This window comes from Asterias rubens, chromosome 7 (assembly GCF_902459465.1).
Source record: "Asterias rubens chromosome 7, eAstRub1.3, whole genome shotgun sequence".
NCBI lineage: Eukaryota > Metazoa > Echinodermata > Asteroidea > Forcipulatida > Asteriidae > Asterias > Asterias rubens.
The window spans coordinates 4,397,679-4,448,947 of NC_047068.1; the positions used below are offsets into that span (position 1 = coordinate 4,397,679).

Sequence of the window (51,269 nt, forward strand, 5' to 3'; positions counted from 1 at the left end):
TTATGGGTCAATATAAGGCCTTACACATAGTCAAGATGGGTCCATAGGTCTTAAAAGACGGGTCATTAGGTCTTAATACATAGTAAAGATGGGTCACTAGGTAGGCCTTAAAAGATGGGTCCATACAGGGCCTAACACATGGTTAAGATGGGTCCATTTGCCTTAAAAGATGGGTCAATAGGTCTCAATACATAGTAAAGATGGGTCAATATAGGCCTTAAAAGATGAGTCAATAAGTCTAAATACATGGTAAAGATTGGTCCCTAGGCCTTTAATATGGGTCAGTATAAGGCCTTAAACATAGTTAAGATGGGTCACTAGGCCTTAAAAGAATGGTCATTAGGTCTTAATAACACATAGTAAAGATGGGCCCATTATTATGCCTTAACAGATGGGTCAATATGTCTTAAAACATATTAGGCCTTACAACAAGTAAATATGGGTCCATAGGTCAAAAACGGGTCCTTATAGGCCTTAATACAAGTAAAGATGGGTCCATCTGCACTAAAAGATGGGTCGATAGATGTTAATATAGGTCAATATATATCTATAGGCCTTGAAACAAGTAAAGATGGGCCAATAGGTGTTAATACATAGATAGGTCCATATAAGCCTTAACACAAGTCGGGTCCATAGGTCTTAAAAGTTCAAAGATGGGTCCTTATAGGCCTTAATACAAGTAAAGATGGGTACAGAGGCCTTAAAAATGGGTCGGTATAGTAAAGGGTCCATTTGCCTTTAAATGGGTCCATATGCCCTAAAAACAAGTAAAATGGGTCCATATAGGCATTAATACATTAGTAACGATGGGTCCATAGGGGCTTATACCTTAAGAAGGGTACATATGCCTTGAAAGATGGGTCCATAATTATTATAGACCTTAATACATAATGCCCATATGCCTTAAAAATGGGGTCAAAGGCCTTCAATACAAGTAAAGGCGGGTATACATGTATAGGCCTTTAATACGGTAGTTAAGAGGGGTCCATAGGCCTTTAATACAAGTAAAGATGGGTCCTTATTGGCCTTTAATAAATATTAAAAAGATATCTTTTCAAATGTTTATTAAAGGGCTATATATGGATGCCATAATAAAGTTGGGTCCATAGACCATAAAAGATGGATCAATATACACATTAGATCTTTCTACAAGTAACGATGGGTCCATAGGCCTTTATACCTACATATGGGCCCATATGCCTTAAAAAAAGTGGGCCCCTGGGCCTTAATACAAATAAAGGCAAGTATATAGGGCTTTAATACAGTAGTAAAGATGGGTCCATATAGGCCTTAATACAAAGTAAAGATGTGTCCATAGGCCTCTAAGTAAAGATGGGTCCATATAGGCCTTTAATAAATATTGAAATGAGACCTTTTCAATTTTTATTCAAGGCCCATATGGATGGGTCCATATAGGCCTGCATTGATTCATTAACGTTGTCCTCCCGAGGTAGGTCCCAGAGATTGGTTCCCAACCACTACGCGTCTCTGTAGGTCTCTGTTGTTAGTTTACGCCATACTGCTGCCCCGTCAGCCTCATCGCAGAAGTGCTTGGTATCTTCAAACCACCTTTTTCAGGTCCACCTTTGGGTCTGCTTCCTGCAATGTGTCCTTCTAGGATAATGTTGGGCCTAACACATAGTAAAGATGGGTTTTTTTTGCCAATTCCACACATGCACCAATTCAAAGTGGATCAAGATAGTGAGATAACCACCAGTTGAAATAGGAAAACATGGGATTAGATAGATGACCCCGCAAAACGAAAGAAAGTGTGTGTGTGTGTGTGGAGGGGGGGGGGGTTAGGAGGCAGGATGGTGACCCACTAATGAGGACAAAGTAAAAGGGATGGCCCATTACTTCCATCAATGCTCAAACACTCGGTATTGGAAGCTACCAATACACCCACACTATTTCAATCATACCAATACACCCACACTATTTCAATCACTCATTCATCATCCTTCCTTTAAAATGTGTTAAAATAGTTGATTTTAAAAGTTAACATTAATAAAAAACAATTAATTAACATGTACTTGTTCTATTTTAATGATGTTGAGATGTTTTGTGTTTGTGTTTGTTTGACTGAGTGTCCATTGTTTGTGAATGTTGCATTGTGTTGTTTTGTAACAGTCACTGTTCTCTCCTTAAAGTTTAGTTTAGTTTAGTTCATTAATTGCCAATCCATTGAAACATTTTTTCACTGTCGTATTTGTATGCTGGCACAACAACACTCTTTATTCCATAGACATTTCCAAAGACATGAGTTCCATAGACATTTCCACAGACACATTTTTTCCATAGACACATTTCATTCGCTGGCATATCTTGATAAACTTGATGATGGTTTTCCTCCTTGGTAACTTGTCGAAACTGTCTTGAAAGTGCTCAGTTCACATTGATTTTCCATTAAATTGATCCTGACTGTTCACTGTAACATTGTTGCTGGCACACATCTTGACAACTTGAGGCTTTTCATCTTCAAAATGTTATTGTATATAAAAGTTGTTTGAAAGCATAATGCCTTGAATATGGTTTTAAAGATTGCCTCTTTTACTTCCATATAAATTAGTAACAGATTTCCATACAACCATACATTCATATTTTAATACAATGAGAAAGTACTGATAATTGTTAATCAGTAAAGTGCAAAAATTTAATCAGATCACTACAAGCACAGTATCACATTGTTTTTTAGAGTCCAAAATCAGCAGACATTGTTTTGTGTTGGGGCATGGAGAATTAAAGTCATGGTGTTTCAAACAATCCTGGTTGACTCACATGTTCCAAAGAATTTCGCACAATCTGGGTCACTCTTGTTCTCGTGCAGTACATTCCAAAAATGTCAGAGGTGGCTTTTTAGATATCCAGTTCCTGAGAAAATATCTTTTCCTTGGCATGGCTAATGTTGAAGCCACTGTTCAAATGAAGAAGTAGTCCTTGAAAATGTTCAAATCGAAGTAGTCTCAGTCCCTAAGAAATGGTGCTTTGAATGGTCTGTTTGTTTGTACATAATATGTTTGACTGCAGTGTTTTTGTTCAAGTTGTTTATGTTTGATGATTGTTACAAATTATTCTTATTTTTAACCTACATTTATTTGCAAATAATTTGTTTTTAAAGTCCTCTATCATCACTTTCATGCATCAACACATCTATCATTTTAAACATTCACTCACGTCCTTTCAAAATTACTTGTACTTGTACTTGATTTTTATACCAAGTTAGGATACTGGACTTTGGCTATTACCAAATTAGTACCCTGCCTTCAAATAGATGGCTCAATGGATGGTATAAAAAGTTGCCTCCTTTTGAGTAATAAGAGGTTTATGATATTGGCTGAAACACCAAGGACTAAGAATTCCTCAATAAGCCAATGGAAAGAAAGACAACGATGGAAACTAACACCAAGTTTAGTTTCCATGCATAAAACTATCACCACGGTTACAAATACATGAATGATATTCAAGTCAATAACAAAATACCATAATTACCTGTAATCAAAGAAAACTAACATTGTTTAGTCATTGAACATGAATTGGGGTTCTAGGCCCCCCCCCCCCCCCCCCGACTGAGATTTAGGAAGTTCCAAGGTGAGCCTTGTGAACTTCTAAAAACAGAGCACGATATGTAGGTTGACATTTGGCAACAATGAGGACTAAGAATTCCCCAAAAGAAGTATGTTGACTCTCCACCAATGACCAAGGTAATCTACCAACAACACAGAGGATAATAAATCCCCAGGTAGCCAAAGAAAGTGACAGAGAAGACGGAAGATGAACAGCGACTTAATACTATTACACCATAACAATGATGATGGCCTTAACCTTAAATTCAAGGAGAATATGCCTTACAATAGAAAATTTGGGGTGCCTTCTAAAATGCCTTCTAAAGTCCATTAGGTCATATACATATGCCTAGTAGGCTACAAATGGGTCGATATGCCTTAAAGTACATAAAGATGGGTCATGATTTAAGATGCGCATCTTAAGATGAATAGTTTGACACATCATCCCTTATGCAGATGTGAGAAATAATAATTCATCAGATGAGCCAATATATGCAGAAAGATATCAGTCAACATATACACGTGATACAAGGATTAAACCTACAACTCAGGATTTTTTAGAGCCCTAAACATGAACACAAGTGAGATTTTATTTCTATGACCCTACTTAAATTTACCTCAAAGTGTGTTAACAAGACCACAGCTCCATCTATTAGGAGGAGATTGTTTGGACTGACCAACTCTGGGGATTAAGAATTCCTCAGATGAGCCAATATAGGCAGGAAGAGATCAGATACACTTGATACACAGATCTACCCCAACAAAATAATTTCTCAGAACATAACACAAGTGAGATTTTATTTATATGACCCTACTTTAGGAGGGGATTATTTGTATTGACAAGTATTGGAGATTAAGGATTCCTCAGATGAGCCAATATAGGCAGGACGAGATCAGATAGGCTACACTTGATACAAAGACCCCAAAACAATAGTTTCTCAGAAACCTAACACAAAGGAGATTATATTTATATGACCAGTTTACCTGATGGCGACCACAAAGTTTTGAAATTTTAACAGCTCTAATTAAGAGGATATTATTTGCATTGACCAATTATGAGGATTAGGATTCATGGGCTGATATGGGCAGGAAGAGATACAGCTCATCAATTATGATTTCTCAGAGCCCTAACACAAGTGAGATTATATTTATATGACCCTACTACAATTTACCCCAAACAGCTCAATCGAGAAGATTAATTGACACATTCTGAGGCAGAGGATTAAGGACTCTCAGATGAGCCAATAGAAGGAGATCAGATACCCTAGATACATAGAAAAACCTATAACTTATCAACCATGAATTATGTGAACCCTAACTTTAAAACCTACATGGACCAATGATGTCTCAAAACCCCAACACAAGAGAGATGATATCTCCATGACCTCACTATCTTGTAAACACGTCTTCTAGGGAGATTACAAAGATTTCAAAAAACTACAACAGCTCTAATTAATTATTTGTATTGACCAATTTTGAGGATTAAGAATTCCTCACATGAGCATACAGATCAGCATACACATGATACAAAGATTAAAAACCTACACTGCCATGTTTAAAAACATTCGAGTCATCAACCATTAATTATCAAGACCCTAACACAATTGAGATTATATCTCTCTGAAATTGCTTCAATTTAATTGAATATAGTAGGCCCATAAAGCTAAAAGCAAGACAAGTTTTCAAAAGAACATAACTTCCTTCCCAGTAGATATGCACGTTTTAGGTGTTACGGAAAACCAAATAATATTCAATTTAGTTGTTTTTGTGTTACTCAATACAGTAGCCTTTACCTGCTGTTAGTAAACACATCTTCTAAGGAGACCACAAAGTTTGACATGACAACAGCTCCATTATAAGTGGAGGTGATTTGTATTGACCGATATAATGATGATCAGGATTAAGAATTCCTCAATAAGGCCATCAGAAAATAAGAGACAAGACAAAGTACACATCTTGCAGTGTTGTCACAACACATCCACTTGTCCTCATTGAGGGACTGGCATGGGCTACAGCCAAATAGAGGATAACTAGTCCTCATGCCAAAAGAAAACAACACACAGAAAGCACTAATCTTTCCATGTAAGTGTACATCTCTAAGATTTTAAAACTCATGCATACTTCCATTCACTAAAACATTTTCACTTCATCCATCTAGGTCTATCATTCATAAAAACTTGAAAATATACACTAAAGTTTATAATAATTGTTAACAAACTTATGATACTAAACGTTTTTAATTTCAAACCTATTTATTTTGTTATTAGTTGTTGAGCAGTTTATATGTCTGTTGTTTGTTTTTGTTCTGTAATGTTTCATGTAATGTTGTTGTTGATGTTTGTTTTGGACATTTGCACCATTTCATTGTCCGTTGCTTGTGAAGAGAAATTTATTACTCTTTTCAAAATATTTGAACAGCTGTGAATTGGTTCTTTTTCCGAAGAGTTGGCTTCCTCCGCGAATAAGCTTAACAGTTTTTAAAACTGCCAAGTTTGTTTTTAATGTCAGCTTAATTCAGTTCAGTTCAGTTTATTTCCACGCAATCAGTGGAATATTGAGGAGAATGTGGATTAACTCAACCTTGTTGTCGAAGAGATGCATTGACGCACTGTTGGGTCATGACCTCTATTTCATTGTCAACTCCGGAATGAGACAGGTGTTTCACACAATAGTTCATGTTATACAGTTTCCTTTTGTGTAGTGAGCCTCTACCGCTACATTCAAGTTCTGTTTTATAATTGGATTAACTTCAGCCATTTACATGTCTAGACCACAAATATCTTCATAACACTGACACAGATGAAATTAAGAATGCACAATTTGTGATATGTTTTAGTAGGCTAGACAGACCCAAAGGGTCAGGGATGTTTTGTGCTGAGTTACCGCAGCACAGACACACTCATTTTTATAAGATAGTTTAAAAAAATTCTCAGGAGTAATGTTCCCTTGGCATTTACTAATACTAGCATACATACCCCAAATTCCTCCGGTTTCTCTCGGGCATTTTTGTAATTCACTTGCAGTTTACAACGCTTTACAAACTCACCAAAATTCTCCGCTGTGTTCCAATGATATGAGCCTTCACGCCTATAAACTTTCCATGGTTTCATGGTGAGCTTGGTCCCGTGAGAAATTACTGCCTTCAGTGCAAATTTTCCCGGATATATTGTCCTCCGCCGAGATGAAAAAGACGCCAGTTCCATCAGCAAACGTTTCCGGTCAATGTATGAGAATAAAGAAGACAAATAGCGTGAGAAAAGGAAAATTCATGTGAAGAAATTCTCACAGAATTTTAATAAAGTCAGTTCTGCATTAAAATCTCACTGCTACTGAAAAAAAGCGCGAGTCACTTTTGCGTTTTTTTCTGGGCGCCGGCGGTTCACTCTAATTTATATCCTTGCGCGTCACTAAAAATTCTTAAAATTTCAACTTTGTCCAACAAAACTTCTATTATTCTTGCAAAATATTCGATTAATGGCTCAAAGAGGATAATTTTGTGTTTAATTGTTTTATTTTCTCTTGAAATCTGAAACAAAATTAACCTATTTTTCCTTTATGCGAAGGGATACCGACCCCTTCACAACCCACGAGGAGCGGAGAATGCCGTCTGCTAAAAATTTAGGAGAACCATTTCAAGGCTCGCCATTGGTCAACAGTGTGACAAACCGGCTATCTGATTGGTTGATTAAGAATGCGTTATGCAAATATCCTCACGATGGTCACATGCTAAGCTATTAATAACCGTATCAAAAACAATTGTAAGCGTTGCTCTTGACTGGTTTCCTGCTAATTTTAAAGTTAGTAGCAAGTAAGTTGTTTGGTGACCAGTGTTATGTACTAATTGAGCACGTGACTATGATATCAAAGTAGAGTGTTCTTTCCATCAGCCGCAGTTTGCTTGTTTGCTTGAAGTTTGTTAATTTGGTAGTGGCATATAAGCCATACTTTTTAGAGGCAAACTGACACTAGTCCGCGAAACAAAGTGGGAAATCAGGTGGAAATTATAACACATGAAATCCGTGCAACATTTAATGCAATGCGCTCAGCCAGCGAACTTTGACCTTAGTTTATGTAAACAACAGCGACCCGCCGACCTGACAGAAACTGGGGGCGCCCTGCTGGCACTGTTGTTGCAAAGCTGCTTACAACTTGGCTCGGGAGAAGAAATTTTGACTGGATTTTGCTACCATGTCACAAGAATCGAAGTCAAAAAGAGCCCGTTTGTCTGGGAACTCTCTCAATGGATGTCCTGGTGATTTTTCCCGGGTAAGTGACCTAGTTGACACATGTTAACAGTTACTTTTTATAAAATTGTACACGTTGTGCGATTGATAGAGTGTTCAGTTCAGGGATGTCAGGTGTAGCGGACAGGTGACAGGTGTATTCAGATGTTGATGTCAATAATGGATTGATGTACCACCCTCGTGGTCTGTTCGGGCTAGTTTAATTGCTCCATGGTTCAGGGAATCAATAATGTCAATAACAACACGAAGAAGGACATTAAACCATAGAGCAAGAAATAAACCTTGCAAAAATACTCTTGTTCTTAAAATAATTTTTGATTGTTTACAGTTGATGTTTGGCAATGCTTTACACCAATTTTATTCATATATTCGTTATTATAAGAAAGGTGGCACATCTCAAAACTTAAAAAATGTGAAAGTTTTCACACAAAATTAAAATAATCCCCAATAATAAAGATGACCAGTGCAGTACGTACCTTTCCTGCCAGAAAGACCCTGGAATCTACGTTTACAAGGTCACTCTTTGTGTAAACAAAGGTCTGTTCAATCAGCATATTTTTATATTTGAATAATTTTACCTTCTTGCTACAGGGATCGGGAAGATAGAAATACAAGCCTGGTGCTGGGCCGACTGAAGTGTTGTGCTTTAAACATTACAATGCAAAGTAAGGAGGTAAGAATGTGTCAGAGAAATTTGTATCTTTGCTGTTGTCTTTAAAACCTGATAAAGGTGATGAAGAGCTTGTGATTTTTGACAACTGACAGAACCCCACTTCAAATTCTGTTTCGGGAGAGAAAAGCCTCCTGAGTTAAAATTGTATTTGTTAGTAACGCTTCAATGTTTTTGACAAAAAATTCCTCCATATTTTTTAAAAACAATAATATATCATAATTTAAACACGTTTCTACTTTGTCAATAAAAACAGTTTGGAATTTGCAGTACCTCAAACCCTGCCAGATTTTGTAAACAATAGGGGCCTACTGCTACATGTTGTAGACTGTCGTATTACCCGTTATCAAGAGACGGCAAAGGAAACAGAAATTACAGTGTTGAACTGGCTGATCATTGAAAATGCTTTCTTGATGTGTAGTCCATTTTTGTAACTCTGTTTTGCAGATTGAATTAGTTTAAGGCCTGATCGAAAAAGTCATAATAAATTGTACAAATTACTGAGGTAGTTTTTATGTTGTACCTTTGTTGCTTAATTAATCTTTAATCAAATGGGTTAACTTAAACATATTATGCAGATAGAAGTCCTATATTATTATTTTCTTGTTTTTAGGTGATTCATTGGCATTGAATGGAGGCATGGCTGTGTTTCTCAGCCTGCTACTGGTATACCTTCAGGGGAGTTGGCTTGGATCCCTTTGGAATGCCAACCATAAAGAGACCATCGGATGATGATGGTAAGTTTGTTTTTAGTCATGGACAAAGATGAAATCAAGCATGCAACTTTTCAGCTGATCATTGCCCAATCTCATAAGCTGTTTAGCAGAAAATTATGCTTAGTAACTTCCTATGCTAAGCAAGAAATAAGTGGAGTACCAGCCACAGCAATGGTAAATGTACAGTAATTCTGCTAATGAAAAAAATTCTGTGCTTTATTAAAATTGGGGCCCCCAGATTATTTGTTTAAAAGTAAAATAGTGTTGTATAAGTTTAACGAGATGCCTGAGAAATAACTTGTAAAGAACATGGTCAGTTGCTTACACTTTTCTGTGTCATTTCTTGATCTTGGTGCCAGTAATCTGTGTGAGATATTCTTTTCACAAGTTTATAGACTGATTTGTACTTGACTCCCAAGGCTTTGAATTTATGGTATTAGAAATGTTGTGGGCTTTTTGCTCTGGATGTTAGATCGTTGTAAAAAATGGTCAGCCGCATTACACAAGAAGGACATGGTTAAAAATGCACTAGTCACAATTCTAACTATTTTTTTATTGTCGTAGAAGGATTGTGATGGGTAAAGGTTGATAAACTTTGAAGCCCTTTAGTTGCAAATACTTATCAACCTTTACCAATCTCAATCCTTCTACAAAAATAATTTATAGCTGAACTCCCCCTTAAATGAGTAGCCTGAAGACATATAATCATCAACAACCCATTGTTTTGATTTCTTTGACAGGGATGTAAGCTCCTGAAGGGTGCAACACTGGAAGAGACAAACCGTAATCTTGACGAGATAACAGACCTAGCTATGGAACTAATAGCAAAAACAGGTGTAAAACTTCTGTGGAATATCTGCAATCTCTTTGCCAATCCAAGGTTATTAGGGATTAAGATTGTTGGCACAAGAAGGATATGTAAAAAAAAAAAAAATATGAACGCAATTTTGTTTGCAAGCTGTTTTATTTGCTCATCGTTTTCGTTGGAAAATAAAGTTAGGGTAATGCATTGTATTATTCTAAGGATTGTACAATTGTTATGGAAGGAAACATTCACACAGATTCAAGGGAGCGATCATGCAAGCATTATGACATCACAAGTTGAAACGAGTCCTCACTGTTGTCTGAAGACTGAGTAGTGCATGTTTCCATCGTTTGACCGCAGCTATAGTGGCCGTTGCAAGGGGTCTATTCCATGCGAATGTAACAACTCATACAAATTCAATTTAACTTGTAGCCTTGCTCAAAGCAGTCGAATTATTCACTCCAAAAAAAAGACGACACGATGCCCCCGTACACTATCCGCATGCGGAGGCCGTCAGGCCGACAGCCTTGAAGGGTCTGTGTTGAAGCCACTGACCTCATTACTATAATAAGCGAAGAGTTCACACGGTCAGCTCATTACCATAATGCCCGCGAAAGACGAGACATGTTTACATCACACACTACCACCACGGCCGGACGCATGAGAGGGTCCAAAGGTCGTGATAAGGGAAGTGCGTGATTGGACGTCAAAATGAATAATTCATTTGCCTCACATCCTGTGTTGTCTGATAGGTCTGACGAAAAATATACATATTCATGATCTGCATACTAGCATATCCGAGAGCCCCCCCCCATTTTTTTCCACTTGTGGACATTTTTCAATACAACACATTAAACCCGGAAGTTACAGACCCGACAAGGCAGTCGACCCGACAAGGCAGTCGGCCTGACGGCCTCTGCATGCGGTTAGTGGTACGAGTGCGGATGACTTGTGTGCACAGTAGTCGTACGATGTGACAGTGTGTATACGGGTGGGTCATGCGGTGTGATCGCACGCACCACGCACAGGGTATACGGGTGGGTTTACAGCGGCGTATTTTCGGAGTCAATAATGCGACTGCCTTGAGCAAGGCTATTTAACTTGTAGTACCCTGATCATAAGGAAATTCAAGGAAATAAACTGCTCCTTTTCGTTAACTTCATATTCCCAAAATACTTTGACGAAGTCAGCAAAATCTGCTGTCTGTGCCTGGCCTGAAAATTATACAGAAAAGAATGATTGCAAAGAGGATTTCAGCAAAATAATTTGTCAGCCTCAGTGCTTCTAAACGAGATAATGTGGTAAAGGGGGTAATTTTATAAGTAAGTGGTTAATATTATGTCAAAATGTTGTTTACAAGTATTTACAAGAGTATTGGTACATCTATAAATTTTTCATATCAATTTATATTCCTGATTGTTATTTATACCGCTGATCTTTCAATAAACAACTTGAACACTAAAAAAATACAAGTGCATTGTTATTATTCAGAATGTCTTTGTGGTTCTAACAAAGCAATCCGGCAGCAAAAGTAATGTTAACATTTGGCTTTAAAACTATTTCAAAATTCTCAGAGTAATACTATAGAGAACTTATCAAATATAGCTGTGACAAAATGAAATAGCTGCGAAATATGCATTATTCCCGATGCTAACACAGACATGCTATATATTTGTTGGTATTCCATGAGCGCATGTGTGATAACAAATTTATCTGCGTGCAAACTTGACCCAAAGCTTAAAGTGCAATACAGAAATAGAACAGCAGGATATAACAGTGTGACATTGGCTGGTGTTTATATATCTTCAAGTACGCGCTAATCCTCCAATCAGATTTGCAGAATGGAGTAGTGATAAAAACCTATAATGCACGGCTAATATCACTACCTGCGTCTTGTGTGTTCTATGTTTTGCGCCAAGTTTGCTTGAAGAAAAATATGTGATCACACTCGCGCTCTTGGAAATAGCGAAAATAAAGCGCATCTGAGTCACAAATCCAACTTGACCTTCGGCCTCGTTGGATATGGGACGCAGAAGCGCTATATTTTTCCGTATTCCACCACTCGCACTTGTGTGATAACTTATAACATCACACCCTTGTTGCTATGGTTTGACCAATCAGAAGCAAGGATTAAAGTTTGCTCGAAGATAAAGTAATATTTAACCTTGATGAATACCACAAAGAAATTCCACAACATTTTAAAGTTTCTGTTTAAAGTTAAACCTCTAAATCTGCACTACATAATTGTGGACTTAAAGTGTACTTTTCACTTATGCTTTGATGAAAAACATAATTATTATTACATATTCCATATTACATATTATATATTACATATATTAAAAAATAAAGTACCTCTTTTTTCAAGACAAGTTTTTGTCGTTTACAGAATTTTCATAAAAATTTGACCTTTTCGGGTAAAAAAACAAAACCTAGGAACTTATCTCAAAAGAAAACACAATGTCTTCCCCCTTGACTTGGTTAAGATAAAGGTTTAAAAAAACCAGAAAAAAACATTAACCTTATTTCACAAGTTCTCAAACTCAATTTCATGACCAACAGTTTAAACAAGTCAAGTGCGTATTTTAATGCCTCTTTCCTTGAAGTCTCAATCTAATGAACCCATAACACACATCATTATTTTTCTTATGATTCAGATTCGCTTCAGTGAGTCATTCTATTTCATTTATAGGCATTTGAAGAGATTGTATGTGAACCTACAGGAGCTGTGATTAGTACAATACATTTTGAGAAACATTTCACTTGGAAGTGATACGATTTTTATCGGAAAAGATATCACTTTCATCCACAAAATTTAAATATAAAAAGCATCACCGTGGTAATGCCTCTCAGATTGCGTATTGTGTTCCTTTAAGGAGTATTCTTCTGCGTGAATATTCGCTTGGACTGTTCAATGTTGATTCAACGGAAAACAAATTTGAAACCAATTTTCATGAGCCGGATGTTAAAAGTTAATGTACTTTTGTTGAAATTGGGCGGGAAAAACTATTTTAAGAAATGTATAATACAATGTCCTCTCTGTTTGCTGTTAACCCCAAATATTGTAACAACAAAACTTAATTAATTTTAAGTTGGCACAGACAACATGAAGTAAATAACAAATCCTTGTGTTTATTATCATATGATATATTTATTATTATCATGAAGCAACACATTTGAATCAGAATTATAAACATAATCATAATATCTCAAATTCGCATTGGATGGGCGGTATTTAAGTTCAGTACAGTTTTTGCAGTAAAATATACACACAAATGTCACAGGGAGCATTTATATACAAAAATATTTACAAGTATGGTATTCTACATGACTAAGACAAAAACTTTAAACTCAGTTATCCTTAAACATGGACGGAAATGGGGTATCAAAATGGACGGAAGTTGTTTGAAAAAGCACTCCTAGCAAACCAAAACCAAACCCCAATAGGAGACTCCTAAATTTGGTGGAAGCAAATTTAAAAACGATGCAAGTTGGCCTGTAGTTTTTTCTTGTTCGTGTATAAAAAGTTTGACCGTTTATTTGTATTTTTGTCAGAGACCAATCTTTTCACCAGACAGGCAAGAAGCAGAACAAACAAAAGCAAACGTCTGAACAAAAAAAACCTGGTTTCTATCCTTTATAAATGAAGATTTTTATACAATAACAGTAGCAAGTGAAACTTTCATTTCAAAGGGCAGTAGCATTTTTGAGTTTAAAAAAATCGGAGCGGATTACATGTAATTCCAGGCAGAAATTATAATCTCTAGGAAGACACAATTAAGAGAAACATTACTGCAGTAACGCTTTTCTCATTTTGGGGGATAAAAACAAAACCACATAACTTTGAAGTGATAAGTTTCTCAAAATGCTTTATACTATGGAAAGCTGCTGTACTTTTAACCAACTAAGTTTGTTATTGCCATTAACTTACAGAGCGATTACCAAACACAAACCTTCTCTAATGAAAGTGCCAGTGAGTTCCTCTTTAATTCAGTGAAAGTTGGCACTAGATTAGTCATACATTTTCCTTGAAAATTAGAATGTTGGAATGACTCGAATTCTGCACCATTAAGCCAACTTTTTTTAAAGTTACATGGAAGAGTAAACACATTAAATAGCAAGTTCAATGTCAATGTGATACCAGGGCCTGAATTAACCTACAAATATTTGAAGTTGTAATCAAAATCTTTGACAGAAACTAAAAAACTCTTTCTGTCGTACCCAAACAGATATTTTACCCCATAAACCTTCCCTCCTCTGACACTAAATACACTACCCTAATAACCAAGTTTGAAGGTTCAAATTATTCAAACGAAACCATAAACAAATAGTAGACCTGGGTAAAAAACCATGTGTAAATCTCGTTTGTGGGAGTGTTGGCTCTGAAAAGACGTTTCAAACAGTAAACTCTTCAGGAGAATGCTCGACTACTGGTGGAACTAAAGAAATCTTTCTGATGGTATCCAGTGGTTGCTGTTTAATTACTCCTCAATACCTCCCCCTCCTCCTCTGACACCAAAAACACCACCCCTCATATCCCAGTCTGAAGGTCCAAGTTATCCAAATGAAGTTGTATTAACAAATCAACAATTGACATGGACTTAAGAACTCTTCCTAAAGGTATCCAAGTGGACCTTTACTCCCCTATACCTCCCCTCCTCTGACACCCCCAAACCACCCCTCATATCCTAGTCTGAGGGCCCAAATTATCCAAATGAAAATGAAACAAAATGGTTGACAGGGACTAAATAACTCTTTCTGATGGTAACCAAGTGGTTATATTTACTCCCCTTTATCTCCCTATCCTCTGCTGACAGCAACAAAAACACCCCTTTATATCCCGGTCTGAAGGTCCAAATTATCCAAGTCATCCCTCAGGTGATCAATGAAGTTGTTGATCTCCTTGACTCGATCCCTGTTCCTTGTGACCTCTTCCTCCTGGTGGATGCGCTCCATGAGTGCAGCCAACCAACCGTTGGCCCTCTGGATTATGTCGTCTTCTCGATTGTCGATCTTTAACATGTGGGTGTCGTGCGAGGCGCTGACGGCATTGGTGATGGTATCCTTGTCAACCAACAACTGCAAATTTTATAAAAGTAATAACAATTTATTTCACTTCTGGCCAAGCTGCTTGGGCAACCCATTGGCAACCTTACAATAAATGTACCCTGTTCACTTCCCCTGTGACAATAAACATTCTCTCCCCCCCCCCCCCCTCAATGTTGATGGGAACGCATACCTCGCAAGGGAAGCCAACATTGAAAGGGTGCAGGGGGCCCATTGAGATATGGCCAGGACTGTAGGTTCTTATGTAGTACTTTATCAGCCCCCTAAGGGCGTATTAAAGTCCTCAAGTGCTTCATTATTTTCTTGCAGTTGTCTGGATACACCAAGCAAGGATACTGGTCTTTGACAATAAGCCATTTACAAGTTAAATTTGAATAATGTCTGGTACAATGACTTGCTTAGTTACAATACACCCTTACATTTGAATTCCTCAGACTATCGAGACAATTGCTATGCCACACGATTTTAGGGGCAAGCTTTTGCATAGCAACTTCCAGGATGAGCAAACCCTGATATGCCATACCCACATCCATTCAGAATTGTGGGTGTTCACCGTCTCTTACACAACTACGCAAAAGCTTGCCCCTAATCACGTGCCAACTGTCTCGTTAGTCTGAGGAATTCAAATGTAAGCGGTGCATCATAACTAAGCGAGTCATTGTACCAGACATTATTCAAAACTAACTCGCAAATGGCTTATTCCCAAACATGTGTACAGTGCCTTTAATACAAATATGAGGAGTTAGGATCAAAGACTTACCAGTCTGAGCTCTTCAGGTATCTCGTCATCCAGTTCATTCTTGACATATTTCTCCAGGGTGATAATGGCAATCTCTAAGATGCGCTCATGATGGATATTCTCCAAGTCACGTATCTGGGATATTGTGCTTTGAAGTCAAGGAGGTCAAAAATATTGCTTTTTACTTAAATTGTTTGGAAGCCTAGTCAACCATCGCCACCACGGTATTCAACACAACATTGCCTTCTGCGTTTTCGCTATAGTGTCACCGGTTCCCCTCTGCGCTTTATACATGGTCATGAGGCTCGTTCCAAATGGTCGACCACAGTAGTAAACCAATGGTCGACCAGCCTGGGTTTGAGCCACAATAGTAAACCTTTAGTTAACCATGGTGCACATCCGAACTTCCTCTAACTTTGAACTTTGGTGAGTGAATATGAATAAGTTGTTTTTATTTTACTGAAAAACAATGTTTGCTTGTTTTGACACCACCTCGCCTCTAAAAAGGAAGAAATTTTTTGAAAGGATATAGTCCTTGAACCTGCTCTACAAAGATGGCCACCATGTCCGCCATTGCTCTCTCAAAATCTCTGATGGTGTCCTGATGTAAAGAAGAAAATAATGCAGAAACTAAAATCAATCAATCATTCAAAATCAAATTATAAAGCGCCTAAATCAAAGCTTTGCTCAAAGGCACTGAGCCACAGAAGAAAGTAATTGATGGATAGGCCTCCTGAACCAATGGGCCTTCAGAAGTGTCCCGAATGTGTTGAAGGAGGATGTGTCCCTGCTGTGATTTGGAAGTTTTATTCCAGAGTTTGGGTCCATATACTGAAAAGGCTCTTTCAGCAAAAGTGATGTGGCTAGACATTAGTCTAAACCAGTTGTTATAAATTGGCAAATGTTTAGGTTCTAAATTTTGTTAAGAAATCAGGAAACAACAAATGAAAAAACTTAGCATAACAGGCTTCTTAATCTGGCGAAACATTTGATCAAATTCAACAAAATTTTAGTTTTTGAAGTCAGCTTTGAAGTAACCACTACACCATCGAGCTAGCCCAGTGACAAGAGGTAGTTTGAATCCAATGTTTCAGCAGCGGCTACAACTCCCATACGCAACAATTTCATTTTATGATTGCTCTTCTTGTTTCTAAATGCATAAACAAAACCACTCCTCGTTACATTACACTCCTCCACGATTTCTTCGGTCCACACTTGACATCACTCGCTTGAATGTTCACCGAGCAAACAAAGTTCTTGGTCAAAAGGTATTCAGTGTCGCTGGGCCAATGATTTGGAAAAATCTTCCAACTGTCTTTAGGGAATCTAATTCTTCATCTAAATTTCATAAAGTTCTTTGGGGTTGAACAAAGAATTGACTAGACTGGGATTCGAACCAACGACCTGCGGATGAACGTGCCGGCGCTCTATCAACTGAGATATCTATAGCCCTATGTTGGAGGTGTCCCTATTTTGTCAATGTCTTTGTCCGAGGGTGCCAGTCAGAAGGTTTAACGTCTCTCATTACCTCTAGCTGGTCCACTAGCTGAAGCTCAAAGCCCATCAGGTTATCCCAGAGCTTAGTCACCTCATTGTTGAACTCCTGCACCTTATTCTCCAGCATCTTGGGATCGGTGATGACAGCAAAGTCACCAAACACCTGAGAGAGAAAATCAAAGCATTTAAGGCACTGGACACTATTGGTAATTACTAAAAATAACTTTTAGCATAAAAACTTACTTGGATAACAAGCAATGAATAATAATAGTAATAACAAATTCTTTTAAGGCGCATTTCACAATAACCGTATCAATGCGCTTTACATTAGTGCCCTGGTCATAGGGCCAATAACATCCCTTTTTAATGTTTCTCAGCTCCCTGGGGAGTATACAGCCCTGAGCTGCCTATAAGGCGCTTGTGGCTTTTTAATACACAATATCAACCTCTACCCTCACAGGTACCTATTTACCCCTAGGTGAAGAGTAGCAATTATAGTGAAGTATCTTGCTCAAGGACACAAGTTTCACGACCGGGATTCAAACCCACACTCTGGTGACTGCACCAGAACATGCTCTTAACCACTCGGCCATGACACTCTATGAAGAGCTGTTTATAGTATAAAACATTATGAGAAACGGCTCCCTCGAAGTAATACAGTTCTTTTCTAAGACGTAGGCCTCCTCATGTAAATGCCATTCATTTCTATTTTTTGCAGTTTGGGTCAATGTCATCCCTCCATCTTCTTCTCTGTCTATCTATTTTCCTTTTCCCTCTCCTTGGTTGCCAATCCATGTTTCTTGTTGTTCATCTATTGTCATTTATTCAGGCAGTGTGTCCAGCCAATCTCAATTTAGCTTGTTTCATTGTCCTTATGTAGTTTATATTGCAACCCATAGGAAGTGAAGTTTATATCCAGTTGAGCCACTGTACCTTTTTCTTGTATTTATTGAACTGCTCTATCTTAACGATGCCCATATCTTTGTTCTCCACCTTGGCCTCCTTGACGCAGGCATAGAATTCATCCACCTCTCTCTGCCTCTTGGCATGCTCCTGTAGGCCGAGCTCGAAGACCTGTTTGCAGATAGCGACCATCTTCTCTTTGAACGTGAAGCAAGAGTCAAGGAGAAAGTCTTGGAAAAATGAAAACAAGTACCGGTAACAAGTTTTCCATGCATTAATTTGGTTGGTAACTTGCACCTCATTAACCATTAGATTTAAACTAGTTTATGCTTAAACATTTGATTGGTAACTAGTTTCTGATTACACTTGTCCATACAGAAGATACACCAGTAAGTCAGCTAGCACCTAATTCCTCAATTTAAGTTGTTTTTGGTTCAACAAAGAAAATTAACTAGAACTGGACTTGAACAGGCGGCCTCTACCGACATAGATATCTAGCCCTTATGTTGGCTGTCTCCCTGATATCACAATGACTAGAATAAATATTGTCATCTAGTTATATTACTGAACCACAATTTTTTGATTTGTGCAATTCATAATCATAGACGTTAAACCAATGTTTGTATGAGACAGATTGCTTGTTGCCAGCTTGGTGTTTATATTCCCTTCTGGGAGTTTGCCGAGTTCCCTTGATGGGAAGATCATCTAAACAAACAAACAAAATGTTGTCAGCATATTTTTGGGGGGTGTAAGTCAGAAGACATTCAACCTGTAACGGCTGTATAACCAGGCATCACACCCAAGTTTAGGGTACAACCTGGAATGCAGCAGAAGAGGGATTACCTGGCGTGTCATGGCCTAGCAGTTAAGAGAGCATCGAATTAAAACTCTGGTGTTTCTGATCAGGGGAGTGTGGGTTCAAGTCCTAGTCATGACACCCGTGTCCTTGAGCAAGACACTTAATGATGCATCGTCCTTTGGATGGGACGTAAAGCTGTTGGTCTTGTGTGTTGTGTAATGCATGTTCCCCCCCGGGAATTTACGAAAAGAGAAGGGAGTTCATCCCAATGTTCAGGGTTTGATTGGCAGCATATTGTGCCACAGGACCTTGTTAACCATTACATGGTGCTCTGTAAAAAGAGAAGGTCTCATAGTTCAAACGTAGTCCGACATACCTTGCAGGCACCTTGAGCGTTACTGAGTGACGGATATGCGCGCTATGTAAGAAGCCAGTATGAGAATTTTTTTTAAATTTTATTATGGTATAAAGTTATCAAAGGATATACAACAAGCAGTTCATCAACGCCTGGAAGAGCTCCTAGCTTGGGAGCCTCTGGGTCATCAGTGAACATGCTGTCAAATAGATGTGGCCCATCGAGATTCTCTACATAGGCATCCTGCAGTAAAGAAACATTGCAAGTAAATCATTAATTCAGTGTGGGAGATTCACTGCACTGAAAAAGGACCTGGGTCCATTTCACAAAAATTAAGGACTAGTCCTAACTTACGACAAGTCCTAGGAGATATTACAAACTTAAGGCTAGTCCTAAGTTAGTAACCCTGGGCATGATTTCACAAACTGACAAAGAACTAAGATTTATCGATTAAGAATTCACTCCAGGTCAGTGAAGTTAATAATGAGAAACCACTAAGCGAATGTACCTGCTGATTCCTTACCTCCCGCCCAGGAAGTAGTTTTTAAGCAGCACAGGGCTTTTTGGTCTTCTTTCTGAAGTTAAGGACTGGGATAGCAGTTGTTCTTAAAGGAACACGTTGCCTTGGATCGGACGAGTTGGTCTATAAAAAGCGTTTGAAACCGTTTATTCCCCCCATTTGTAGACAACAAACTCTTGAACTTTTCTTGTTCGTTTTGGGAGGACAAAAAGATGGACTTGGAAAGTTCTTGGAATGATATATACAAGGACAACCTACCTTCTGCCTTGAGAATAATTTGTCTCTCTCCTCTTGTGTGATACGTTTGTTTTCTACTGCCGTCTCATCAGCCACTAGCTCCTCAATGGCATAGCGATACTGTTCCATGGCTGCCGTCCTCTAGATTGGAGCAAATCAAACACTTCTGTCAATAACTTAAACTAATAATAGTTAACACTAAACATTCAGTTTTTGTCAACTACAAAAACCAGGTGTCCGTGAGTGATGTCATCAAATTATGATTTAACAAAACATTTTACCTTATCAACCCAATGTGCTTTCCACTGTAAAACATTTACATTTCGGTTTGAACTTCTTCTCTAGCACATTTCATCATACCTGTATCATTGTGCTCCACATTAGTGCCCTGTTTATTGGGTCAATAGCATTCCTTTAATCTTTCTCATCTCCCTGATACATCAGGTGTTTATTCATTTTTTTAAAATGGCACCCTCAAGAGTCCTTTTTCCATTCTAAAACTGTGTGCGGTGTGATCTTTATTTTTTTCATTTTACAAATATTTCATACTGAGAGAATGAAAGATTTAATAGCAAAAAGTTACCGTATTTTGATCGATCAATCTGAAGTCTAGATAGACGAGCGTAGGTACATGCGCAACGACAAAAGGTTTGTAGTTGTCATCTTCGCAGAATGGATTGCCACCGAGGTTCAGGGTCTGCAGATTCTTAAACTTCCGCAGGTAGACCAGCTGCAAAGTGTCAAGAAGTTTTTTAAAAGCTTGTAAACTGAATGTTATTGAACAAAAATAATTTCGACAAAATGACACACAAACACTTGTCTATCGTTTAGCATTGCTCAACCACACCCAAATTACCTTGGACCGATTTCACAAAAATATTGTTTCTAACTTAGGATAAATCCTAGAATTTTGGACGAGTCCTAGCCTAACCCTGATCCTTTGTAAGACCAATTCCTATGACATGTAGGATCGATTTCACAAAACCCATCAAAGCAGGATGAGTCCCAAGTGATATAAAACCACAAACAAATTCTCGGACAAGGCTGAAAATGCTTTTGCAACTGCTTTTTGATGCCTGTATCGCCTGGTTAATCAAACGGTTGATAATGATTTGCACATCTTGGATCATGTACTCTCCTACAGAAAAAACAGACTGCGTAGGCCATTTTCTCTTCTTTAGTGGCGACAAATGTCAATGATTGCGGCTGATGTAAGACCTTTTTGGGTGAAAAATCAATGTGTGTGTGTTTGAATAAAGCCCTCTTAGGTATATTATGGATGTTGATACTCAATACGTACATTTTCCAGATTACCAAGGTTGTTGTTTCCTATGGAGAAGACATGTAGTCTTGTGAGCTGGTCCATATTCTCCAGTGAACTGATTCTATTGTTGTAGAGTGTCAAATCTTCCAGCTTCGGCAAATGGTCAAGTCCATCAATCACCTCAATGTTGTTGAAGGACAAATCTACAGAAAAAATTCAAGTTGGATTATGAGTATGTGATGCTATGAACCGCACCGTAGCCTCCGTTCCTCTGACACAAGTCTTCTTCAAGTGCCCCTCTCACATGACTCCTGGGGAAAATATATCTTTCTCTAGGTCTAGTCCTTCCCTATGAAACTCACTACCCATCAAACTGAGAAGAGAGACTTCCTGTCTCTCTTCCAAGAATGAACTCAAACCCCATCTCTTTAAAGCTGTTTCACCTATTTTGTACAGTAAATAGTTCCCAGATGTCAGCTAAAATAGGGTTTTCTGCATCAGGAGTGTCACTTTGTGAAAGACATGGCGCATTATACATGTAAGTCTCCATTATTTAAATTATTATGTTGATACACAGACAGCAGTGTTGTAAGAATCGAGTTCGGCCTTGGTCTAAAAATCAGTATCGGCCTAAAGACAACCTGAGGGTATAATTATACTTGCAAAAAACATGATTCCAAGATTTGTAGCTATTGTAACAATGTACACTCACCCAGCCACACCAGGTTTGACAGTGTTTTCAGGCCCTCAATTCTCTCTATGATATTATTATCCAACTGAAGTTTGACCAGGTTGTTGAACTGCCAGAGATTATCCACCTTCAAAATATCTGCGGATGGTCAATAAATACAAAGATAAATAGGGTGCACTCGATTAGCTTCTGACCCAGGGCTCGATTTCACAAAGCACTATAATGCATCTTACATGTATGTCATTATAACATACCATTCTGTTGTGACATCACACTTTTCCAAGGAATTTTCTCCTTGGTAAAGGGCACCCTATATGCATGCATGACGTCATAATTCTTACCCAACATGAGGCTATAGACGCACGCCCGCCAGCACTTGCAGTGGCTGCGCCTTTGGTCTGGTTTTGGGTTTGAATTGTGACGCACTCATGCATAGATATTAAGAGAGGTGTATGAGGAAATTGTAAGTTTTGACTGTAGTATTTTAAGGGCACCACAGCAACGACCAAGGTTTCAAGGTGAATGGAGGCATTATTCTTTGCTGCCTCCTGAAAGTATCAGGCCTGCACGTTTAATTGATCCGCATAAAACATCATCGTTTGATTGATCTAAAAAATATCATAACATATCCAGTAGTTTTTTTTATAATTATTGATTTTATTGAAAGAGTAATTACAATCCAGCTGTAAAATTGCTCATATGACATATAACTATAGTGTATTTTTGCCTGCTAGAGAATGCCCTGCAATGTACAACAACTACAACAATTAATATTCTTTATCCCGATGCAAATTCAACATCTATTTAAATACAACAAGGTCACTTCTGTTTGCTCCTTTTCGAAACTCACTTTTGAAGTCAAGTCTGAGCTGTGTCACATCTGTGAAGTCGATGCCTTCCTGTTTAGCGATTCGTCCAGCTTCATCCTTGGGTCCTTGCTCCTCTACTGCCTTTTGTAGCATGTCTTCATCAATGACAGCAGGCTCCACAGTGTCATAGAGACGACTCATTGTTGGCGACAATTTGTTGGTTTGTCTTCTTACCGTCTTTAAACTGTTGAAGGAAAAAGTTCTTTTATAAATTATTAAAACAGTTTATTAGGCTACCTAAGTTGTACGTTTGATGTTGAAAATGACATGAAAGATGACTCATTGTGGGACCTGGATCAAACTTAATAGCTTTGTTGGTTGGTCGTCCAAAAGTGTTGGAACTGTTGGATGCAGTTCACTTCTCATATTTCCTAAATGTTGCAGTTTGATAAGGAAAATGACAAAAATGTATGTTTTGAAAGCTAATTTTTACGAAGTTATGAGTCTGTGTTGCAGGATTAGTTATAAAGTTTGATTAAATTTTAGTGATCTTCACAGATACTCTATAGAATATACAGCATCCTGTTCACAGGGCAAATTGGTTAAGTTTGAACATGCGTTGCCATCTGCAACTCGGCATCGGAACATCCACGCCCAAAAGAGTTTCTAATTAGCTCAAACAAAGTAAAACTCAAAGAGTTTGTATACATGATATTGATACAGCAAGGTGAAAAAAACAAATGTTGAAACTGAATGCTTGAACTTGATGACGACAATACAATGTCAATTTAATGAGCGTGACACGAAGGTCACGATTTTTAACTTCTCCTTCTTACGTAAGAACATTTTAATTGCTACTAGTAGGCCTACCTACCTAAAAAACAAACCTAGTTTTCTACACTGGCTTGGTGGCCCAGGCAAGGTTAGGGACTTCCACTGTTTCCAGCATGTCCCGCCCAGAGCAGAGGTTGGCAGGCAGGTTGGAATCCTCCGTTTTGCATACGAGGACACTAGTCCTATTCCTACTCTACCCCTGCCCCAGGGCAACAAATCCCCTACCGGTGATTCCCCCTGTCCTGTCTGTTAAGTGTGGGTATCGCTCAGTCATGTCAATGCTATCAATTAAATTCAAATTTCCATTCAATTTGGATTCCTGAGATTTTTACCGCTGGCAAACTGCAACTGCTGGCTGGGTAAACCTATTTTTCAGATCACAATGACAGAGCAAATAATAATAAATCAGTCCGAATACCTCTAAAGAAATTAAGTAAAGTTAATTGTTCAGATTCACCTCAGAATGAAGAGAAATCCCACGTCAAAACACAGCAAAAGTTGCAGAATCCCTCACACTGAATCAGTTGTCAAGGAACACTACCCAGAGTTCAACTCGAAGGACAAAGGTCAAACTGTATTTAAATTACTCTATAAATAGCTTATTACGTACTCGCAATCAGTCTGTTTTGAGGTCACTCGTTGGTACCCGCTCATAAACTTTGTAGTGCACCATTCCCAGTGCATTTGAAACGTATTTAGTGTATGCGCACCAGTCTCAAAATCCAAGATGTCGTTTTTCGGGAGCAATCCGTTTGCAACGCCCGTCGGGCAAAGAATAGGTGAGTTTTACTCTAAATAGAAGGTTATTTATGGCGAAAAGTCATTGGGTTGAATCTTTAAGCATTCAAGTACCCACACCTGGAATTTTAACAAAATTTGACATTGTGCGACAATTTCTACTAACAATTTGTAAACAGGATTGAGGTGAATATTTTTGTGAAGGTTAAAAAAAAGTCACATTATTGTTAAACAACTATTAAGTTTGTGTTCATTTCTATTGTGATGTAAATATTTAATCTGACTCAACATTATTCCGTGAAGGCCACACCGACAAAGGCTGAAATTTCACGTCATATGCTCTTTCAACTTAACTTGAAACCTTAATTTTGATGTTGTTATAAATTCCCTTCCCTTCCCTTCCTCCATACCAGATCAGACTAAAATAAATTCAGCATTAGTTTTTAGTAAAATAGTACTAGTTGTAGGCCTACTGCCAGGTGCTACTCTATCTAAAAAAAGAAGAAGAAAAAAACACAGTCAACAATTGTTTTGCTTTGCTTTTCCTTAAAATTAAAATGTCTTCTCTAGCTACAGTAGTTGTAGTTTTGTGTTATAATAATAATAGTTGTTCTGTACAATGTAGGTAGCCGCGTACAACTTTCTTTAGTTAGTATTTGTATGATATGGATTAAACCAGGAATGGCGCTGAGAGTTAGTCAGCAGTGACTGCTTTTAGGGAATTTGTTATTATGCATGATAGGGGGCAGAAGGTGTACCATGCACAAGCACGTCATGCCCCTCCCCCTTATCCTTCGTACTACCGAGTCGTAGAAGTACATGTAGAACTCAACCATCCTGCATAAGGGGTGTTAACCAGCAGTGCATGTGCGCTATAATAATCCTATAATATGCGTGAACAGTGGGTATTTTATTGTAAGTGGCCGGGCTTCCGCGTAAACACCCCTTTAACAAATAGGTGTAGTCCAACTTGGTCGTGGCTCGGCAGTTCGGCAAGCGAGTAGGCTGGTGCCCGCGTGTACAGTACCGGTGACCAAAAATTATAAAGCGTGCAATGCAGCAGTGAGTGCCGAGCAGAAAATTGCTTTTTCTAAGATGTTTTTTAATTTAACTCTACAAAAAGGCAATACAAGCATCATGAATGTATATTGAGTGTGTGTGATAAGTTTTGGGTGTGTAGTACAAAGGAAGTTTTAGTTACGTATTGATGGCGAACGGTCGCAAAACTTTCATCTATCAACGCCGATTTTAAAAACGTATAGCTTTAAATATTAGACCCCCCTATTATAAGGCTTAAGGGGGAGCCTTATAGTTTCTAGAAGTACAGGTGGAGATGATACATGTAAAAGAAATAACCCACATGTAGTTTTATACATCTACTACTCTAGGACTTGGTACCCTCCCTTGCCCCTCAGTCTACATACAGACCTCAATTTGCAATAGTTAGTAATGTAGTTCACACTACATTATGTGATTTTTGTGCATCTATGGACAACGCTCCGAAAGGACAAGGACTAAGGAGCAAATTGCTAAAGCCAACTTTTTGAAGGCAATTAGAAGTTGAAATGGACAGGTCTCATTGTTGATGATTCTTTGTTTTTCTGTTTTTGTTTCTAGAGAAGGCCACCTCGGAGGGCCTGGCCTCCGAGGATTGGGGCCTCAACATGGAGATCTGTGACATCATCAATGAAACTGAGGAAGGGTAAGAAATGATGCAGTATTTTAATCATAGGCCTCAAAATAACCCATCACCCACAGCAATTGTGGATGCCTTGTGCTATTATTGTGGTGCCCTGTGTAAGGTTTCTGTACAAATTTACATTTTCCTCATAGAGGTTCCCCCTTACCAGAAGGAAACTGCTGTGTCCCTTCAAGAGTGAAGTTCAAGGCCTGCAATCATTGTTATTACTAAATTTATTCTGCCTTTTGTAATGTAATCTTATGAGTGGAAATCAATGTTTGCAAAATAGACTGTTATTAAAACCTTACATGAAAGTCATTGGACACTATTGGTAATTTCTAAAAATAATTATTAGCATAAAAAGTTACTTTGTAACAACTAATGGGGAGATGTTGATAGTATAAAACATAGTATAAAACATTGTGGGAAACGGCTCCCTCTGAAGTCCCTCTTTGGCAGTGTCATGGCCGAGCGGTTAAGAGCACCGGATTCAAGCACTGGTGTTTGATCAGCAGGGTGTGGGTTCGGATCCAGGTCGTGACACTTGCTACATAAAATTGGGGAGGTAGTGATTTCTGCTCTACCGGCCAGACTTCGAATTGATGATACCCTGTTTCAGCCCTAGGAGTACACATGGGCAATTCCACGGTGACTCGTGCTACAGTTTATGGTGTCCTTTTTCATACTCCAGGCTCCAGTTATTAAACAATATTTGATTTGAATCTTAATGTTTTGTATTTTGAAAGCCAACATCCAAGGCTAGGTCCTCATAGCAATTTGACGAGAACAAAATTAATTGTTGTATGCATGGGACAGCTCTGAATATCGGTAACTCGTGCTACGAGCAGAGGACATGCTAAAAAAAAATTACCCATTTTTATTTTGATCGTGTCCTAAAACAAAAACCAGTCAAGTCTAAATGATTATGTGATGAGTAACTACTACGCCTAAGTTTATTATGGTATACCTTAGAAAGATGTGCTCTTCTTAATTTCACATTGACATGCAAAAAACATGGTAACTCGTGCTACAATAACTCGTGCTACAGTTTGTCCGGCCATTAACGAAGTACTATTATTGCACAAAATGTAAAAGTTTCTTAAATAGAATTCCTCAGCAACTAGTAAAATGATCAAATAAATCTTTTTTAAGTAAAAATAAACAATTTATAACACAAAAACAGTGTATTTGTGAATATCGGTAACTCGTGCTACGAGCAGAGGACATGCTAAAAAATTACCCATTTTTATTTTGATCATGTCCTGAAACAAAAACCAATCAAGTCTAACTGATCATATATGATGAGTAAAGTTCTACTATGCCTAAGTTTATTATGGTATACCTTAGAAAGATGTGCTCTTCTTAATTTTACATTGACATGCAAAAAACATGGTAACTCGTGCTGCGGTAACTCGTGCTACAGTGTCCGGCCATTAACAACTTACTATTATTTCACAAAATGTCAAAGTTTCTTAAATAGCAGTCCTCAGCAACTTGTAAAATAATTTTGCCCAATTTGCACAACTTCACCGGGAAAGTGGTCTCCTTTTATAAGGCTTCATATTCAACCACAATATTTACAAACCATCGACCGTCACAAATGTCAGTGTTTAGGTCTTTAGTTGTTTGCCTGCCACTGCCTACCATAGACCCCAGACATTAATATTGCATTTATGCATATCATTATATGCAGAAGAGAGCTCTCTGTTGTTGCCAAGTAATACTTGGTAAAACTAACTGAATCCTCCTGCTGGTTTAGGGGAGAGTGAATTGTGGTAACTTGTGCTACATCGGTAACTCGTGCTACCGGTAACTCATGCTACAGTTTTTAACGGATCATTAAAATGTAGTAGATAATGCTTGACAGTTTAATTTCTTATAAATACTTGAGGCACCAATAGTAGAAGATAGATATTAATTGGCATCAATTAAAGTGTCACCATTTTGTAGTAAAATTAAAAAATGTGTGTTTCGTTAACTCGTGCTACACTATATCTAAAGTATCTGAAGGTAAGCGATGAAAATAAAAGTGGAGGGTGGTGGTTAAAATTTGATGAATATTTCTTGTACACTATATTTCATGGATATAAAATGTAATGACTTTTATTGAAAACTGCTTATTGCTGAAAACATTGGACCTATTTGAGAAAAGTCAAAGTTTTTAAAGTTTTCCCACTGAAAAATACACTTTCCAAACAAATGATTTTTTATAATCAAACTGTGAAGCAAATCCTAAAAAAAGTTTTGAAGTTGATCCTGGCATGTGTTTGGAATAATAAGAAAGTGTAAAGAAACATGTAGGCACAATTTTATTTTTTTGAGTCATGTCCACTTTGGCTTGGAAATGCCCACATGTACATGTAGGTGTCAACAGCCTCTGGAAAAAATAATTGTAACCTTGAAGTGGCCTTCAGGCCTTGTGTGTCAGGCAACTTGCATTCAAAAAAAAAAGTAATTACCAATAGTGTACTGTCCATTGTCTTTTTTTAAGTAAAAATGCTACTGAATACAATGTAGTTCAGGTTTTTTATACATTTTATTTGAATTAGTTGTCTCGGACAACCATAATACACAATGACCCTGACAGGACAACATATTAAGATCATACTTGTTAGGGGCCTAAACGTTTGTAATGAAACAGGAAGTGAATTCTGAAATTCTGACCAAAAGAACAAAACCATGCTGATGTAACATGTTAAACATGACCATGCAGTTTCAGTGTCTATCATGTCTCTTAACTGGGTTCCCCGGTGTATGTCTGCACCGTTCAGACCTGATGGGCAAGGGGCACTAAGGCATTTTCTCTTTGAGTGCACCTTTATGAGGTATTTCTAAATTTCTGTTGGAACATTCAAGGAGCACCAAGCCAATATGAAATAACAGTGTTGTTTTCGAATTCAGCTTCTGTTCAATATTTATGGTCATTATTCTACATTGTTAGGCGCAAGTCATACCTTATCGCAAATACTCGGTGTGCGCATGTTTGGAGTGGAATGAGGTGCATGTTGGTCTACATGTAGCTAGTGATCAAATTAACAGTTAGTGCTTGTGCAATGGGTGTATTGCGTAAAGGTCTACATGTACGAATGTTGTCCTGTCAGAGAAATTGTGTCAATCAGTGAGCAAGACAACATAATTCACATAAAACAATTTCCACAGACAACTGTTTTTCATTGTCCCAGTAATGGCAATAGTGCCTACAAGCCAACAAAAGATTGGTCTGTATGTACTACACAATGTTCGTCTACAGCCTTTAGCTATGCTTTACAATGGAACTATAAATCACTTAGTGTTACATGTACATGACTTATGTAGTTGGCTAGTGTTCTGTCTCTGTTCTGCGATTGTTTGTGCTGAGCAGTAGTAGCCTTGTGAAATTATTTTTGCTGGTTCTAATAAAAATAATTATTGGTTTAAAACAAATTTTTATGCAGGCCCAAAGATGCTGTCAAGGCCATCAAGAAGAGATTGATTGGGAACAAAAACTGGAAAGAAGTCATGTTTTCGCTCACGGTAAGTAATTTGGGGCCTATAGACCCTTATAGGGTGTCATATTTTATCGCTCACATTGCTGGAGTACTTACACGCCAGTCAAGCACATGTGATATTAGTGCGAGTGGTTTAGAGCATCAAATTCAAGTTCTGATGGTTGAGTCATTGGAGTGTGTGTTTGAATTGCAGTCTTGAGCAAGATTAATTGCTTCTCTTCACCCAGGGGTACAAAGGGGTAGTGTGAGGGTAAAAGTTTATAATGTGTATGAGAAAAGGCCTTTAGAGGGCCACAGCAGCCCAGAGTTGTATACTCCCCAGTGAGCTAAGAAACATTAAAGGAATGTTATAGGCCCAATGGTTAGGGCAAGAATGTAAAATGAATAGGCCCTACATAAGAATTAGTTTTATTGTTACGAAATGCAATAGGGCCTACTGGATGGCTTTACTCATAAATGGTGCATAGTGTGTTACTCACAAGCCTGAGGAAACCTAGGGTGCTTAGGGGTATAGCCCTACTCTTTACTCCTAAGTGTTTTGGGTTCTTTTACAAACATTGTACCAGAACTTGCGGTTACATATGTCCCATCAGAAGGATAATTCATGGTAAAGTACCACATTAAACGTCTCAATGCGCTTTACATTAGTGCCCTGGTCCTTGGGCTTATAACATTCCTTTAATCTTTCTCAGTTCCCTGGGGAGTTAACAACTAAATTAGTAGTTAGCCAGCTGCACTTCACATTATTCAATTAGATTTAAATGTATGTATGTGACTCGTTTCCTACATAGGTCTTGGAGACATGCGTCAAGAACTGCGGCCACCGTTTCCACATTCCCGTCTGCAAGCAAGAGTTCGTCAAGGAGCTAGTGAAGATCATCCAGCCCAACATGAACCCGCCCACGGTGGTCCAGGAGAAAATCCTAAGCATCATCCAGTCATGGGCAGATGCCTTCCGCAGCAAGCCGGACCTCCAGGGCGTGGTCAAGGTGTATGAGGAGCTCAAGCAGAAGGGGATCGAGTTCCCGGCGACAAATCTTGATGAGTTGTCACCTATTGTGACCCCTCAGAGGGTGAGTGGGTCATTGTTTACTCCATCCATCCCAAGGTGTCAAGGGCGAGTGGTTAAGTTCATCAAATTCAAGTTCTGGTGGTTAAGTCATCAGAGTGTTGGTTCGTATCCCTGTCTTGACACTTGTGTCATTGGGCACGATGCTTTGACGTATAGCAACTGTCTCTATAGTCTGAGGAATTCAAGTGGTACATGTATATTGTTACTATAAGCAAGTCATTGTACCAGACATTATTCAAATCTAACTCGGGAATGGCTTATTGAAAAACACAAGACCATCAGACTAGTCTGGTTATTGGCCCGGGACTCAAATCACTAGCCTCGGGCTAGCGGTCCAGTGTATATTTGTAGCCCTTGGAATGCCTTTTGTTCAAAGAACCTCTTGCACCCTGTTTACAGTAGTGTTTTCTTATCTATTATCCAGGGAACACCTGAAGTTGACCCTGCAGTCAGACGCCAATCTCCAACTAGACAGGTAAGTCCGTTCATAAGTGTCTAAACGAGCTTTAAAGGCACTGGACAGGTTTGGTAATTGTCAAAGACCAGTACTCTCACTTGGTGTATTTCAACATAATGCATAACATAATAAGCCTGTGAAAATTTAAGCTCCATTGATCATCTTTGTTGCAAGAAAATAATGAAAGAAAAACACCTTTGTTGCACAACTTGTGTGCTTTCAGGTGCATAATGAAGCCTTTTATTATTAGATTGAGAAATTACCTTTTTTTTCATAAGCTACCTTACTTTACAGGGAGTCGTTTGTCACAATGTATGAACACTTGTTCATTGCTTAATTACCATGCAAGTTTGTATGCTAACATTTATTTTAAGTAATTACCTATTGTGTCCATTGCCTTCAATACCATATTTATCTCACAATGAAGACTGGCAATGGCTTCAATAAGGAAATCCAATATTTGTGAGGAAACAGAACAAAACAGACAGGCATGACATACTGGCAAGATTGTGTTCTGATTATGTTATTGATTGCTTTTGTACAGCCCTCTCAACCGCAGATGCAGCCGCAGATGCAACAGCAGCAGATGCAGCCGCAGATGCAACAGCAGCAGATGCCGCAGATGCAGATGCAGATGCAACCGCAGATGCAGCCCCAGATGCAGGGGATGCACCCACAGATGCAACAGCAGTTTACGACCCCCTTTCCTCAACAGCCACCACTCAACACTGGGCCCATCGCTGCACCAATGAACATGCAGGCTCCCCCTACGGCAGCCCCAGTTGGTCTGACCCCAGAGCAGCTTGCCAAACTCAAACGGGACCTTGAGGTCGTCCTGGGTAATGTCAAGGTCATGTCTGAGATGTTGACTGAGATGGTGCCTGGCCAAGAAGAATCTGGTGACCTGCAGCTTCTCCTGGTAAGCAGACTCCTCAAATTTTTGTTAATATACTTCGCAGAGGCAAATGAGACGATAGACCCTTCCTATGAAATATGTAAAAAGCACATGTCCGTGCGCACTTACACTTTGGTTGGCAAAATGGAGGAACATTAAGCATGTGGATGATGGCGTGACGCAGACATGTTTATGCGTCTGCTTAGTGCACATCTCTATTAATGGCGTTTGCCAACCAATAGGGTCAGTTTTAATTCTTTAGGTATACAATTTTGTCATTGCGGTGCCCTTCTAATAATAAAAGTAGCTCGACCTTATAATACTTGAATTGTGTGTGTTTCAACCTTGAGTTGTGGTAATACTTGTATTAACTGTTTTTTCTCTGTGGTTTTATTTTATAGTGGCATGCATTTTAATGGTTTTCTTTTTAATTGTTCGGCGCCAGGAGCATGTTTCATGGATGGGCCCTATATAAATTGCCATTATTATTTATTATTATTTGTGTCTCAACTTTAACTGAGAATATTTGTTCCTTAGCTTTGAATTGTTTGAACATTTGTGTCTCAACGTTGCGTTATATGAAGATTTATGCCTCACCTGTGATTTGTTTTAACACGTTTCATTCACATGTTTCCTCAGGACGTGAACAAAACTTGCCGAGCTATGCAGGGAAGAGTGGTTGAACTTATTAGCTCCATCAGCAATGAAGAAGTCACAGGTATGTCATAAATTCTCATTCTTGAATTTTCCCTTTGTTATCTTTAAGTGTTTTAAAGGCAACCATTCGATTGGTTTAATCGTATATAAATGTAGTTGTATACAATAAACGTGTGATTATTTAGACAGTGGTTGTATTTTTCAGATTTTGAATATGTCCATGCAGGTAGAATAATCCCTGTTAGGAATACACAATCTGACTCAGATTTAAATTTGGGGCAGAAAAACTGATACCATTTTACAAAACCACATTCCTTTTAAGTGAAATGTTTTTCAAAATGCTTTATACTACCGGAAGCTGCTGCTTCTAACCAATAATGTGTTGACATTAATTTTATGCGTGATTACCAAACAGATACCTTCCCTTAAACTTCCCTTTGAGCTATGGCAGGATTCTTTGTTGTATAAATGGTGGGCAATTGACACTGCTAATTAAGTCAAAGATTTATTGAACAAAAATGTTGGAAATTTTCTCACTCAGGTGAACTTCTGAGGGTCAATGATGATCTGAACAATGTATTTGTTCGCTTTGATCGCTTTGAGCGCTACAGACAGAGCCAGGCCAACCCACAACCCCAGATGGGAGTCACTCAGATGCCGCAACCAACACCAGCACCACAACCTGTAAGCTTGACTTTTTTCATATTTTATCCTGGCTTAAACACTCATACTTCTAAACATAATATTCTTTTTGCCCTTGGGAAAAATTAGGAAAATGTGATTAAATAGCCTGAATTGAAAAATCTGTTAAAGGGACATGTTGCCTTGGATTAGGCTTTTGTCTATGAAAAGCATTTGAAATCATTTGGTATGAAATGCATGAGGTTAAAAAGATGTTTTAAAAGTAGAATATAACAATGCACACAATTAAGCATATGAAATTATTCATCTTCCACCTCTAGGATCCCGGTGTGGCGGTTTCAACATTTCCGCTGTGTTCAGTTTTCCGAATGACCAAATACGGTAGCATTACGTCATGCGATGCCTGCGCACAGCAAGCGAAAGTAGTCCATTTTTAGTGCTGTATTGAGTCATCCGTTACCCTCCGGTAGCTGCATGTGGCGGCGTCCACGAGTCGAGTACAACTAGCGGCAAACGCGTGGATCGTATGAGTTGTTTTTTATGCAAGCAGAGTGTGACCTACCTAAAGTTGTACCCATGAATACATGTAAAGATGGGGCAAGAGATTATGTGACTACACAGGAAAGAATCGTAATATAAACAATTTGGGGGTCACTGCTGAGAGAACTACAGTACTCGCCAGGGTAATACTCGCGGCGGTACTCCTAGAACTATTTCAGTTTCGTCCGGGGTACTCCTAGAACTATTTCGGTTTCGTCCGGCTATCGTCTCCCGTAACGGGAGACGATAGCCGGACGAAACCGAAATAGTTCTAGGAGTATCGCGGCGGTATCTGACAGGTCACCCGGAAAACTGAACACACCGGAAAGCTAAAACCGTTCGAACAACGTGCTGATATGTCCGACTACGTCACCCGAAAAACTGAACACGGTGGAAGACTGAAACCGCCACACCAGTTCGAATCACACTGGGGGCACTATGTGGATTGGGTTTTCAGTCCTTAATTGACGGCATACGTGTAGGTTTCCCTGGAATAGTTCTCTGGGGATTTCCTCCCACATTTAAGACTAAAGTTTCCTTCCTTGTCTTTGTTCATTCCGTTCTTGGCTGGTACAGTGATTGAGTTCGCTTAATTCTGAGAGTCCTTGGCTTCATAACCAGATGAAATGAAATTAGTTACCTGTTCGTGTGGTCATTTAGCCTCGAGAGTGACTCTGCTAGGGACGAAACGTCAGGCCATTAACTATTTTTTGCATAAATGAAATGAAAGCCATTTTTCAGGAATTGTCACATTTGTCCAATCTCATCCCTGTTTAATGCTGATGGTTTGTTTTTCTCTTTAACAAGAATGCTCCATTATACTGTGAACAATACCCTGCTGTATATCCAGGTATGGTGATGAGATTACAGGCCTGTATGCTTCGTTATTGAAAGGGCAAGGGCACCAAGGCATTTTCTTCTTGGTTAAGGGCACCCATGAGAAAATTTCTACTATAGCAAGGCAATGACCAGGGGGCATCGAGGCAATCGCCTTTGTTGCCTCCCTGAAGTACAGGCCTGAGATTAACACCTACATGAATGTATGATGAGAGTCATAGTTAAAGCACAGACATAAACGTTCCTCAATTATCAATCAAACTTTTAGACGTTTTGTAATTTGCTTTTATCACGCATTGTCAAATTTTATTTTGGTCTTGATGGGTTCTTTGAAACTCCAGACCTGCTCACTGCTTTTTAAAAATGCCCCTTGGTTTGGAGAGTTTTCTTGAGCGCTTGTTCAAAAGCTTGAATGTCAAAGGTCACCTGTAGCCTACGGTAGTGAAGTTTGCTATTCATTTCTACACTCGTGGTTCATACTATTGTTTGAACTACACTAATGTTTAAACCACATGCATATATTGTTTGTAAGTTGTCAAATGATCAGCGTCCTTTTGACCCCCTTGGCGAGGGCGTCCTACTAAATTGACTTTATGTATGTGCACTTGGAGTTTGAAGACTGATGACGTCAAACTTAATTAATCGCGATTATATCGAATATCGCGATATATTGTCAGCGATATATCGTGAATAAAATAAATCGATATCGCCCAAGCTTTATTAGTATGCATGTATTGAAGAGTTTGCGGTAACACCATGTAATAACAATCTCAAAATGAGTTGGGGTGGTTCTGAAAAGAACCGTATGCATGTAGATACAATGGGATACAAACAAACTTAAAGTTTAGCCTTGAATTTTGACCTTGACCTTTGACCTTCATGATTGCGCAGGGACTCAATTGGTGTGTTTTATTAGCTTCCCCAAGTGTACCGGGGGTATATATATACATACATGTGCGCGTGGTAGTCGCCAGAGACCCTCTGGTGAGCTGGGTTTGTAGTGTCTGAAACTGGGGCAGACTGGAGTATTGCGTAATGGCTAATCGAACTCCTGTTAGCTAATCAAACGCACCCTTTATGTACTCATACCGCACTGGTGCCGTTATCATTTACTCGGTTCACCCTTTTGTTTTTGGAATTCATTTCCCCCAGAATGGTGTCAGCAGTGTTCCTCCGCCCTACCCCGCAAACTCCGCCCCTCCACCCCTCTCTGCAGCCCAGCCCACCCTGATTGACTTTGGTGCCGATGAGCCTCCTGTACCCAATGCTTATGCTCAACCTGCCCCAGTCACATCATCTGGGGACATGTCACAGCAATTTTCTAATCTCGGTGAGGGCTGTTTGGTTTTGTTCTTATTTTTTTGAAATTTTGGTTCAATAAGCCATTTGCATGTTAGATTTGAGTATTGTCTGGTACAATGCATGCTTGACTATTGAGACAATTGCTGTGTTACATGATTAAGGGCAAGCTTTTGCGTAGACTTTATGTAAGAGATGATGAACACCCATACACAATTCTGAATGGATGTGTCACAGGGTTTGCTCATCTGAAGGTTACTATGCAAAGGCTTGCCCCGAACCATTTGACATAGCAACTGTCATTTGACATTACAACTGTACATGCAGGTATAATACCGTATTGGTAAGGACATGAAGGATAGAAAACATCTTGTTTGGTTTTAGTCTGAAAGCTAAGGCCTGGTTCGCACTTCATGCAAATGCAAAACGAATTTTGACATCACAAATTCGCTAGGAATAATTCGCATCAGTTGACTTGTACTCAACTCCTGCAAATCATTCGCTGCGAAAACAGGGCTGTGACGTCAAAATTTGCTTCGCAATCGCAGGAAGTATGAACCGAGCTTTACTGACTATGAAGTTCATACTAGGAAAATTTTGCTGTGAAATGTTTTGCTCTGAAATGAAGTCATATTTGAGAAACTATACCTGAAAGGATAAAGTTGTTTACACGCTAAGAATTGTGCATATTTCTGCACTATTTACTCCTGACTCACACACCTGATTAAGCCCAAATTTTCATAGTTTTTCAAGTATATGGTTGATCACATGAAACATGAACACTGTTCGTGACTTGACTAAGCTCTAGCGATCATGTATAAAACCTTAAAATTGTCTTGAAGAATTCTATAAAACTTACTCTTACCTAGAATAGATGGTGTAGACCTTGTGCAAATTTGATTTTAATGTGTGCATCAGTACTGGTGTGCATGATTCTGTTTTGATTTATTTTTTGTCAACTTGTGAAATAGTGAAATAATATACTTGTGTAAACATGGTCTTTCATGTAAGCATTTTTTGAAGCTTTGTGTGTTGTGGATGAACAGGAAGAGACTATAAACAAATAGTAAACTTGCGGGAACAACCATGTGTAAGGTTTCCTGAAGACGAGCAGAGTATACTGTTTGAATCATTGAGACCAAACCGGCTCTCTTCAGAGCCAAAACTCCCTCAAAAGAGATTTACACATGGTTATACCCACAATTTTACTTATTATTTATAGTTTCTTCCTAAGGTATTTCATGTGTTATGAAATTACCTGAAATCTAATTTGGTTGTGACTTTTTAAATTTCTCCTGCTGCTAACCAGACTTAGCTGGTGGGAATGTGAGTCAAACGTTAAATCAGATCAACTCGACGCCAGCGGTGCCCTCTGATGAGTTTGATATGTTTGCACAGAGTAGACAGACTACCTACACAGACAGCAGGAAAAGGTTAGTACACTAAGTATGTGGGTCAGGGTTCATATTTGGGGTGTAAGCTGGAACTTGCTCCCTACCGGAACACTTCATCTGTATAGCAGTTTGAAGGCATTGGACACTATAGGTAATTACTCAAAATAGTTGTTAGGATAAAAACTTACTTTGTGACCAGAAATGGAGAGCTACTGATAGTATAAAACATTCTGAGAAACAACTCCCTTTAAAGGAACTTTATTATTGAGAAATTGAGGTATTTTTCCACTCAATCATTTGAATCTGAGAAAGACTTCAGGCCTGAAGCCTTTTTTAGGACTCTGAAAGCACACAAATTTGTGCAACAAGGGTGCTTTTTCTTTCACTATTCTCTTGCAACTTCAATTACCAGTTGAGTCAAAATTTTCACAGATTTGTTATTTTATGCATATGTTGGGATACACCAAGTGAGAGTTCTGGTCTTTGACAATTACCAAAGGTGTCCAGTGCCTTTAAGACCTTTTCTTCATTAACTGCTCTCATCCACATCCTTGAGAAACAAATTGTAAATCAGTCATTGTTACTATCTCTTACATGATGATCTACATCCCTACTTCAGTGGCAGTACGTATCAAGACATTTTGAATTTGGACCAATCAGGAGTCACGATGGGGAATCTGGTCAATGCAAGAGCCAATCCGTTTTCAGCTGCCCCAGTGGCCCAACCAACTCAGGTGAGTTTCAGCAAATTTCATTCCATTGACAATGTGCCGTGTGAGGGCATTTTCAAACATATTTGTATCACTTCCAAGGTTATCATTCATTCATACCCAAAACAATTATTAAAGACTGGAAGACATTATCACCACAGATATCATATCCATTATGGACAATAAAACCTTTAAAGGAGCTGTTACAACTTACCTCTAAACCAACAAAGAGACAGAACGCCGATTAAAACTGTCTAGGACAAATTGCGTATACACCCTAAAGTGATAAAGATACTATTTAGAGCGCCCTCACTCGGTAAAAAGTACGGCGCACTTGGTACAGTTTTTGATCTCCTCATCATCGTTGCACATTGCATGTCACACTCAGGAGGATTAAGCAAATTCCAAGTGTTTTAAATTGTTTTGGGCCCAATTTCATATAGCCAGTAGGCACAAAAAACTGCCTAGCATGGAAAATCTTGCTAAGCAGAAAAAGGTTTACCAGCCAACATTCCATTAAAGTTAATATTGTTGCGACTGGTGCCCATTTGTGAATCATTATTTTCTGCTAAACAGCTTTATGAAATTGGGCCCTGATGTGTTCATTTTTGAATCACTCACGTACCAAAATAAAGTCACTTTCAAAGAAGTTTACCTGATATGCAGGCTCCTTATTTTCATTATTCATTTTATAATTGTTTTAATTTTGAGTTATCATTTGCAATATACATTTACTTGTCACATCCCCACGAAAGGAATATGGCTTGATTGTGAATGTTCATTCATTTTTCTGTTGTTTTATTTGGTATCGTTTTTAAAATGACGTTCTCATTCATCATGTCTGATACTTGTTCATGCTCGTATCAGGAGACTGATCCTGATGCATTAACTGAAGAGGTAAGCATGGACTGTCTGTGGTTTGCTGCAAAAACCGCAAACTTATCCCAGGATTTTTTATCCTTTGAAAATCTATTTACTGACAATTGTGGCTGTTTAATCCTGCATTTAGATGCTTTGAAAATATATAAACATGCTGTTTGTACTAAATCAAAGAAGTGTTGGACCGGCTTGAACACATAGTTTCGGTAAAAGGGTGTCCAAATCTGCTGGAAATTTAAAAGCTGTGTGTCCAATTTTTATACTTATTACAATACATTTACATGTAAATGACAGATAACACAGGGTGTCCAAATTTAAAACATGGTATCCAAAAGACACCCAAACACCCCTCTGCCTAACACTGTGCTTAAGCATGCTTTTGGTTTGCTGTCTGGTTTTGAATCCTCTTTACTTCAGTTTACATTTCCCATGAAAACCTTGTTTCTTCTGCAAACTCAGGTCTCTAAAGCTCTGTTCAAACTTCCTGTGAAAGTTTGGTGCGAAGCAAATAGTTTGCGTCACAGTTGGACAAAATATGTATACGAATTATTGCATCAACAAAAGTATGAACTTGGCTTAACAGGAGATCCTTTAAATGCTGAGCATGCAGCCAGCCTACGGCTTCTCACCCTAAACCCCGCCACACCCCCGGCCTTAGCATTATCAAATTCTGACCACCCATCTCCTAAAATTTTAAGTGTCTTTTCTAGCATGCGCATGTAGGGGAAAACTGAGTGCTTAACCAGTGCTCAATAACAGATTCAGCCTAGCATTTTGAAAATACACTGCAGTAACATAACACATTCACTTTGTACTTGTTTTCCCATCAACAGTTCACCATAAAAACCTTACTTCAAACTGTGTTGGTGTGTTGCATGTGCTTGTATTGGACCAGCATCAATGAGTTGTTTGAATGTTTACTTAATAATTAGTGGTGTTCAGTTTTGGTGTTGTATTTATGTGCATAGGTAGTTTCTACCTGCTTTGCTGTGTTAGACTAAATACTTTACTTTGATCTTGGTATTAGTTAATGATGAACTGAGTGTACATATACATGTAAGGTGGGGGTTTTACCAATGCCCTGAGTCCTTTCTTTGTTTTTTCCAGGCTGTTAATCAACTTTGCATGTTCAAAGTCAGGTTCAGGTTTACTTTACTAATAATAATCATCATAATAATAATAATAATATTACAGCATTTTAAGGCACTGGTCAAGAACAAGAAGAAAGTTTCATTCACTATCTTTATAGGCTAATCTGAAGTAATGGGTTTTGAGAGACTGTTGGAATCATGAGATGTCATGTGTGTCCTTGAGATGTTAAGGCAGAGAGTTCCACAGGCGGGGTGAAATGCTACTAAAGGCCTTCTAGTTCATACTTTTTGTAAAACCCTAGTGCAAAGCTAATTTGGCGCCACAGCTCTGTTTTGCTGCGCATGTTTTGCAGCAGTTCAGCACAGTTGAATTGTTCTGAAATGTAAATCTGTGACCTCACAATTCACTTTTCATCTGAAGGAAGCATGAACTGGGTTTAAGGCGGTTAAGTACAAGGCAAAACTTAATAGTATGGGGGAGGTTAGAATCTTGCATGATGGGGGTAGGCATACAAACATAACCAACAGACAAAAGTTTACTTAACACCTTATTAGAGTTTCACAAAACCTGTCAATAGAATATAAATAGCAGTACTTGATTACTAAGTAGTTTTTATAATAATAATAATGGTATAAATATTTATATTGCGCTTTTTACAAATTTGATACAAAGTGCTAAACAAACAAAATGAAAGCAGAGTCTGTGTGACTCAAATGCATGGATAATCAAATGCCGCTTGGTGGTAAGTTCGAATATAATTTGGGAAACTGCTTTTTTGTTTACAGGGATTGCCGCCTGGTGTTGATGTGGATGAGATGGAGAAGTGGCTGAATGCAACAGATCTGGTAAGAAATATATTCTAGAAAATTTGATTAATATATATTTGGTATGCGATAACACAATGTGTGTATCTACTTGCCAGGTAGAGTTTGTTCTTAGCTAAGAGAACTGTCTTTTTTTATTCTACTACCGCGGAGTAGATTTATCGGATGTTCAGTTCGGAATTCTCAGTTCTGAAAAGAACCGTTTGAGGCAGAAGGTATAGACAAATTGGCTGGGACTACTACTTTAGCCTAGATACATGTAGGATCGTAATTAACTGCACTAGCACGGAGACAGTTCTTGAATTGGTCTCAACGGTAAAATATCAATTGATTACCAACCATAAATGCAAAAAATAGTTAATTGCCTGACGTTTTGACCCTCGCAGTGCCTTTGGGAAAGACTTTGCTTCAATGTACATGTAGGGTCGAAAAGACAGGCCGTTAACTGTTTTTTTGCAAGAAATATTTTCAGTCGTGTTTCTTGGGGGGAAATGAAGAAAGGGTACTAGAAAAACAATAGCCGACCTACCAATAAGCCATTTGCATGTTAGATTTGAATATTGTCTGGTACAATGACATGCTTGATCACAAGTTACCACTTATAATTGAATTTCTCAGACTATCGAGACAATGGTGGCCAAATACAAGCTTAAGTGAGACCTTTTACATTTTTGTTATAACTAGTATGTTTTATTTTTTATTTACAGGATAAAGAAAATGATGGTCTTGCAGCTCAGAATACCAATGCCCAACCTGATGGAGGGATAACAAGTTCAGGTAAATTTGTAATCAAAACGGAAGCTGGCAAAACAGCCCTTTGTGCAGATGTTCAATGTGACAGTATTTCAACGATACTGTCTTCAGATGAAAGTTTGACTTGCGATTATCAGTATCGCCTAATCTTACTTAGATCTAAGTCTGGGCGACTAGTTAAATTTACTACTCGACTTCGACACTAGGCAATATAATATAATTCAAGATTTTAAAAGGATTTGTCACTGACGTCTGATTGTGTTTCATAAGTAAATTATGTTGATTAGTCATGAGCTACACAATGAGGGACTTTCAGGACGCTAGACGGCAGCAGACTTAACAGGTAAATCAACTGTTCTTGGTAATGTGTGCATCCTCAGAACTAACAAGTTCAGGTAAATTTGTAATCAAAATGAAAGCTTGCAAAAACAGCCCTTTGTGCAGATGTTCAATGTGCTGAACGTGGTAAATCAATTGTTCTTGGTAATGTGCGCATCCTCAGAACTATGTATACACTGGAAATTTTACTGGTAAGTCTGCTGCCACCTAGTATTTGAAAGTCTCCCATTGGTTCACCAACAGTCAGGACGATTGATGATTGCACAAGCAATGCCGCGCAACACCCCTTTTACAGAACGGTTTAGTCCAACTCGGTTGTGGCTCAGCAGTTCGGCAAGCGAGTAGGCTGGTGCCCGCATGTACAGCGCTTGGTGACCAAAAAATAAAGAGTTGAGCATATTAAGAAGTCAAAAACCGTGCGATGCGACAGAAAAACAACAAAGAGTACCGAGCAGAAAAATGCATTTTTTGAAGATGTTTTTTAATTTAACTCAACAAAAAGGCAATACAAGCATCAGGAATGTACATGTATAGTGGGTGTGCTGGATAAGTTTTGGTTGTGTAGTACAAAGGAAACTTCAGTTATTGATGGCGAACTGTCGTAAAACTTTCATCTTTCTAAGGAAATGCCTCAACCATCATGGGAAGAAAAAAGACATGTTTACTATGTGTTTTTTTCTCCTAGGATGGTTTATGCATTTCCTCAAGCATTATTTTTTTCGAATAATAAAAGATAGGTGAACTGTGTTTTTCCTTTTAAGATGGTTTGGGTATTTCCTTAACCATCATGGTTATTGACTGTGTTTCTCCTCCTAGGATTTGTTAGGCTTTTTCTCAACTTTCCTAAGTCTGTTTATTGTTTACCCCCATTGAAGGATAGGTTAGGCAACAATAAGTGTTGCAGAACTGACATTAATTTAAACCCTGGAAAAAAAAAGTTAAATAAGGAGGATTCCTTTTTAGAGAAATGTCTGAAAACTACAAGTTTTTATTGAGTCAAGAATATTTGTATTATTTATGTGCCTTTTTAAATTTGACAATTTGAGACAGATCGTGTGTCAGTCTCTTGATGAAAATGTCCTCCTTAAGCTCTCAGGCACATGTGAGCCATCAGCCATGGGAAATTATAGTGGTGCTATCTTGTAGGATTTTTATTTTTGTCACATCATGTTTTGCAACACATCGTAGGTGCTGCAGTTTTTTAGAAAACAAAAACAGTTTCACCCAAATAATTTATGTCACAGTGAGACAAAAATTATTTTAGCATGTACATGTACAACACATTCACGCAAATCTCCTGAAAACATTGCTCTGTGATTTTCACCTTTTTCTTGACAACTACTTAACTGAAACTTCCACATAACTTATCACATACTGTACATCTTTTTTCACCTTTTTTTTATCCCGGGAGATAAATAACGATTTACCAAGAAGTTGAATAACGGTAGTCGCGACCCGACTGAGCAATCAATAGTCCTGACTTTGACACGTAGCACTATTTGCCTGCGCTTACTAAGAACGCAGCTAGATAGTTTTTCAGTGCACCATTTGTGATCCTTCAAATGGCAATTGTTTTGATGTTTAACATTTAAGTCAACTTTTTATTATTCTTAAATCTGTTGCATTTTATGTTAAACTTTGTTCTTTGAATGTTGTTTTAACCTGATAAATTAACAGATGAATTCAATGGAATAATAATAATAATGATTTTTGCTTGTATTTTACTCAAAGAAAACATTGTTTAAAACTTCTGAGTGGTTTTAACTGAAAAGCAAAAAAAATACATTTTTAAGTTTTCTGTTCATTCATTCCAATAACTCTAGAGATTTGATGACATCCTTTATACTAAAAAAGCTATCTGTGTTTATTTCCTGTATTTGCAGAATTTGACCAATTTCTTGAGACCCGAGCCAAAGCAGCTGATACCCTCCCTCCACCCAATCACAACAACACATCTCGCCAGACGAAAATGGAGGAGACCGATAACACCATGTTTGCCTTATAGGGATCACTTGAAGTTGGATCTAACCATTCAGAAAGAGGGTAGTGTTTTTTTATTGTTTGGTTTTGAAGGGTGATAGACGTTGGACAAAAATAGAATGTACATAATGAAAATGTGCATTGATGTAAAAGAAATTATGTGTACATATTTAAACAAAATGAATAAGTAATTCTCTGTTTTAAAAGACATCATGCAGTTGTAAAATTGTTTAACAATTATATTTGCCCTGCATGAATGGATAAAACAAAACTAAAGTCTTTGTATTTAGTGTTGTAATATACTAATTAGTTAAAATGATATATGAGGGAAAAACCTAGAAAGAAAAAATTCTAAAATCTCAGCAGGCTTGTAAAAACTGTTTAATTTTTCTAACTTGCAAAAATTATGGACTGCATTTCTTTTCCGTTTAAATCTTGAAAGCCGTGGTCCACCCTGGTTGTTGTGTACACTGTGTAAACATTTTCATTAGGTTGAAGATCTACTGTTAAAATCTTTGAGACATACATGTACTCGGATAGCTTCTAAGATGAAAAAGTTAGCTAAGCACAGATGAGATGTATTCTGAAGCAGAAATAGGAGTTTCCAGGAGGGGGGAAAATCAGCCCCAAAAAACAAGGTTGTTTGGGTTTGAACAAAGTAAAATTTACTGGAGTGGAACTTGAACCAACAACCTCCAGATTAATGACCCTTGTGGTTTCTTTACTTGATAGTGAACTAGCAGACAATGTCTCATGATTCAAAGCTTAGAATGAATTGGCCGGTTACATTCTTATTTATGTAGAATGTATTGATCATATGAAAGACACATGCCTTAACTGGGGACTTCTCTGAAGTAGGGAATGGTGTTAAAAGTGGAGAAAACTAAAACAGCAGACAAATGAAGCATTACACAAACTTGCAAACAGATTAAAGTCTTTGTGGTGAATATTTTTTTTAGCAAACTAGACGTTGGTGTTCATAATGCCATAGTTAATAGCAACATTTTAATGTTAGGTAAACTCCTCCTTGAACAACAGGAGGAGACCGATAATAACCATGGCAGTGAGACAGGGTGTAGCGTCTTAATTGGTATTTTTTCAGAAAATGTGTACCAAAATGTTATCAAAGAAATTGTTTTCAAGGTATTTTGTTCCATCAAATCAAAAGTTTTATGTACATTGTTTTTGGAGCCTGCTGGTCGCCATGGCTGTTTACATGATAAATGCAATTCGAAGTTTGTCATTTTTATTTTCATTTTATTCGCGAGTGATTTACACAGAAATGCTTCTGTTGATTTAAGTCAATTGTAAACAGATTTTACACACAAAATTTGTTTTCTTTATTATTTGCGATGCACAACAAGAGTGTTCTCTTAAAATAAAAGTATTGAAAATATTTGTAATGACACTTAATTTCAAATATTTATATTTAGAATTCATAATTTCAGAACACATTGCATGATCTCAAATATATTTTGAAACATTTTATTAGATAGTCCAAAAAGAATGGTTATAAAAATTACATTTATTGTATGTTATATTATAAAATATTTTTTTTTATATAATTGTTTGACTTTAGGAACAAGGTATAAATTCTCATTTTTCACAACTCAAATTTTCTCAGTTATCTGTGTTTTTTTAATGCTATATTTTTGCAGAGATTAACTATTTTGACAAGTAGTCTTGACAAAGGAACGAGTGACAGCATTAATTTACTAAATTGACATAAATATATCATTGACAATAGGAACTTATTCAAAGACCCGGGTCCATTCTTATGGCTCTGATCCATGCTTACCTACCACATCATTATGCATTAACAGCCCTCTCAAAAAACAACAACATGGTATACTATGTAAGTTAAGCACTAAATTCTGCAGTTATAAAGCTGTTTTCCAGTGAGCCAAATAATGTGCTTCCTGTAGCATAAAAATGTAAGCAAAAGTGTATCTCACAAATGATTGTGAATATTTGAAACTGTAGCGCGTGTATTATCTGCCTACAGAAACAGCAGGTAAGTTGGCATGCCTTTTGCTTTGCCTACAGTTAGCAGTGTTAATTAAATTCGGATCATTACCACTTCATAAGCAGAAAATGTCTGCTTACATGCTTTATGGCAAAAGCAGAAAATGTCTACTTACATGCTGTATGATGCAATTTAGCCCTGAAACTGGGCATTTGCTATGATTATAAATGGTGACTCTTAAGAATTGAACTTGTTCCGATCATATACAAATTTATTAACTGATCGCTTGTCTCTATAAATGGAATTATAGTTGTGTGTTGGGTCTTGCCGAATCCATGCTTTTCAAATGAAGGTATGCCCCAACATAGATCTAGGCCTGTTTGTGACAGTATTAGCTAATGTTGGGACAGACCAAGTTATAGTTAGGCGAGGCCTAAGTTGGACTGTTATGGCCGAGTCACACTGCAACGAAAACGATCACGAAGCAATGAGAACACATGCTATTGGTTGAACAAGCATGTGCGTATTCTGGGTGGAGCATTTCATTTTAATTCTAACAATTCTTATATACATGTAGCCTATTTCACAATACCTGTATCAATGCGCTTTACATTAGTGCCCTGGTCATAGGGCCAATAACATACCTTTTCAATGTTTCTCAGCTCCCTTGGGAGTATACAACCTGGGCAACAGTTTATATCGCTCCAAAGGCTTTTTCATTCACAATATCAACCTCTACACTCGCAGGTACCCATTTGTACCACCGGGTGAAGAGAAGCAGTTATAGTAAAGTATCTTGCTCAAGGACACAAGTGTCACGACCGGGATTCGAACCCACACCCTGGTGTAGCGATGCTCTTAACCACTCGGCCATGACTCTTTACGGCGTGATCGTTATCGTTTTCGCCATCGCTGCAGTGTGTCTCAGCCTTACTTCAACATAACTTTGGTGTAACTTCTTATCCTCATATGTCATAGTCACTGTCTGCAAATTGTGTATTCATGTCAAACTGACTTGCTGTGTACGGATCATTGTCCCTCAAGCAACTTGTACAGTTTCATAAGCCGCTTTATCATGAGGAACATTTTCTTTTCAAAACAGTAGCATAAAAAACTGGAAAAAAATACATTACAAAAGTTAAGTGTTAAGCCATAATGTATTTTGGGCAATTAGAAAGTTTCACGCCTGTTTTATGATAATTGACATGTGAGATAATGATATGAACAATAATCGCATTCCAGCATTTTTTCCTAGTTTCACCTAACAAGAAATCTTGCGAAAAACTGTAATGGTTACTTGCAAGAATTTGTGTGCGGTAACGTAACAACCCAAGTAAATGTAAAGCGGTGAAGATCATCCGTTTGTTCGTACAGGTTAACATGTATTTAAAATATATCTGTTTATGTCACCATTGCTTATTAATATACTCGAGCCTTGACTATACATTATATAAGCAACTACTGTTTTGTATTCACGTTTTTTTTTCTATAAAACCGCAGCTTGTTCCCCATATCCCTTTTCCTTCCTTGACCTGCACCTGATATCCATTGGGAAAATGTATTATTATGAAGTGTTAATATTATCTTTCTTTTTGAGGTACGACAGCCATAGTTCTATCTTTCACTTTTTCAGTGACTGGCCAGCAGGTTGCCCTTTACTTTTTCAGTGACTGGCCACCAGGTTGCCCTTTACTTTTTCAGTGACTGGCCAGCAGGCTGCCCTTTACTTTTTCAGTGACTGGCCACCAGGCTGCCCTTTACTTTTCCAATGACTGGCCACCAGGCTGCCCTTTACTTTTCCAGTGACTGGCCAGCAGGTTGCCCTTTACTTTTTCAGTGACTGGCCACCAGGCTGCCCTTTACTTTTTCAGTGACTGGCCAGCAGGTTGCCCTTTACTTTTTCAGTGACTGGCCAGCAGGTTGCCCTTTACTTTTTCAGTGACTGGCCAGCAGGCTGCCCTTTACTTTTTTAGTGACTGGCCAGCAGGTTGCCCTTTACTTTTCCAGTGACTGGCCAGCAGGTTGCCCTTTACTTTTTCAGTGACTGGCCAGCAGGTTGCCCTTTACTTTTCCAGTGACTGGCCAGCAGGTTGCCCTTTACTTTTTCAGTGACTGGCCAGCAGGTTGCCCTTTACTTTTTCAGTGACTGGCCACCAGGCTGCCTTTCATTTTGAAAAGTATGGCTTCTGAAATTTTAATAATGGGAACTCTGTTACTGGAATGCTTTGGGACTTGGATGATTTTAACTTAATGGAGTGCTGTTAAAACAAAGAGCTAATCTTGTTGATCTTTGACCAAGCCATATTTACTGATTTCTCAAAGCTAACCACTTGAAAGTTGTTTTTCAATTTTCTTTATTCAAGTATGGGTAATACCTTTTGGTTGATTTATATGATGTAGCAATTTTTAACTAAATAACGAAAATTTAAATGCTTGAGTCATGCTTTAATCAACAAAACCAGTTGTGTAAAATAAATGCAAATACAAGTAATACTAAAAACATGAATCTGGAGTTGTATACTTAGTCATTTGTCTTTGGTGGAATGCATTGAATAAGTTTTATATTACTTTTTGTCATGTTACAGTCTGATTACATTTTGTACAATTTATATATCTCATAAATTGGAGATTGGAGGGACACCCGCCACCCGCGCAGCCGTGTAGTAGACCAGGGGAGAAAGGACCTACAGGTTTATTTCTCTTTTGTTTGAAGGCTCCAAAGTGATTTCGCAACCTAAACAAACTTTTGGCTGCCATAATTTTAAAACAAAAACTTAATTGGCCCTTTCTTTTGCTAAACTCCGCCCACCCTTCTTTTTTTATGGGGGGGGGGGGGGCAGGTCAAAAAAGGAGCTCGTGGTCGAGCGCCCTCTATTGACTTGGTGTGAGTTCATAGCATATTCGATCACGGCAAGATGGCCGAATCTGAAAGGTAAGTCGTTACAAAATCTGATGCTTTTACGTAATTCTTTTTAGATAAGTCATCAAATAATTTAGTTAATTTGTAAATTGAAAGTTGGTGCAGCATGTAACAGTTTTTACTTCATTTTTTAATGTGCGGAGTAGTTCGTGAAAGTGATTAAAATAAAGGCAGGTTGTTGTTAACTTTTGTTGTTGCACAACCGGCTTGCTCGGTCCACGGACGGACAGCTGATTTGGAAACTGGCTGAGCTAGTCCAGACAGAATATAAATTAGACATTCATTATATGATTAGGCCTACGTATCCCTGAACAAAACCTGCTCCTTCTGTTAAACCGACCAGGTTTCTCATGTACAATATTTAGGGTCGTCAGGTGCCTTCATAATTACTTCTTTTTAGTGGTAGAACTAGAAGTTAGTTGCACCACTGCTGCACTAACCACACAATACATGTACAACATTTTACCTTTTTGAAGTTGAACCATTTTAATCTATTTGCTCATATTATTTGGTTTATGGGGTAATCGTGGCTCAACAAGCTCAAATTTTAAATTTCAGCTCTTTCTTGTTGATTTCGGTCAAAATGCGCCTGACCTCTGACATTCAAACGACCATAAATCGGTAACCTTTGGGTCAAATTGGTTGAAATTGGTCGGAATTGGTCGGAATGACCCTATTGTAAAGTAAGGCCCTCTAAACATCAGCAAGTACTAAGTAGACTTCAGAAGTTGGAAAGATTAATTGCCATTGCATTGGCACTATTGTTGATTCAATGATTGGTGGAAATCAAACTTACGAATATGTCATTGACAAGGGAAACAAAGATTAAAAATGTAGGCTTATGAATTAGTACAACACATAATTTTACTGACTAGCCCATTCAATATTCTTTTCTTTTTTAGCTGCTATTTTGCATCTTCAAGATGTATCTTGCCCTGGCATTAAAAACAGAGAACAAGTATTGGTACATGTACATGTATGATGCGGTACCCACCACCTGTGAGTGTGACCTGGCCAATTGTGCTTTGTCGTTAGTCTTTGTGTCATGCAGCGCTTACCATATTTACAATGTCCTTTTTCATTCAGAGAAACATTGCCAACTGATTGCGCTATCATCCATGAGATATACGACAATGGAGACGCCCAGGAACAGTTTGAATATGAACTAGAGCAGGCTCTTGAGTCTTGCCGTAGTATCATCATCATTGAACCCTCCAGGCTTGGTGATGAGACAGCTCGCTGGATCACAGTGGGAAACTGCCTCCACAAGACGGCCGTCCTTGCTGGAGTAGCGTGCTTAGTCAGCCCCTGGATGCTGCCGAGTAAAGTCACAAACTTTGTAAGCATTCCCTTCGGAACAGTAAGCGTGGCGTGCGCTACCCTGTACGGAATCTCCTGGCAGTTTGACCCGTGCTGCAAGTACCAGGTGGAATACGACACTAGGAGTCTAGCTCGGCTGCCACTACACACACTAACAACAGCGACACCAGTGGTCTTGGTTCGAAGGGAGGATAAATACCGCAAAACACTGCACAATGTTATAGCTGGACTAGCCGCTATATGTCTCACCTATAAATTCTATCACTTGTGCGCCCAATGATGACTCGAGAATTTAATTTAACCATAGGAAATTTTTATGAATTGAGTGCTCTAAGTTCAAACCTCAAAACTTTATGAGTAACTTGTGTGTTTTTCCTGTGGCATTCAGACTTGCCAGAAAGTGTTGTAAATTCTACTGTCGAGTTTTTGAAAGATGTAATTGTACTAAAAAAGTGAATGTAAGTTTGAAGTAATGATGTGAATGCAGAATTCTTCAGACATGGTGGAATTCCAACAAAAGTTTGTACTATAATCTTGTTTGTTTCACTGACTAACAAGGTTTAGCGACTAAGTGTCGACGTCGCAAGTGAGCATTTTGGGAATTAAACATTAGTCACGAGTAGTGTCAAAAACAGGACTATTTGATATTTGAAGCGCAACTAGTAGAGTTGTAAATTTCATTAGTCGCCTAGGCTTATCACTGAAAATTGTTTGTGTTCTTCAATGATTCGAAAGTGACATGATTTGTTAGTGTCAGTGTAAATGTTCTTTGTTTTGAATTTTGCAAAGTTCTCCCCTAGCAGTGGTTCACAACGAACAGTTTGTTTAAGTTGAAATGTGCAAAACTCTTGCAATACCTTTACTGCCGATACAGGGTTGTGACACCAAATTCTTTGCATTGACATGAAGTATGAGCCTGGCTTTAGAGTAATTAAAAGCCAGGGATAAGGTTCCATTAGCCATGTGAACAAATAACCAGGAAACGATAAAAACAAAAAACAATCTACAAAAAAACAAAATCCGGCACATGCTTTTTGCAGGGCACAAAGTTGGGGGAATATCTACAAGGCTGATTG

At 38.3% G+C, this 51,269-nt stretch overlaps 3 protein-coding genes and 1 long non-coding RNA gene across 4 annotated transcripts; 3 read left to right on the forward strand and 1 right to left on the reverse strand.

Annotated features, from left to right (window-relative positions):
* The first annotated feature begins 7,687 nt into the window (after nt 1-7,687).
* Nucleotides 7,688-10,515, forward strand: LOC117292948. The gene is made up of 4 exons (XR_004519337.1): nt 7,688-7,829; nt 8,399-8,480; nt 9,091-9,214; nt 9,934-10,515. It is a non-coding gene; the product is annotated as an uncharacterized LOC117292948 (long non-coding RNA).
* A 1,350-nt stretch (nt 10,516-11,865) lies between these two features.
* LOC117292212 (dynein regulatory complex subunit 3-like) lies at nt 11,866-24,243 on the reverse strand. The gene is made up of 12 exons (XM_033774176.1): nt 24,168-24,243; nt 22,918-23,120; nt 22,089-22,205; nt 21,413-21,579; nt 20,696-20,842; nt 20,134-20,253; nt 19,486-19,598; nt 18,232-18,406; nt 17,330-17,461; nt 16,332-16,402; nt 15,823-15,946; nt 11,866-15,074 (listed from the first exon to the last, which is right to left on the reverse strand). The coding sequence occupies exons 2-12, from the start codon at nt 23,075-23,077 to the stop codon at nt 14,829-14,831; spliced, it is 1,572 nt and encodes a 523-aa protein (XP_033630067.1). The 5' UTR covers nt 23,078-23,120; nt 24,168-24,243; the 3' UTR covers nt 11,866-14,828.
* Nucleotides 24,244-24,430: 187 nt separating this feature from the next.
* Nucleotides 24,431-45,823, forward strand: LOC117292213 (TOM1-like protein 2). Its single transcript, XM_033774177.1, has 15 exons — nt 24,431-24,489; nt 26,066-26,150; nt 29,564-29,642; nt 30,409-30,690; nt 31,114-31,164; nt 31,691-32,065; nt 32,681-32,759; nt 33,240-33,382; nt 35,870-36,047; nt 37,326-37,449; nt 38,030-38,144; nt 38,988-39,017; nt 40,877-40,936; nt 41,623-41,692; nt 43,891-45,823. The coding sequence occupies exons 1-15, from the start codon at nt 24,438-24,440 to the stop codon at nt 44,010-44,012; spliced, it is 1,845 nt and encodes a 614-aa protein (XP_033630068.1). The 5' UTR covers nt 24,431-24,437; the 3' UTR covers nt 44,013-45,823.
* A 3,035-nt stretch (nt 45,824-48,858) lies between these two features.
* LOC117293011 (transmembrane protein 11, mitochondrial-like) lies at nt 48,859-50,832 on the forward strand. The gene is made up of 2 exons (XM_033775216.1): nt 48,859-48,885; nt 49,960-50,832. The coding sequence occupies exons 1-2, from the start codon at nt 48,869-48,871 to the stop codon at nt 50,471-50,473; spliced, it is 531 nt and encodes a 176-aa protein (XP_033631107.1). The 5' UTR covers nt 48,859-48,868; the 3' UTR covers nt 50,474-50,832.
* The last annotated feature ends 437 nt before the right edge of the window (nt 50,833-51,269 follow it).

What these genes read in the sequence shown, in the direction of transcription:
- LOC117292212 (XM_033774176.1), bottom strand. Translation starts at nt 23,077, where the DNA reads ATGAGTCGTCTCTATGACACTGTGGAGCCTGCTGTCATTGATGAAGAC. An exon ending in AGCTAGTGGACCAGCTAGAG is followed by an intron (nt 16,403 to 17,329) that starts GTAATGAGAGAC and finishes TCTTTACATCAG; the next exon opens with GACACCATCAGAGATTTTGA. An exon ending in TACCTGAAGAGCTCAGACTG is followed by an intron (nt 15,075 to 15,822) that starts GTAAGTCTTTGA and finishes TAAAATTTGCAG; the next exon opens with TTGTTGGTTGACAAGGATAC.
- LOC117292213 (XM_033774177.1), top strand. Translation starts at nt 24,438, where the DNA reads ATGTCGTTTTTCGGGAGCAATCCGTTTGCAACGCCCGTCGGGCAAAGA. An exon ending in CAGTGGCCCAACCAACTCAG is followed by an intron (nt 38,145 to 38,987) that starts GTGAGTTTCAGC and finishes TGCTCGTATCAG; the next exon opens with GAGACTGATCCTGATGCATT. An exon ending in GGCTGAATGCAACAGATCTG is followed by an intron (nt 40,937 to 41,622) that starts GTAAGAAATATA and finishes TTTTATTTACAG; the next exon opens with GATAAAGAAAATGATGGTCT.